The sequence below is a fragment of the Odocoileus virginianus genome, chromosome 10 (genome assembly GCF_023699985.2).
Source record: "Odocoileus virginianus isolate 20LAN1187 ecotype Illinois chromosome 10, Ovbor_1.2, whole genome shotgun sequence".
Classification (NCBI taxonomy): domain Eukaryota; kingdom Metazoa; phylum Chordata; class Mammalia; order Artiodactyla; family Cervidae; genus Odocoileus; species Odocoileus virginianus.
The window spans coordinates 4,255,453-4,327,541 of NC_069683.1; the positions used below are offsets into that span (position 1 = coordinate 4,255,453).

Consider the following 72,089-nt stretch of genomic DNA (forward strand, 5'->3'; position numbering starts at 1 on the left):
TTCATGCTATACCATCACTGGTGATAATTTAAACTATCATGACACTACTACATGCCAGGGCTCACCAGTGTCCCCTGTCTCTGTCAAATGGCATATCTGCACATTTTTTAACTATGTCAGCAAACCAATCCCAGAGATCCAGTTAAAGGGTCTGACTCTAGGGCTGCACCTAATGTTAAAAGATGAGATCACTAGGCAACATTTAACCTGACTCCTGATTTTTGCTTTACTGACTGCACACGATGACTTGCCTAACCTGTTGATTTCTTTCCTGGATTAGAAAGAATAAGAATGAAGAATTATGTAGTCAAAGAATGATTGACTTTCTACCCACCCTCACCCCTCTTCTCTTTAGCAAATTTGCCATATGGGCAGGTTGGCATCCAATTGCAGGTGGACCACATAGGCAAAATGGCATCCAGAGGAAGGTCAGGAGAAGTCATCAGTCTGTACACAAGGGAAAAATGATGAAGAATCTAACCTCTTACTTTAATGATTAACCAAGATTATTTCTTCATTTCCCCTTTACAAATTGTCATGGCTGAGCAGGATCTTGGGAATTGGTCTTCAGACAAGAGTTCACCTTCTCCCCAGGTATCTGGCTTTTCTGAATAAAGCCCCTTTCCTTTTTACCAGCATTTGCCCCTTGATCATTGGCTTTCAGTGGTGAGAATCTGAACCTGAGTTGGTAACAGAAATAGGTATTCTGTACCCAGTCTTTTATGTGTATTTCCTCCCCTCATTGAATAGTTAATTGACTTAGTTCATGTAGGTTCATCTCCTGGAGCAGAAAGCAGGATGGCAAATGATGGTAGACCATCCAGAAGGAGAAGTGGAAGCTATCTGAGCACCCCACAGACATATAAATACCTATCTGCATATTAATATTCAAAGGTACATAGTGGATATATTTGCTGTATATATATTTGGATACAGCAAAACTCAATACAGAGGTAACAGAAAATTATGGTTGAATATGTCTGTCCCTGGGGAATCACAGTCTCTAAACAAAACCTTTCTGAGTCTTATTTAATAAGACTGACCTGACTTAGTCAATGCATAGTTATGATTAACTACCTAGTTTGCCTTTCCCCCAAGATACAAAACCAGGAAGAATTCCCTCGGGATCTGCTGTTATCAATGATTCTGGATTCTGGATAAGGTCACACTACAGATGTTTGTATGTTGTGTGATGCAGACTTACTCCTGGCATAGAAATGCTGTTTAATTTCTACAAGAACTCAGTAACCATTTATGTTCTGTTACAATGGGAACTATAAACCAGTATTTCTTATACCTGTGGCAGTCTCTGAAACTGCTGAGAGTAAAAGTGGGAGACATGACTTTCCCTACTATTTGTGGTGACAAAGGACAATTTATACTAAAGGAAGGAAAGGTAAATAAAATGACATAATCGACACAAAAATGCAACAACAACAACAACAAAAGCAATCGAGAATCATTTACGCCGGAATACACTTGTAGCTACTTCAAAAGCCCTAGGGGACAGAAGACTGAAAAAGCCATCTATGCTCAGGCTTGAAATAAATCACAAATTATTTCATTTTTATATTTGTTTTTGTCCCAGGAGACAGAAGGACAAAATGTACATCTAAAAAGAATGTTAGACAATAGCTGATCATCCCTCTCAGGTTGTCATAACCTCTGGGTGAGATTGCCAAGAAAGAATTATTTTTTTAAAGTAAAATATTTAACCCATGAGAAGGTAGCCATGTTTAAGCTTAAAGGGAAACACAGTGAAAATGTGTGCACTATTCTGTTTGTGTGTGGGTTTATGCTGTGGATTTGAGCATTTTCAATGGAGAGGATCCACAGAGGTTATCAGTGACCCCCCAAAAATACATAGTTGGAGCATAAGATAGAGAAATGCAATCAACAGAAGATGGGATGAGGCACCATGTTGGGCAATTTTAACGCATCAAAAGAGCTCTGGGGCAAAGGAGAATATGCTTGACTAGCAGAAGAAAAGAGCAAAGTTTGGAAAAGAGCAAAGGAAAAGAACTGTTTCACCACCAATTTTAGCACCTTTGCTCTTTTGTATATTAATTCTACCACTTAATGATTATATGACACTAATAACCAACATAACATCAAATAATCAATACATCATACTGGATCCCAACCATTCTTATCACTTCAAACACATTGTCTTTATTAACTCTCCCCACAATTGGAAGAAAGGCAGTATCACAGATGAGAAGTCATTACATTACAGGTCAGTATACCACCTCAGATTCTCCTAAATAAAGTCAGCACATTTTTGATTAATTGCCTCTTAGAGCCTTTCAAAAGTATGAACCCATGAAGTACTTAACAAGTCAAATACACCGGTAACCTTGAGCAAGTATAATTTACCTAGACCCACGGATTGGCCCTGTTGGCTGTGACTGTGAGGGCTACGGGTAAGTGCCATGGTCCTGGGTGAGGTGAGTGGAATGTCTCTATACTCATATTCAGTATGAGCTGCTAGTGAAGAGACACAGGGCTCTGCCAGAAGATGATTTGGAAGCTACTTGGAAGCATTCATCTGATGCCAATGGTATGAAGTACTCACATGGATAGCCTCTGAATCTCTCGGCATTATTCTATTGTGTTTGAGTTAACGTCTTATAACTGAAAAGAGAGGGACCCATGGAATGCATAAGCAGCTGTTAACCTAGTATCAGGTATTAAAGGAAGTGGCTTAGAGGTTAAGTACCAGCTCTCTGGAGGAAGACAGCATGATTATTTACTAATTCTGAAATTACTAGATACTTATGAAACCTTGATCTGGTCATCTATAAAATCACTGCTATTAATCTTTAAACATACCTATGATAGATGTTATGAGAATAAATAGAACAATTCATGTGAAACACTTAGCATAGCATTTGAGTCAGAGTAAAGTATTCAAAATACTTATCTAATATTTTTATATATGACAAACTTCTGGAATAATATGAGAATCATAGAACCTAAAGAAATGGATGATAGGAAGTTTAAAGTGTAGTCCAGGATTGTTCAATATTTTCTCATAGGAAACCACATCTAGTTTTCATGAATCCACATTTTCAAAGATTTTGCCCAGCCACCAAATGTTTTCAGTATACATATTTTTGTATTCAGTAAGAAAAAACAGCCCACAAAACTTCATAGTAAACCTACAAATTAAAATAAAATCAAAATTGAACTGATATACATTTTCCATCAAGAGCAAAAGTGAAAGATTATACTTTATTAATAATAAAAGGAAAAGAGAATAAGTTAAACTAATGGGATACATGTAATATTAGAAAATAAGCAGTTCTAGTGATACTCATACAAAAGAAAAGGGATATAAGAATATCAGGAAGCAGACTGAGTACAGTGATCAGGGAACCCTTGAAAAGGGGTGATCTTAGTGGCAATTGACACCTGAAAAAAGACAGACAAATATCTTCTCTGGAAAGATATTTGAGGAAGGGCATTCTAACCACAGGAATGAATAACTACCAAGGCTCTGAGTGAATCCAGTTTATGTGGGAACTGAAAGGAGGGTTGCAAAGCTGGAGTGAACAGTGAAAGGGAAAACAGTAGAGTCAGAGCAGAAATGTCATAAGCTTTGCACATCTTCATAAGGATTTGGGCCTTTACTCTGGAAAATTTCTGAAGTCACTGGAGTATTTGAAGATGAAAAGTAACATAATCTATCTGGTATTTTAACAGGATCACTCTGGCTTCCTTGTTGAGACACTCAAATGACGTAAGGATGGAAGTAGGGAGGACGCAGGGAGGCCATTAGGAAAATGCAATAACACAAACGTGAAATGAGAGTGGGTTCGCGTATGGAGGACTCACTGAAGCTGGGAGCAGTGGGTTAAATTCCGGATATATTTTGAAGGTAGAATGAAGATGTTGCCAATTAGCTACAGTTTAAAAGACAAAAAGAAGTAAAAGATGTCTGATTATTTCCCCTAAATTAAGATAATGCCTTCACTGCAGCGAAGAAGATTGAGAGAAAAGCAGGCTTAGGAAGGATTGTTAGGAAGACAGTTTTTCCTAAACTTCCCAATAGACATCCTATAAGAGATGTTAAGTAGGCATTTGTATCCATTTTCCTTCAGGGAAGGAAAATGATCAGGAGATAAAAGGTAGGTACGTAGATAGATAGATAGATAAGACTATGGAGAGTATTTACAGTCATTAGACTGTATGGTCTACAAGGGAGTGATTGTGGATGGAAAAGAGAAGAGATTTGAGGGTTGACTCCAGGGCTCTCCAAAATTCCAACCTGGGGGCAATAACACTGAGATCACGTAGCTTCCGAAGTAGAAGAAAATCCATGCAGGTTTGATAACCTGGAAATCTGATGAAGAGACTGTTTCAATGGGGAAGGACTGAGAAACTATTTCAAATGCTACTTATAGATTAGGGGTTTCCTTGGTAGCTCAGCTGGTGAAGAATCCACCTGTAATGCAGGTGGCCCCAATTCCACTCCTGAGCCCAGGAGATCTGCTGGAGAAGGGATGGGCTGCTGCCGGCAGTATTCCTGGACTTCCCTGGGGGCTCAGACAATAACTGAGGTGGCTGCAACTGCAAAGTGGGAGACCTGGCTTCCATTCCCGGGTTGGGAAGATCCCCTGAAGGAGGGTCTTGGGGGCATGGCAACCCACTCCAGTACTCTTACCTGGAGAATTTCCATAGACAGAGGAGCCTGGCAGTCTACAATTCATGGGGCTGCAGAAATCAGACATGACTTAGCAACTAAGCACAGCATGGTCCGAGAGATAAGCTTTCAGAGGGCTCTGAGAAATTTCTTCAAGAGGAAAGGGAAGGAGATGGGATCTAGAGTGATTTTGCAACAAAGGGCAGGTAGTCTGAGCATCAAAAATTTATTGTAAATGAAAGAAAACCAGATATCTCAAGTTAAAGAATTAAGCACTTTCTATGTATGGGAAGATGTAAGAATCTGGGCTTTCAGAAATCGTTCCTTTGATGTGTGCCTCAGCTATCTGGGGCCAGTAACCTGTACTTTCACATCCTAAGTTTCTTCAGAGCTCACCATCGGGAGTGGCAGCAGTCTGATGGCTCCTAGATGGCAGGTATTCTTTTCTTTCCTGAGTTCCCTCAGGGCTCAACAGTTAACCATCCTGGTGGCTGCAATTGCTAGTGACTGTGACATCCTTTATTTACTGAGATGACAGAAAATATTCCATTTTTTCACCTCTAAATAAATTGACAAACTTTTTGGTTAATTGCCTTTTAGAGACTTTCAAAAGGCAATTAACCAAAAAAAAATTTTAAGTCCTGAGGTACTTCAGGAATCATATGCACAGGGGACCCTGAGCAAGTATAACTTATCTGGATCCACCATGTGGTCTTTTGTTGGCTGAGTTATAGGTAAGTGACCTGGACCTGGGTGAGGTGAGTATAATGTTTCTGTACTCACAGTCAAGGTTTGCTGAAAGTATAAGAGACATAGGACTTTGCAGAAATGATTTGGACACTGCTTAGAAGCATTTATCATGCTTGAGGTACTCTTACTGACAGCATCTAATTCTCTCAGCATTATCTTACTGGTGTTGAGTACAGGTGTTATAACCAAAAGGACAGAGACCCATGAAGTCCACAAGGCACTCTTAGCCTAGAAGCAGGTATGAAAGGAGGTAACTCAGTGGTTTAAGTACCAGGTCTCTGGAATAATTTTTAAACATATGTGTAAATGATGTTGCAGAAATATATTTTAAAATGCTGTGAAACAATGAGCACAGTGCTTGTATGGATGTGAGAGTTGGACTATAAAGAAAGCTGAGTGCCAAAGAATTGTTGCTTTTGAACTGTGGTGTTGGGAAAGACTCTTGAGAGTCCCTTGGACTGCAAGGAGATCCAACCAGTCCATCCTAAAGGAGTTCAGTCCTGGGTGTTCTTTGGTAGGACTGATTTTGAAGCTGAAACTCCAACGCTTTGGCTGCCTGATGCGGAGAGCTGACTCAGTTGAAAAGACCCTGATGCTGGGAAAGATTGAGGGCAGGAGGAGAAGGGGACGACAGAGGATGAGATGGTTAGATGGCATCACCGACTCAATGGACATGGGTTTGTGTAAACATCGGGAGCTGGTGATGGACAGGGAGGTCTGGTGTCCTGCAGTTCATGGGGTAGCAGAGAGTTGGTCATGACTGAGTGACTGAACTGAATTGAACTGACTCAGAGTAAAGCATTCAAAATTAACTATCACTTTATAAATAATAAAATTTTAATATCATCTTGAGAATCAGGGAACAAAATAGAGAATATTGAGTTCAGGGATTTTCAAATTTTTTCCCAAAAGAAATAGAAACCACTTTTGTAGTCATGGATCCATGCTTTCAAAGATTTCCCCCAACCACAATATTGTTCTAAATTTGTATTGTGGTTCATGTTAAATAAGCAACCCATAAAACCTCCCAGTAAGCTTATGAATTAAGATGAGATAAATATGGATATATATGTGTTTTCCATTTAAAGCTTACAGGAAAGAATATATACTAATGGAGGAAAAGAGAAAAAGTTAAATTAATGAGATGTAGAAGTGTGTGTTTGTTGCTCAGTTATGTCTGATGCTGTGACCCCATGAACTATAGCCCACCAGGTCACCTGTCCAAGAGACTTCCAAGGCAAGAATAGTAGAGCAGGTTGTCATTCCCTTCTCCAGGGGATCTTCAAGGGTTCAAACCCAGGTCTCCAACACTGCAGGCAGATTCTTTACCATCTTAGCCATCAGGGAAGCCCCAATTATATATATATATAATATTAGATAATGAGCAGCTCTAAGGAGAATAATAAAATGTAAAAAAGATATCAAAAATGTCAAGAAAGTGGATTACAGTACTTTGATCAGGGAACACCTGGAAAGGGGTGATATTACCAGCAATTGACACCTATAAGAAGGGAGGGTGTTTGTTACAAAGATACCTGAGTAAGGGTGTTCTAACCATACGAGGGAGCACTCCATGGTTCTTAGGAAAGTCAGTTTATTCCAGGAACTGAAAGGAGGGTGACAGGGATGGAGTGGAGTGAACAGTGAAGGGGAGGCCTGTAGGAGCCAGAAGCAGGAGGGGAATAAGCTTGTGCAACTTTATAAAGATTTGGGCTTTACTTTGAATAAGTTCTGAAGTCACTGGAGTGTTTGAAGGTAAAAAGCAACATAATCTGTCTGGTATTTTAACAGGATAACTCTGGCTGCCTTATTGAGAGACTCAAGTGAGGTAAGGATTGAAGTGGAGAGGATGCAGGAAGACCATTAGGAAGCTCTGCAATAATGCAAATGTGAGATGAGAGTGGTCAGTGTAGGGTGGAATCCCTGGAGCTGGGAACAACTAGTCAGCTTCTGTATATATTTTGAAGATAGAATCAAGATGCTGCTGATTAGTCATCTACAGGATAAAAGACAAAAATGAGTTCAAATCATCCAGTGATTATTCTTAAACAGAGATAATTCATTTATTGCAGTGAATGTTTGAGAGAAAAGTAAGTTTAGGGAAGATAGTTAGAAACAGTTTTTCCTGATGTTAAGTAGGAATTTAGATCCATGAATCTGAAGTTCAGAGAATAAAAATGATCAAGAGATGATATAGGTAGGTAGACAGATAGGGAGATAGAGATAACTCAAAGTCATTAAACTGTATGGTCCACCAAGAGGTAACCATGGGTGGAAAAGAGAAGGGATTCAAGGGTTGTTTCTGGGACTTGCCAAAATTCAAAACGGTGGGGTGGGGGTGGGGGTGGGGAATAGTACTGAGCACATGCATCCGTTAGAAGGAGAAGAAAACCAAAGTAAGTCTGAGGAAGGACTGATAAGCTATTTCAAATGCTGTTTAAAGATGAAACCAGGTGAGGATTAGAACGGCCATTGGATTTAGGTTTGCATGGTCTTTTAGCCTTGATGAAGAAACCTTTAGAGGGTGTGAGTGACAAAGGCCTAGGAGGAACAATCTTATACTTTTTGATATTTTACTCAGAAGTAAGTTTCATTAAATATCAATAATCTCGTGCAAACGGAGTGTTTTTATAATTTTCAAGACAAATGGGGAAACAACATTCTATTCACCAGAATTTTTGCTTATTTAGATGCGTATATGTCAGGTTGGTGGGAAGTTAATGTGACTGGAACTGTCTCTTAAGTGTAATACAAATGCACAACAACTAGATATATTCCTGTCTATCCATTTCAATAGAACATCTATAATCTATATTCAGGGAATCCTGAAAAGAGTGAGCAAATATCTTTATCATCGAATAGAATTCATGTTTTCATAGTTATATTCTAAGACACATATTTTTGCTTAATGGTTGCTGAGGGAAAAAAATCATTAATAATAAAAAATTATAAAAGCAGCAAAAATTTAATTAATGCATGTTTCTAGTACTACATTAATTATGCAATAGGTATGAATTCCATGTAAACTGTGTCTTTAGATTATTGCTAATATATTTTTTACTGTTAGAATATGTAGAAAATAGTTAACCCTGTATATTTTATAATCTTGTCATTTTATATCATCCTTCAGTATATATTTTCCCCCAAATTTTGTAAATATTCCCTTTTTAAAATCTGGATACTTTCTTATCCACATAGATATTATTATGGCATATGAATTTGATTTGGTGAACAGTGTCCCAGTATTGGAAGCACTGAAAGAAAAAAACACTTATTCTTATGAAAATGCATGGAATTCAGCATTTCAGATATAAAAAAAGTTACAATTTAAGCTAAAATGGTAAGCATTTAGCAAAAAGCAAATTGACATTATAAAGAATACTAAATTACAGCAAATAGAAATAATGAGTTCATCCTTCTTTTAATTGAATGTTCACCTTAAGAGGTAAAATCAATTAACCAACTTTAGAAATTTGGAATTGAATATAAAGCCACTAAACAGGGAAGCCAATACAATGTAGTGTCTCTCATTTATACCTTGATAACCACTGTGGGCAAACCAAGCACTAAGCCACAGTCAGTCCACTCGATCCCGCAGAATGAAGCTAAGGACAGCAATCACAAACAGCCAGCTAGGTTCTTGCTTATTATTGCTTTCCAAAATAAGCAACCAATTAATCTAGAGCCAACCAAATACCTCCTCTCTCTGCTCTCTGTCTACTCTGTGAAAACAACTCCAGCTCCTATCCATGGCGTGCTTTTAACTGCTTTGCATTTTGCCTGATTCAAAGGTAAAGTTCAGTTCAGTTCAGTCGCTCAGTCGTGTCCGACTCTTAGCGACCCCATGGACAGCAGCACACCAGGCTTCCCTGTCCATCACCAACTCCTGGAGTCTACTCAAACTCATGTCCATTGAGTCGGTGATGCCATCCAACCATCTCATCCTCTGTCATCGCCTTCTCCTCCTGCCTTCAATCTTTCCCAGAATCAGGGTCCTTTCAACTGAGTCAGCTCTTTGCATCAGGTGGCCAATGTATTGGAGTTTCAGCTTCAACATCAGTCCCTCCAATGAACACTTAGGACTGATCTCTTTTAGGATGGACTGGTTGGATCTCTTTGCAGTCCAAGGGACTCTCAAGAGTCTTCTCCAACACCACAGTTCAAAAGCATCAATTCGTCTGCGCTCAGCTTTCTTTATATTCCAACTCTCACATCCATACATGACTACTGGAAAAACCATAGCCTTGACTAGAAGGACCTTTGTTGGCAAGGTGATATCTCTGCTTTTTAATATGTTGTCTAGGTTCTTCATCACTTTCCTTCCAAAGAGTAAGTGTCTTTTAATTTAATGGCTGCAGACACCATCTGCAGTGATTTCAGAACTCCAAAAAATAAAGTCAGCCACTCTTTTCCACTGGTTCCCCATCTATTGGCCATGAAGTGATGGGACCAGGTGCCATGATCTTAGTTTTCTGAATGTTGAGCTTTAAGCCAAATTTTTCACTCTCCTCTTTCACTTTAATCAAGAGGCTCTTTAGTTTTTCTTCACTTTCTGCCATAAGGGTGGTGTCATCTGCATATCTGAGGCATATTTGATCAAATAAAATGTTGAAAAATTTAATGTATTTAAGTGTGTGGAAAAAGTAACATGGAAACTTACGTTGCCATGTGTAAAATAGACAGCCAACTGGAATTTGCTGTGTGGCTCAGGAAACTCAAACAGGGGCTCTGTATCACCCTAGAGGGGTGGGATGGGGAGGAAGAGTGGAGGGAGGTTCAAAATGGGGGGGGGGGATATATGTATGCCTATGGCTGATTCATGTTGAGGTTTGACACAAAACAACAAAATTCTGTACAGCAATTATCCTTCAATAAAAAATAAATTAATTTTAAAAAAGAAAGAGAAAAAATATATAACTGTAAACAGTGGTTTGTTACAAAATGAAAACTCTTTCTAAAGTGGACATTGTTGGATTATAGATTTCTAGGTATGACACTGATATAATATCCTTTATTTCACACATTTCCTATGTATTCAGCACAGTGATTCAAGCTGATCTCATTTTTTCTCTTCCTAGGTAAGATTCCCTGTAACCATGGAGAGAAGCAGTTACACAGTGACTGACTTCATCCTGGTGGGCTTCACGACAGACCCCAGGGTGCAGCTGGTCCTGTTTGTGGTCGTCCTTGGTGTGTATTCCATGACTGTGCTAGGAAATACCACCTTCATAGTGTTGATCTGTAATGACTCCCGACTGCACACACCCATGTATTTTTTCACTGGGAATCTGTCTTTTCTGGATCTCTGGTATTCCTCTGTCTACACTCCAAAGATCCTAGTGACCTGCATCTCTGAAGACAAGAGCATCTCGTTTGCTTGCTGTGAAGCCCAGTCCTTCTTCTCTGGTGGTCTGGGATACAGTGAATGCTACCTGTTGGCTACCATGGCTTATGACCACTATATGGCCATCTCAGAGCCACTTGTTTACCCTCAGGCCATGTCCATAAAGCTATGTGCACTCTTGGTAGCTGCCTCATACCTTGGTGACTTTATTAACTGTTCTATCATCACCAAAAGAATATTTACCATGAACTTATGTAATGACAATATCATTGAAGACTTTTTTTGTAATTTCCTTCCCCTGTGAAGTTAGCTTGTGGCAAGAAGGATGGCTACCAGGCTCTGCTGTATTTCCTCCTGGCCTCTAATGGCATTGCCCCTGCTGTGTTCATATTTGCTTCCTACCTCTTCATCATCGCCAACATCTTGAGGATCCTCAAGGCCTTCTCCACCTGCTCCTCCACCCCCCCCATCTCTGTCACCTTGTACTATGGCTCCATTCCTTATATCTACTCTCATCCACACTCTATTTTTCTGATAGCAACAAAATCATTTCTACATTTTACACTGTAGTGCTTCCTATGTTGAACCCCATTATCTACAGCTTGAGGAATAAGGATGTGAAACAGGCCATGAATAAGCTCTTCAAATAAATAAAGTTTCTCTTCTTTTAAGCAGATATACAGACAGTTTTTGAGCTGGTTATTGTATTTCAAGAAGAGCTGCCTTTGTGTTCCTTTAGGAGCAAAAATCCTAATAATGACAGTTCATGAACTTGCACCCTTGGTACATGGCAAATAAAGATACTTAAGACGAAAAGAAGCATGTTCTAAGAGATAAAATTTAAATACAAAATATAATCTTTCACTTTGAATTTTATACTACTTTAGATTGAAAACAACCAAAAAACTTAAAACCAAAACCTGTCTTTTATCTCATGAAGTGACAGAATAACCTACTGTAGAATGACAATATTTTTGATTGACCTATATGTATAGAATAGTATCCAATAATTATTTCCTTAATATAGGAAATATATTGAATTTTAATATTTTCATATGACTCAACCCCTTAAAATCATAACTTTTATTCCTGTAGCAGAATTTCTAAAGCATTTTTATATGTCCTTTATTCTCCCCAGAAAAGCACAAAGGCCCAGTGGTACCCAACAAATAACTCAGTACAACCATAGTTCAGGAAGTGTGACCTCTCCAAGCTACATGTCTGTTTGCATGTTCCTCAATAAACAAAACTTGGTCACCTTGTCATAAGTATCATACTTGTGAATCACTTTATATCTCCCTGGGCTTCTATTTTAATTATATGGGTGAACCTACAAGGCTATCTACCTCCAAATTATGATATTCTGAGCATCAAGCACAACAACAACAATAATAAAAATACTAATAACTATAGTGAGGTGAAACAACTTAAGAATTATCTCCATGAGTAAACATTACCCAAAATAAAAAGTTATAGAAGGAATATATACAAGTAGTGATCAAACAAAAGATGAAATATGATGAGATGCATATAATTTTGATTTTTAAAAGTGAGATAATATTAGTGTAATTTTTGTTAATTAAAAAGTGAATAATGACCTTGATTCTATTGTTATAAGCATTAACAACAACAACAAAAAAATGCAAAAAAAAATTTAAGCAAGTATTCCCCAAAATTCCAGGAAATCTTCTAAGAGCAGGAAACACTGATCAGCACTGAAAGTAATGCATACTAAGCTAAGTATTAAATCCAAGGAATATAATCACAGCTAGTTGTAACCCACAGAAATGCAATAGAAACATGGACCCTTAGTGCAATTTCAAGATTCTTGGTTTAGTCGATGTTCCAAAAAGGAAATCTATTAATGCCAACCCAGAATCTGATTTCCTAAAAGTTGTCTCTATTTCTCACTATTAATCATAAAATTCCTATAAACCTTATTTTTAACTAGTTGAAAGATTTAGTTGATATATTATAGTGGCATAAAATCAACTATTTAATGTTGGTTAATTGAAAATAGAAAATTTATTATCCTAGAAGGACACATCAGTTACAAAATGTAAAACTGATATAGTAAACCTATTCTTAAATATCCTAGTATTATAAATCCCAACATTTAAGTACAGAAAAATATATTTAACTACTGGTGAAAATTTCCTTTTCTAAGATAATTTCATTCATTTAGGAGAAACATCCAAGTCCCATCGTCCAAGTAATTATCAATATGTAACAGATACTACACCTTTCACCAGTTTAAGTGTATATTTAAAATATTTTGTGTATGGAAAAGTGAACTCAACTTCAGAATCAACTCTAAATAACATTAACAAGACCCTGGTAAGAAGATAGACTACAGCTAGTAATAATCTTAGGAAGACAAAATATCTAAAAATAGAATAAAACTGTAATTAAACACATGGTACTAATATTTTAGATAAAGCTTTGGAATAATGTAATATTTACATTAAGTTTCTAAGCACTGTTGGGAGATTTTCATATGCAGTTTATGGTCATAGAGTATTCAAAAAATCTCCATATCAATTTGAATTAAAGTGGGCTTCCTTAGCTTAGTTGGTAAAGAATCTGCCTGCAATGTGGGAGACCGACCGGGGCAGGATTCCTGGGTTGGGAAGATCCCCTGGAAAAAGGAAAGACTACCCACTCTAGTATTCTGGCCTAGAGAATTCCAAGAACTATATAGTCCATGGGGTCCCTTAGAGTTGGACACGACTGAGCAACTGAACTGAACTGAACTAAGTGACTTTCAATTAAAAATTCAATAGTTTCCTAAAGGAACTTTATTACTCAAATTACAACTGAAGTCCAAAGTCTTAAAGTAGTTTCCATTGTGTCTTTGGGTCTATGAGTTTTAATAAACATTTTTAAGTACATATATTTATGGGTGTTCTCCATACCAAAAAAAAAAAAAAAAATTCTCTTGGATTGACTTGCTTTATTTTTAAAAATTATCTCTAGTGGTCCTTCAATGCATAGACAATAAACAGTGGGCTCTTCTGATAGTAGGACTTGCGAAATTCCCCAAAATGTACTATTTGGCTTTTCTATTCACATTCAGAAAAGAATAAGAAAAAGGAAGTGAAGTAACAGGATCTATATTGCTGAAATTTATCAAACTCTCTACTACTATAACTTCCATATGGTTGTAATTACAAAACAAACCTCTTTTAACCTCAGTTCTTCCATGAGTCTGGTGCATCTAGTCTTTTTCAGTACCTCATTTGAATGAGAGTTACCTAGTACATTGTCCAATTTTTATTAGAATTGAGTCTTTTTATTATCTTCTTTTTATTTGCTGTACTACTTTTCCTTTGAAAGAGAAGGCTAATGAGATACTAAGAAATATACTGCTAAGTCTTCTGGGTTTCAAATGATCTCATTTTATAGCATCAACCAATTTTTCTCTAGTGATTGGCATCATTTTCCCTCCCCAGAAGAATGATTCCTGTCAGTTTGGTGCAGGAGGAGCTGAAATCCAGGGTGCTTCCTGAATTTCAATGACCAGAATACCTGAGGGTGTTTCCCTGGGGAAGCATCTCATCTTTGTGCACATAGACATCCAAATATACTAAGTATATGGTTATGGGTAGGAAAATTAAATTCTCATTGAGGTACATCATGTAATAGTAAAAGAAACTGTTAGCCATGATCCTGCAAATGTGTATATTAATTGCTCAATTGTGTCTGACTTTTTGTGACCCCGTGGTTTGTAGCCTGCCAGGTTCCTCTGTCCATGGAATTCTCTAGGCAGGAATATTGGAATGTGTAGCTATTCCCTTCTCCAGAGGATCTTCCTGACCCAGAGCAAACACCAAAGGGGAATTAAATATGCACCTATGCTATTAGGGGAAATAGCTCTTTCTCTGTTAGAGAAAATGGAGAGGGAGCCAGAAAAAAAGAAGGAAAGAAAGGAATGTCACAGACATGATGCAAGTTTTGACCATGATGCAAGTACATGAGGTGAATAAGAAATGGATGGAAGGATGAACAAAAGCATCCTAGAGCATTGCTCAGGCTAGAATTAGTTCAGCAAGATCACCATAAAGTCCTAGTGATCAAGGGAGTTCAGTAAGATCACCATAAGGTCCTAGTGATCAAGGGAGTTCAGTGTCTAACAGAGATGGCCCTGCATTCATATTCTTACTGTGTTCAGTCCTTAGCTCAGACCACCCTGTGGGAAGCATGACCTTGATACAAATGAGGAAATACATTTCAGAGATCAGCAGCTAGGGCCTTAGGACAACTATATTGTCTGCATTTGGATCTTTGAAAAGCTATTTTGCTGGCCACCATGCGGGTCATACCCACCCTATCTTCCTGATTCATAAGGATATACATTCCTGCTAAGAGAAAATGAGTCATATATATGCTGCTCTTTTTAAGTCTGCAACATACTTAGAAGACACCTCAACAACCATGACTGAGTTTTCATAAACATAAAAATATGGTAGGAATCCAGGGTATTTAGCAGTATATTTCATTATTTTATCAGGACAGATAATTCTAAATAATTATACAAATAGTAATATGAATTATTTCTGTGGTTTGGAAGAGATGGTTATCGTTCCTCTGCCATTCAATTTGTTTCTTGGTGCAGGTAATTTTTGGTAAAGAATCATGAGAAAGGCACTATGTAAATCTACATCTATAGGTACTGGTGGGGAAGAAATAAACTAATAGTAAAATGAATATGTAAAGGAAATAAATCCCCCAATATGTGGTTATTCATGGAAGGAAAGTCATTATCTCTGAAATTGTTAATTTATAGTAAGTTGTCTAGTTTAATCTTCCTGTTACCCTCCTAAAAATTGATAGTATTTCAAAGGCATAATGGGGGTCTGTAATTTACATTTTGGACACCCAACTGCAGTATTAGCCATATAGCCGTAGTAATAAGGAGATTACCTTGTTGAGCCCATTCCAACTTCAATGGCCACTTCGTACAAGGGTGCCATGAACATGAGCTGGGGTATGTGGAGAAGGAGGCTGTCTAATACTCACAGAGCAGTCAGGCCATCCACCTGATTAGTGGGAGCCACCAGTTTAAGCATGTGCAGCTAGAATGTGTACATATGTGTGCACATAAAGGGCTTAGGACATCTTCTGAACTGTCTATGATGCTGAAGATTCAATAAACTATGCCAGTCTCTCAGGCTCCTCTGCAAACTTTGCACAAACACTGCAAAATGCATTGTTTATCCCTCAAATGTTAATGCTAGTGCAAACCTGTTCAATTGTAATGTTAAGGGATATAAATCTGCTTTTACTCCAAACTGACCCCCTAATTTTATTTCTCAAAACTAGTCCTGCACCCTGTCTTCAACTTATCTACCTATAGACCTGTTCAGTCATGACCTGGACTTTGAAGAGCTCAGTCCTTTCCCCTCAAAGACAGGAGTTAAAGCTGATAAATTAGGATCCTCACCCTATATTTTTAAGGTCTGGTGAAACACTAATCTTCGTATTTATCTCCAGAGATATGACATTGCATTTTGCTTCCTCGCTGAGTAGAGTGCAAGTAGTTACAAGGACTTCTATTCAAACCTTCCAATAATGACAATCCTAATTCCAAGTGCCAAGGACAGGGAAGCAAAGTGAGGATTCTATTTTATTCTGAATATTCATATGCAATATGATTTTTTTGTCCGGTAAATAAGTAATAATCAGCTATGTGACTGGTCCCATTGGACCTACTGAGAGATATATACAAGCCAAAACTATCTTTCATGTTGTTTCCATTAGAACCACTGGCAAGAGTGTACCTTTTATATATTTCCATCTATGAAACTTCTTGTCAGTTCAGAGCTAATGACCAATAACCCACAGGAGATCTGTGTATTCCCTTTTCTAAAAGTTAGCTTGCCATTATAAATGGCTATAAGCCATCCACAAGAAGATTTTGGGGGAAGACATTGTGCACTTTGGCTGAGTTTCAGGATCCTTCATAAAAGGGAATTTTGAGTTCTCTGTGCTACAGCTTCGCAAGATGGTGGAGTAGAAGGATGTGCGCTCAGCTGTGAGAACACCAAAATCACAACTAGTGGCTGAACAACCATAGACAGAAGAATGTTGTAACCCACCAAAAGAAGATACCCACATAGAAGGTCAAAGAAGCCAGAACAAGATGGTAGGAGGGGCACAATAGCATTTAAAATCAAAGCTCATACTCGCCAGAGGTGCTTGGAGGGCACCAGCAAAGCCTTGTGTGCACCAGGACCCTGGGAACGGAGCAGTGACCTCCATAAGAGACTGAGACAGACGTGCCTGTGAGTGTTTGAGGGTCTCCTGCAGAGGCACGGGTCAGTAGTGGCCTGACGTGGAGACAGGGACTCTGGCAGCAGCAGTACTGGGAGGCATAGCGTGTGGCATAAGTCTTCTTGGAGGAGATCACCATTAGCCCCAATATAGAGCCATGGAGCAGGCGATCCACAAACCAGAGAAAAATTATACCAAAGAAGTTCTCGCACTGTTGTGAAAGTTTTAGGTCTCATAACAGATTTCCCAACCTGGGCATCTGGCAAAGGGCCTGAGAATTCCCATGGAATCTGACTTTGAAGGTCTGTGGGATTTGATTACAGAACTTTCACAGGAACAGGGAAACAGACTCTTGGAGGGCACACATAAAACCCTGTGTGCACCAGAACCCAGAAGAAAGGAGCAGTGACCCCACAAGAGACTGAGTCAGACTTGCCTGTGAGTGTCCAGGAGTCCCCAGTGGAGGTGTGGGTCAACAGTGGCCTGCCACAGGGTCAGGGTCACTGACAGCTGCTGTCCTGGGAGGCACGGCCTGCTGGCATACATCCTTTAAAGGAGGTCACCATTACCCTACCGTTGTTTGCCCTCAGGCCAAACTACAGGGAGGGAACACAGTCCCATCAATCAGCAGAAAGATTCACTGAGCATGGCTCTGACCACCAGAGCAAGACCCAGTTTTCCCCAAAGCCAGTCCCTCCCATCAAGGATTCCCTGGTGGTTCAGATGGTAAAGAGGCTGCCTAAAATGCAGGATACCCAGGTTCAATCCCTGGGTTGGGAAGATGCCCTAGAGAGGGGAATGGCTACCCACTATAGTATTCTTGCCTGAAAAATCCCATGGATGAGGAGCCTGGCAGGCTATAGTCCATGGGATTGCAGAGAGTCAGACAAGACTGAGCAACTAACACTTTGACTCCCACATTCAAGTCCCTCCCATCAGGAAGCTTGCACAAGCCTCTTACTCTCATCCATCAGAGGGCAGAGAATTTTTAACCCACATAAAAATTCATTTTTTTTTCCTTAGAAGAAAAAATATCACCTTGGTTGTTTTTCCATCTACTTCATTTTCAGAAACCACCTAATCCATGAAACATTTCCACAAATGTCTGAATATTTCATACCATTGAGAGATTGTGATACTTAGTTAATTGATTCCACCTTGTCTCTGAGAGTTATGGACTGCAATCTGGCTTTCTTTCAACCTGTTTGTTTATTCAGGTGAATAACCCAGCTTTAAATCCCAACAGGAGACAACTCACTACATGTTATGTGTAATCTTTATTTATATGTATCTTTGCCAAAAACATTGACCTTTCAATGCCTTGACCTTCATGTATCCTTCATTTCATGATGACCTTAGTGATTTAAGTAAATTTCATGCCACTGGCTGCCATAGGTTCAGTTCAGTTCAGTCGTTCAGTTGCTCAGCCATGTCCGACTCTTTGCGACCCCATGAATCTCAGCACACCAGGCCTCACTGTCCATAACCAACTCCCGGAGTTTACTCAAACCTGTGTCCATTGAGTCAGTGATGCCATCCAGCCATCTCATCTTCTGTCGTCCCCTTCTTCTCCTGCCCCAAATCCCTCCCAGCATCAGGGTCTTTTCCAATGAGTCAACTCTTCACATGAGGTGGCCAAAGTACTGGAGTTTCAGCTTCAGCATCAGTCCTTCCAATGAACACCCAGGACTGATCTCCTTTAGGATGGACTGCTTGGATCTCCTTGCAGTCCAAGAGACTCTCAGGAGTCTTCTCCAACACCACAGTTCAAAAGCATCAATTCTTCAGCCCTCAGCCTTCTTCACAGTCCAAATCTCACATCCATACATGACCACTGGGAAAACCATAGCCCTGACCAGACAGACCTTTGTTGGCAAAGTAATGTCTCTATTTTTTAATATGCTATCTAGGTTGGTCATAACTTTCCTTCCAAGGAGTAAGCATCTTTTTAATTTCATGGCTGCAATCACCAACTGCAGTGATTTTGGAGCCCAAAAATTAGTCTGACACTGTTTCCACTGTCTCCCCATCTATTTCCCATGAAGTGATGGGACCAGATGCCATGATATTAGTTTTCTGAATGTTGAGCTTTAAGCCAACTTTTTCAATCTCCTCTTTCACTTTCATGCCATAGGTTACCACTGTCCTATTTATCAAAATGATGGGATGTATTTATATTTCTAATCTTCAAATACATGGTTAATTCAATTTCACTTGAATGCTTATCTGCTTACTACTTCTAAGACCAGTATCAGTTGTGAACCTAGCAGGTAACAGAAAGCCACTTAAACTAGTTAATTTGGAAAAGGCTTAATAAAGGGATTACTGCAAAGGAATATGTGTGGTTTAGGAATTACCAAGGAAAGTATGATTACTCTAGAACTAATAACTACTGAGAGCTGATGTCTCCTCTCTTGTGCAGGAAGAGTGAGAGGTTATATGCACTGGAGGTAGAGTTTGGAAAAGGGCCACATGGCAGGTTCTATGGTCTAGGTCCAGAGATGTTGCATCTTTGCAAAAAAGGAGCCTGGGAAAAGCCTCCATGACCTCACTCTTTTCCCTGCCAGTGGCAACCACTGGCTAAGCAACACGCCAAGTAGATAGAAAGGAGTTCAAGATGCAATTAATATGATTCAGCATCCCAGAGCAAAGAGAAGGATAAAAAGGTAGAAAATGGATTTGGAAGGACAAATGAAAGGTAATCAACATATAACAAAAATATCAGTATCAGTGAACATTTGTGCTTTTACATGTATATATATATGAATATAAGAGTGAAAAAGTTGGCTTAAAGCTCAGAGTTCATAAAACTAAGATCATGGCATCCAGTCCCATCACTTCATGGGAATAGAGAAACAGTGGAAACAGTGGCTGACTTTATTTTTTGGGGCTCCAAAATCACTGCAGATGGTGATTGCAGCCATGAAATCAAAAAAAGCTTTCTCCTTGGAAGGAAAGTTATGACCAACCTAGAGAGCATATTAAAAAGCAGAGACTTTGTCAATAAAGGTCCATCTAGTCAAGGCTATGGTTTTTCCAGTAGTCATGTATGGATGTGAGAGTTGGACTATAAAGAAAGCTGAGTGCTGAAGAATTAATGCTTTTGAACTGTGGTATTGGAGAAGACTCTTGAGAGTCCCTTGGACTGCAAGGAGATCCAAGTAGTCCATCCTAAAGGAGATCAGTCCTGGGTGTTCATTGGAAGGACTGATGTTGAAGCTGAAACTCCAATACTTTGGCCTCCTGATGCAAAGAGCTGACTCATTTGAAAAGTTCCTGATGCAGGGAAAGATTAAAGACAGGAGAAGAGGGCGACAGAGTATGTGATGGTTGGATGACATCACCAACTCAATGGACATGAGTTTGGGTAAACTCCGGGAGTTGGTGATGGACAGGGAGGCCTGGCGTGCTGCAGTTCATGGACTGAACTGAATGGCATTCATAAAATGTGTATACCTTTTTATGTATATATAGTATACATAAATTTATGTTTTGTTTAGCTTCCACATAATTCAAGAGAGAATGAGAATGAAAATTCTGATTACTTTTCAGTAGGAGATTGTAATCTCAAAAGAAAAAATATTCTGTTACTAAATAATATCCCATTGTCGATATTATTTAATTGACTTGTTAGTTATTTTTCAAGGTTTTGAAACCCTGAGGGGTTGCAGGGCTTTATAATGCTAAGCATCCAGAAACTGACATAAAAGATGCTGAAACAGATAGATTGAAATCCTGCTCAATTCAAATGCTGATGATGTTGATGAGAACCTCAGATAAGTTGTCTAGTTTGTATGCTAGAGGAAATTTTTACTGGATCCTCACAACCAGTCCAATGGTTGTTAACATACTCAGATAGGGTAAGTGCTAATGAAAGGGACTCTTTTGAAATATCTTCACTAATTTCCCATCACAGTTTCTGAAATTATAGAGGCTCACAAGGGGAAATAATATTTTCATTATTAAAAACAAAAAAAGAACAATTAATACACAATATTGATACTATGTATAAAATAGAAAACCTACTGTTAAGCTCAGCTTAATGTTCTGTGGTGAAATAAATGGGAAAAAAATAAAAAAAGAGGAGCTATATGTAAGTATACTGCTGATTCCCTTTGCTCTATAGTGGAAGGTAACACAATATTGTAAAAAACTGTACTCTGGTAAAAATTAATTTTAAAAAATATTACAAAGTCAAAGGGGGCAAATAAATGCACAACTAATAAGTGAACATCTAACAGGAACCACTTATAAAAAAAACTTTATTGATAACTCAGAAACAATTTAGGCAAAGGCATGAAGTTACACAGGTTATTAGAATTTTTAAACTTCAAAAGACATGACAACTGTTATATTTCTTTCAGTTTGATATTCTTTAAAATAATATAAAGGTATATGTCATTTCTGAGATGAATTCCAAACAAAGGAAACATCTCTTAAATATAAAAAATAATTACATTAATATTGGAAAAAGCTGCACTATTAAATTTATAGCACAAAACCATATCCTTATTTAAGGAGAGTAATGCTTTATCCAGTTAGCAACCATCAGTGTCCTAACTGATGGGTCTGCATCTTTTTTCCTATCTTTCATGGGAACTACAATCCATGTTTGACACTTGTTTGAGAATTAGGTAAAATTCCCAGAAAGGTGTTTTGCAAAGAGTGGTTTCTCAAAACATAGTAAGTAGTATCATTACTTTCGGGGCTTCCCAGGAGGCACAGTGTTAAAAAGGCAATGCCAGTGCATGAGACACAGGAGATACAAGAGACATGGGTTCAATCCCTGGGTCAGGAAGATCCCCTGGAATAGGAAATGGCAAACGCTCTAGTATTTTTGCCTGGAAAATTTAATGGACAGAGGAGCCTGGCAGGCTATAGTCTATGGGGTCACAACGAGTAGGACACAACTGTGCAACTGAGCATGAACACATCTGTTTCAAAAGAAAATTTGTAGTTCTACCTGCAGAGAATCCTGAAGTGAGTCAGATGTTCACATTATCATATAAATATTGAGTTTCATGATCCTATTCTAAGCCATATTTTTAGCCAATTTTTTCCTACAAAGGAAAAAACTCCTTAATAGTAAAAACTTAGAAAAGAGTAAAAATCTAAAATAATGCAATAATTTCTAGTACTATATAATTTATGCAGTATGTATGGATTACATTCAAAATTGGCCCTTTAGATTATTTTTGTTCACAATTTTTTACTGTAGAACATGTATACAGATTTGATCCTATACACCCTTTCCCCCCAAATTTTGCATATATTCTCTTTTTTACTTGTAATCTTGTGTTTTCTTCTACCTGCAGATAGTATTAAGAGATACAAATTTGTAACAGCTATAGGTTGACCTGGACTTCCCCGGTGACTCAGTCAGTGGTAAAGAATCTTCCTGCAATGCTGGAAATCTGGGTTCAGTCCCTGGGTTAGGAAGTCTCCTGGAGGAGGGCATAGCAACCCACTCCAGTACTCCTGCCTAAAGAATGCCATGGACGGAGGTACCTGGCGGGCTGCGGTCCATAGGGTTGCACAGAGTTGAGCACGACTGAAGCAACTAAGCAGCATCAGCAGCATCAGCTGTCCCAACATATCCAAGCACTAAAAGAAAATACTAGATTTTTTAAAGACATTTATTTAAAACAGGTAAATTCAGTATTTCAGATATGAACAGATAACAATTTAAGATACAAAACCCACATGTAGCACAAAAGCAAACTGTCATTGCCACAAGGACTAAATAGCAATAGAATAAAAGATACAAGTCCATACTTCTTCCTTTAGTTGATCAATCATTCTTAAGAGGGAAAATTAATTAACTAGCAGCAGAAATTTGGAACTGAATGTTTTTTAAAGTCATTAAACAAGGAAGCCATCAGACTTAGATGCCCTTTATACCTTGGCAGCCTATGTGAGCAAATCAAAACCGAAGGCAGACTTAATTCACTTGAAACTGAGAAAATGAAGCTTAAGAACAACTCAGCACAGCCAGTTAGTAGTCGGTTTTCCTAATAAGGCAGCCTCTTAAGTTATGACCAATCAAGTAATTTCCTTGCTTTGCTTCCACATCATCTCTACAAAAATCTCTGCCATTGTCCCTGTCTATAAACAACCCTTGATTACATTTGGTTTAGAGCTGCCTGATTCAAACTGATGTTTGCTCAAAAAACACTAAAAAATTATAATGTGCTTAAGTCAACTTTTAGCAATATATAGCTGTAAAGTCCGAGTGATTTTTGTTGCAAAATGATAGCTCTCTTTAAAATGAGCACTTACATTACTAGATTCTAGGCTTCAAGGTTTGGCAATAATTCAATGTCCTTTATTTATCATATTTTCTATGTATTGACACAGGGATTTAAGCTGAACACATTTTCTCTCCTCTTGGGTGAGATTCCCCTAGCCATGGGGAAGAGCAATCATAGTGACTGACTGCATCCTGGTGGGCTTCACAACAGCTACTGTGGTGCAGCTGGCCCTGTTTGAGGTGGCCCTTGGTGTCTGCTCTATGACTGTGCTAGGAAACACCACCCTCACAGTGTTGATCGGTAATGACTCCCGACTGCACACACCCATGTATTTTTCCCTGGGAATCTCTTTCCTGGACCTCTGGTACTCCTCTGTGTACACCCCAGAATCCTGGTGACCTGCATCTCTGAACACAAAAGCATCTCCTTCACTGGCTGTGTGGCCCAGTTCTTCTTCCCCGCAGGGCTGGCCTACAGAGGGTGTTTCCTGCTGGCTGCCATGGCTTATGACCGCTATGTGGCCACCTCAAAGCCACTGCTCTATTCTCAGGTCATGCCCAGCAGGCTGTGTGCATTTTTTATAGCAGCCTCATACCTTCGTGGCTTTACTAACACTTTCATTGTTACCAAAGGAACTTTTGCCTTGAACTTCTGCAGTTAAAATGTCAGTGATGAGTTTTTCCGTGATATCTCACCTCTTGTGAAGTTGGCTTGTGGAAGAAAAGATATCTACCAGGCTGTGCTGTTCTGTGGCCTCGCCTCCAACGTCATCACCCACACTGTGCTCATCCTGGCCTCCTACCTCTTAATCAGCGCCACCATCCTGAACATCCTGTCCACCCAGGGCTGCCTCAAAGCCTTCTCCACCTGCTCCTTACACCTTATCTCCATCACCCTGTTCTATGGCTCCATTCTCTACATTTACTTTCGTCCACAATCAAGCTATTCACTGGACAGGGATAGAATAGTTTCTATGTTTTACACTGTAGCACTCCCAATGTTGAACCCCATGATCTACAGTCTGAGGAATAAGGATGTGAAAGAGGCTCTGAATAAACTCCTCAAATAAATGAGGAGTCTCTCCTTCTAAAGAGATGTGGAGATAATTTTTAATAAGGTTCCTCTATTTGAAGAAGAGCTACCATCGTGCTGTGTCTATACAATAAGGATTTGTACAAAGATAAAGAATTTGCATTCTTGCTACCTGACAGTTCAAGAGACCTAAAATGAGAAAAGTAGGGCAACCTAGGAGATAAAGTTTAAATCTAAAGACTTGAATTAAATTTCATGTTACTCTAGAATAAAATCAAATAACTTGAAACCAAAAAAATTTATTCTATATTCATAAAGAGAACTGTCCACTCCTTTAGCATGCTAATAGTTTGGCTGACTGATATTCATTGAATAGTATCTTCACGTGGTTTCCCTAGGAATAGAAACAAAAATGCTAAATTAGTTTTTAATATTTTTCTATAAATAGTAGCTAGTTGAAATCATCACTCTATATTCCCATAACAGAATTTTGTAAGCATTTTTATGCATTTTCCCCCAGAATCACTAAAACAAAGACCCAGAGTCATCCACAAAATAGTACAACTAGGCTCAGCAAGCATATTCTTTCAATCTTTGTCTCACATTTGTTACTCAATGAAGAAAAGTTCAGGTGAATTTCCATATATATATGATTTTTGTGAATCACTGTATATCTCCCTGGGCCCCTCTTTCATTTTATTGCAGTTAATATACACAGACTTCTATTTCCAACTGTGACATTTTGAGCACCAAATCACAGTTACTACAATAAATAATAACAGTAGTTGTAGAGAAGAAGCAGCTTGAGAAATAAACATCTATGAGTACATATTATTCTGAAGTGAAATTTTATTTAGAGAATATATAAAGGTAGTGATCAAACAAGAAAAGACAAATTATGAGATGAACATAATTTTGATTTTTTTAAGTGAGACCAGTATTAATGTAATTTATGTCAATAAAATCTGAATATATCCTTCTTTCCATAGCTAAAAGCAGTAAAAAAAGAAAAAAAGAGCAAAATGTAAGTGATCCCCAAAATGTAGCAGCTTCACTCAGAGAAGGAAAAGCTAATCATCACAGGCAGTGGTACATATTAACTTGGATATGTAATCCAACCTGTATAATCACTACTAGTTGTAACACAAAATAAACCAACAGAGACTGGGTCCAACAGTATAATTTCAAGAAGCTTGATTTAGAAAATGCTCTAAAACCAAAAGTTATTTATTCCAACTCAGATTCATTTTCTAAAAGATATCTATTACCCACTAATAATTGTTTAATTGTACAAAATATATTCTTTTTAAGTAAAGTTAACAGATCAAATTGGTGTATTAGAGTGGCAAAAATTTAGTCAATAGAAGTTAAAGTGAAACTAGAAAACTTATTCTTAAAACATTCTAGTATCATACGTTCTTATATGTCACTGCAAAAACAGATTTGGACAGGAGCTCCTATTATAATCCTTTCAGAAGAAGCAACCAAGGCTGATTCTCCAAATAATTATCAATGTACATTGAGATGCTGTAACCTTCACTGGCCTAAGTGTATAGTCATATTTTGTGTATGGAAAAGAGAACTCAACTCAACTGTAACTCAATTCAAGTCTAAATAATATTATCAAGTCATTAGTAAGAAGGTAAAGTATAGCTAATAGTGATCTTAAAATGACATAAAAATATGTAGGCACATAATAAAACTTTAAAGAAATACATGGCACTGGCGTTTAAAAAATGTTCTAGAACAGGTTAAAGTGTAAGTTTGGCAGTAAGACTTTTACTTATTTTTGGAAACATTCCATCTGCACCCTATAATTGTGAAGCATTCAGAAGGATCTTCAACCTTAATTTGAAATTATAGCATACATTTCTAAGGAAATTTTATGACACAAATCACAAATGAAGTTTGAAGTCTTAAAAGAAAGTAGTTTCTAAAATGTCTTTTAGTTTCATGAGTTTTAACAAACACTTTTGTAAATACAATTGTTTGTGAATGTTCTTCTCCATGCAAAAATACTTGGACTTACATGGTTTTTAAATTTTTATTTATTTTTCTTTCCTAATTAAAAAATAATTTTAAAAATTAATTTGTACTTACACTAAAAAAAAAACTCTTTATGTTCTTTGAAAACATAGGATGAAGAGTAACCACTTTTAGACTTCTAGATAGCAGTACTTGTGATAACCCCCAAATCATACTCTATGAGTTTTGAATTCATATTGTCTCATATCTAGTTAAAAATAAAAAATTTTAAAAAAAGAAAGAAAAAGGAAATGAGTGACAGGATCTAAAATTTGCAAAGCTATCTACCACAATACTATAAGTTCCCACTCCTATAATTACAAAGCAAACCTCTCTCTCATTTCTCACAGGAGAATGGCCCACTCAGTCTTTCTCAGCATCTCAGCTGAATAACAGTTACCTTGCAAGTTGTCCAGATTTTCTTATTGTAAGATCTAAGTCTTCAGTCATCTTGGTTTTTGTTTTGTTTTGTTTATTTCTTGGTAGTACTTTTTCTTTGAAAGAGAGGGCTATGTTGATGCTAAGAAATACATTGCCAAATCCCCTTGGTTCAAAACATAATAATTCTTGACTCATTTGTATCTGCTAATTTCTCTCTGGTGACTGGATCAATTGCCTTTCCCAATAGAGACACCCCAGTCAGATCAAGCATGAGGAGTCCACCATGGCCAAGGTGCAGACCCAAATTGCAATTCATCAGAACAATGAGGTGTTTCCCTAGAGAAGCATGTAGACTTCCAAATGAACTGAGTACAGGGTTATGAGTAGGGAAAATCAATTAAAGTTGGTTAGTTCATGTTGTAGGAGTAAATAAAATAGGCTATAAATGTGCAAAGATTTTATTAAGGGGAATACTCTGCTTGTATCAGAGAAAATAGAGAAGGAGCCAGAAGAATAAAACAAGGATTATCACCATCTGATGCAAATATGACCACAAGTGAAGAATAACTGGATGGAAAGATGGACAAAATCATCTGAGAGCATTGTTTAGTCTATGGTTAGGTCTTTGATCACTCCTTAGTGATCAAAGGAGTCTAGTGTCTAAGAATGCATTGGTATCCCTGTCTGGCTCATTCATTAGCTCAGAGCACCTTGTGGGAAGCATGACCTTTGATACAGATAGGGAAATACAGTTCAGAGATCAGCAGCTAGTATCTTTAGACAATTATACTGTCTGCATTTGGATTTTTGAAAGGCTTATTTTCCTGGCCACCACAGGGTCCATGCCCACCTCATCTCCTTGGTTCATAAATAGGCACATTCTTGATAAGGGGAAGATGAGGTCATATACTCACTGCTGTTTTAAAGCACGGATATACCTCAACAACCATGATTGAGTTTTCATATAAGCATGACATTAATTTCTCAGGCTAATTGCTTCTGAATAATGGTATAAATAATTAAATCAACTATTTCTGTGGATTGGAAGAGGTTGCCATGGAATGTACTTCTTAGTAGAGGAAATGTTTGATGCATACCATGGTCATAAAAATGGCAGTATTTTTGTCTACATCTATAGGTGCTAACAAGAAAAAGCCAGTAAAAAATATAAAGCAAATAATTCCCCCAGTATATGATAATTCATGAGAGGAAAGTCATTACCTTTGCAACTCTGAATTAGTAAGAAGTTGTCTAAACTAATCATTCTGTTACCCAGTGGTTTACTAATTCTCTCAGAAAAGTGTTTTCTTTTTTTTTTTTTTTTTTTTTTGCCTCTTTGACACCTCATGCATGCATGCCAACTCACTTCAGTAGTGTCCGATTCTTTATGACTCTATGGACCACGGCCATCTGCCAGGCCCCTCTGCCCATTTTGACACCTCACAACAATATTAACCAAATTAGCCTTAGTGAGAAGATGGTCATGAGCTCATTTCAACTGCTATGGCCACTTTGTACAAGGGCCCTGTGAACATATAGTCTGGTGTGGGGAGAAGGAGGTTGATTAAGACTCAGGAAGAAGGTCACTTCATCCACCTCATTCGTGGAGCCTCCAGTTGATGTATGTATAGCTAGAGTTCTGTGCATATGGGTGAGCATTCAGTTTAGTCACTCAGTCGTGTCTGACTCTTTGTGACCCAATGGACTGCAGTATGCCAGGCCTCCCTGTCCATCACCAATACCCAGAGTTTACTCAAACTCATGTCCATTGAATCAGTGATGCCATCCAACCATCTCATCCTTTGTTGTCACCTTCTCCTCCTACCTTCAATCTTTCCCAGCATCAGTTCTTTTCAAATGAGTTGGTTCTTTGCATCAGGTGGCCAAAGTATTGGAGTTTCAGCTTCTGATTAGTCTATAACTTTGAAGATTCAATGAAATGTGACAGTCTCTCAGCCTCCTTGGCAAATTTAATGACCTCACAATGCATTGGGTATTCCTCAAAGGCTACAACCACTGAATGCTAGTGTGATGCTGTTGAATTGTATTGTTTCAAGAGATATATAGATATATTTTTATTCCAAACTGATTTCCTCAATTTTATTTCTCAAAATAAATGTTATTAATCCTGCATCCTTTCTTCAACTTCTCTACCTGTAAAAAGTTGTTCATTCATGATCTCCACTTAGAAGATCTTCAATTCTTTTCCCCTCAGACAGAGGAGTTAACAGTGATAAATTGGGATTTTCACCACTGCATCTTTCAAGTCTTTATAAAAACACTAAACCTTGCACTTCTCCCCAGTGATGCAATATGGCTTCTTGTTTACTGTCTGAGTAGAGAATGTATTGGGGGAGTACCTTTGCAGACATCCACTTGAAAATTCCAATAATTATAACACTGTTTCCAGAGATCAGGGGCAGGAAACTAAGATGAGGATTCTGTTTTATTCTGTATATCTATACCCAGTATGATTTCTGAGTATGGGTAAATAATGATCACCTATATATCTAGTCTCAGACCCAATGAAAGAAAAAAGCAGATCAAAGCTATATTTAAATTATTTCCATTAGACCCACTGGCAAGTATGTACCTTGGGTGTTTTTCCATCACTTAAGGTTAGTGTTAGCTCAGAGTCAGGATCCAATAAACCATAGAAGAGCTGGTTACTTACCTTTGCCCTGGGTAGGATTATTCTCATAAGTGGGTTCTGGCCATCCACAAGAAAGCCTGGAGGAATATGTATAGAGCATATATTGGCTAAATTTCAAGATCCTTTATCAAAGGTTCCATGCTTCCCCATAAGTCGAAGGTTTCAGTGGCTGTAAACTAGCTTAAGTCAGAGAATTATATGAGATGGTATTTGCCTACTAGAATATTTTGTGCTGATTTTTATCCAAGTAAAAATGAAATATTACTGCAGTTGTTTTCTAGTCTACTTCATTTCATAAGAATCTCCTGACCCATGAGACACTGCCATGAGTGTATGAACAACAGAATACTTGGTTAAGATCTAGAGTTTATGATGTATTGGAAAATTGCATCCATCTTGTCTCTGAGTTACACACTAAGATATTGCTTTAGGGCTTCTTGGTTTTTTGTTATTGTTGTTGTTGTTGAACAGTCCAGATTTAATTTTCAACAAAAGTCAACTTACCATACTACAGTAATAATTTCTAACTGCATCCAAAGAAACTAATAACTTTAGAACTCATACCTTCTGAGAGTGGTTATCTCTTCTATTCCTGAAGGTGCAAGACAAACAACAGCATATGAGTTGAAGGGAGTTCTGGGAAATGGGTCACCTGGCAGGTTCCATGGTCTAGGTCCAGGGATGCAGCCAGCTGTGGCATCTTTGCAAAAAACAGGAAAGAGAAAACCACTCTGACCTCACTTCCTGTCCCGCTATTTACAGCCACTGGGTAAACCCGTTAAGTAGACAGAGAGAAAGGGACCCATGGATAGAGTTTATGCCGCTGAGCATCCTGAAAAGAAGATGAGTTTAAAAGTATAGAGAATATACATGTTTCGATGCTGTTCTCTCGATACATCCCACCCTCACCTTCTCCCACAGGGTCCAAAATTCTGTTCTGTATATCTGTGTCTCTTTTTCTGTTTTGCATATAGGGTTATCATTACCATCTTTCTAAATTCCATATATATGCATTAGTATACTGTATTGGTCTTTATCTTTCTGGCTTACTTCACTCTGCATAATGGGCTCCAGTTTCATCCATCTCATTAGAACTGATTCAAATGAATTCTTTTTAATGGCATTATCTAGGGTGAAACAGATCACCAGCCCAGGCTGGATGCATGAGACAAATGCTCGGGCCTGGTGCACTGGGAAGACCCAGAGGAATTGGGTGGAGAGGGAGGTGGGAGGGGGATTGGGATGGGGAGGGGAATAAAAATGAAAATTCCTGGCGGTTTTCATTTTCAATGTATGACAAAAACCACTACAATATTGTAAAGAAATTAGCCTCCAATTAATAAAAATAAATGAAAAAAAAATATAGAGAAAGGAATGGGAAGAACAAAGGAAAGCTATTCAACTGACAATAAAGATATCAGTATCATTGAACATATGTGTTTAATATCCAAATATACACATATGAATATATAGTATACTTAATAAATGTCACATGTCTATTTTGTCTTCTACACAACTGGAGAGAATGAGAATGAAAATTCTGATTGATTATATTTCAGCTAAGAATTGTAGTCTTAAAAAAAGATCTTCATCATCGAATAATGCCCAATTTGTTAACACACAATTTTATTTAATTGTCTTGTTTAGTCATTTCCCATGACCATGAAAATCTAAGGGATCACCGAATCTATAATCCTGGGGATTCAGAAACTAATATAGGGGATTCTGAAACAGTTAGACTTGAACTCTGTTGAGGTGATGATAGGCTGAGAATTTTAGGTAAGTTATCTAACTGAGATATTAGAATTAGATGGAAAATTTTACTTGTTCCTCCAACCAATCCTAAGATTATTTACATCCTAAGACATATATGTGCTAGTAAGAGGGCCTCTTTTCAAATATCTCACCATCTTCCTATTGCAGTTTCTGAAGCTGCTCAGAGTTCACAAGAAAAAGTAGCATTTCTCATTATTAGAGACAAAAAAGAGCAATCAATATTACCAACAAATGACAAGAAATGGGGAAAAAATGTAAAATAAACTAATGATAATGTTTTGGGGAACAGAAAAAAAGGGGGAACTAATTTCAAAAAGGGGCCTTTAATTTTTTTAGAATTTTAAAGATCCCCAGTTTTTCCTGTTTAAAAATTTAAAAATAATAAAGGGGGGGAAATGTTTCTTTTTTGGGTTTTGGGGTTTTGGGGCTTCCCAGGGGGACTTTATTGGGGGGGAAGAAAAATTTTCCCGGCCAAAATTCGGGGAAAATCCCCAAAGGAACCGGGAATTTTGGGAAATTCATTTTGGGGAAAGGAAGATCCTCTGGAGTAGGAAACGGCAACCTGCTCTAGTATTCTTGCCTGGAGAATCCCATAGACAGGGGAGACTGGTGGGCTACAGTCCATGGGGTCGTAAAGAGTCAGACATGACTGAGCACACAATACAGGTATTGAGAATTCAGTTCTCCATGAGTTTTATCTCCTGCTTTCAGTAAGAGACGGGGATATCAGAGTGTTCCTTAGGCTTCTTTTTTTTTTTAAATGCTAATGAAATAATTCTTCTGTCAAAGTGGCATATTTGGGGGGTGGCAATACCTACCACACTTCATATTTCACTCCCTCCTAAACCAGGGGGACTTTATTCATGTCTCATGAGCATTGAACAACTTGTTTATTTGTAGCTGGGAAATAGAATACAGATTTTTTTTTTTTTCATTTGCAAAAAACCCAAAATTACCCTTCCTCTCCCATTCCCCTCTTTTTAAAATTTCATTCATTTTTTTTTCTCAATACCTTTAATTTTAAAGGGAAAAAAAAAATATTTCTTATTTTTTTTACTTGTGTTTGGTTGTGACATCCCTCAGCCCACAAAGTTGTGTTGACTTTTTTGTGACCCCTTGGGACTGTAGTTTTCCAGGCCCTTTTTTTTTTCCATTTTGATTTTCCAAGCAAGAATGCTGGAGTGGGTCACCATTTCCTCCTCCAGGGTATCTTCCTGACTCAGGGATCAAATCTGCATCTCCGACAGCTCCATCATTGGCAGGCAGATTCTTTATCCCTGCATTACCTATGTATCTCTCCTTTCTAAATAAAGCCTCCACAGAATAAAGTCAATGCTGTTAGCTTCACTACTGTATCCTAATGCCCAGACAGCCCCAAGGACTCAAGAAATATTTTCCTAATAAATGAGTAAAGCCACAAACAGCATTAAGGCTTTCTATTATTAAAGTCACTCTGTTGAAATAAATATGTTGAGGCTCAGAAAAAATTTAAACCTCATCTTAAAAATTTAATAAAGTTCCCCTTTTTCCAGCTCCCCCTTTACTTTAAAAAACCCCAATAGTTTTTGGGCCATATTTAAAGGGTTTCGGTAAGAAAATTTGCCCCCCTTTGGGGGGGTTTTGAGGAAAATTGAACACTTGATTTTTTTTCATTTGTAGGTGGGGGTTTTTTTTTTAAACCATGGAGGGGGAAAAAATCTACCGGGGGATGAGTTCACTCTGTGGGATTAACAAACAGACCCCCAAAAAGCAGTGGTCCGGTTTTGTTTTTCCCTTGGGTGTTTTACTCTGTGACCCTAGTGGGAAATATCATTCTTATGGGTTAAATGGGTAATGACCCTGCTTGCACACACCCTGTTTTTTTTTAATGGGAATTTTGTCTTTTCCCGGGAAAACCTGGTACTCCTCTTGTATATCCCAAAGTTTCAGTGCCCTGAAACTTTTAAGAAAAAAAAGGCATCTTTTCACGGGGCTGTGGGGGTCCAGTTTCCTGCGGGGGTGGCCCCCAGTGATTTGGCTCCCCTTGCAGGTTGCCTTGGCTTATGACCGCTATGCGGCCATTTCCAGTCCCCTGCTCTATGCTCAGGTCATGTCGAGGAGACTCTGTATCTGTTTGGTTATATATTCCTATACTGGGGGTTTTGTCAATGCAATAATACTCACCAGCAACACATTCACTTTGAATTTTTGTGGTGGTAATGTTATTGGGTAAAATGTGCAAGGGGGACTTTATCGGGATGTGTTGTACTTCCTCCTTGCCTCCAACGTCATCACCCCGACTGTGCTCATCCTAGCTTCCTACGCCTTCATCATTGCTGCCATCTTGCGAATTCGCTCCACCCAGGGCCGCCTCAAAGCCTTCTCCACCTGCTCCTCCCACCTCATCTCTGTCACCTGTACTATGGCTCCATTCTCTACGTCTACTCCCGTCCAAGTTCCAGCTATTCCCTTGAGAGGGACAAGATGGTGCCTACATTTTACACCGTGGTGTTCCTCATGTTGAACCTCATGATGATCTGAGGAATAAAGATGTCAAAGATGCTCTGAAAAAACTCTTCAGGTTCACATAATCTGAAGTCTAAGCTGACATAAAATTTTTGAAACATTGCTCAGTGAAAACAGACTGCTTCAGGGGAAGTTTGGGGAGAAATATTAAAAAAAAAAAACCACTTTTTTCTCTACTCAAATTCAATTAAAAAAAGTATTTTTCCTTGCATTCACTTGTTTTGTTTAATAGTTCTGCTATAATCTCTTCTACAACTTAATAAATTCAACTTAATATAACTTTAAAAAAATGATATCAAAATTTAATGCAATACAAGAGTATATATCACTTCTGGAATTCCAAATGATTAAATTTTACTATCTCCGTGGGATAGACCCATTTTCCACCTACTTGATGAGCATTAAGGGATTGTGAAAAAACCCTTTTAAAATTGGATTTTTAAACATTTGGGAATTATCCCAAATTATTTTTTGTCTGTTTAAAGGTTTTCTGGGGAAATGAAAGAGTAAGGAAAAGTGAAAATTTTTGTTTGGAAAGAAAAAGGGAAAAGGGGGTTTGGGGACAAAAACATGGAAAAAAAAAAATCAAAAATACCCAGAGCTGGGAAAAAATAATAAATTGGCCTCAACTTTTGGTTCTGAAACATTTATTTAACGAAATTTATAAATAGGCCCATTATGAAAATAGCTATATCTTTCAAAAAAAATTTTGAAAACTTCCGAGGGAAAAAACTACTCATTTTTTCAAATGAAACCCCAATTTATTTTGAAATTTTGCAGTTTGTTTAAAGTTTTATGTTTTTAATTATCATTTCCAGGGGGTTCAAAAGGGTTTAAAAAGAAAAAAAATTACAAAAATTATTTTTAAATTAAGAAAAGGGTTTGACCTGAAATTTTAAAATTTGTTAAATGTTTGTCAATGAATTTTTTTAAACTTTTTTTCATAAGAAATGCTTTTCCCTTTTTTGGTTTTTTTTCCTTTTCTTTCCTCTTTTAAATTTCTCTAATGATGCAAAAATTTTCCCCCAATGGGCCAAATTGTTTTCATATATGGGCCCAAATTAAATATAGAATCTATAACATACAATTTTCAGAGTATTTCAAAACCTTCTTGCTAAAAAGATTTGACAGGAGGTGGGAAAAGGGTCAAACAGGGGACAGAACCAACACCAGGATGTCCCTCATTTTTTAGAGTAAAAAACCAGAGTTAGATACTCCCAAAAGCACTTGGGTTTTCCCCTTGCATGCAAATTCACATTTTGGGGGATGGTACCCTTGTTTTAAAAAATTTTACCCTTTTTTTAAAAGGAAAAAAGAAAACTGTTAATACAAATTAAAAAAAATTTTTGGGGGGCTAAAAGGATTTTTTTTTTATTTTTAATCACCGTGTCAGAACTTATAATTCCAAAAATTAGAATCAGGGGATTCATTGTTTTGACTTCCCTGGGGTATCATTTTGCATATATTTTGGAAAATTTTTAAAAACATATCTTTTAAAGGATCACCCTACAACAAATAAAATTTTAGTTTTCAAAATTATTTTTATAAATTTAAAGTTTCAATAAATTTTTTTAAATTGGCATAAAACTATTTTTGAGAGTCAAATATTAACATCAGATTGTGAAAAACAAGAGTTTTCAGGGGGGGTTTATTTTTTTCTTTCCCCCTTTGGGTTATAAAATATTGATGCCCAAAAAAGGATCAGTCCCTTTCCCAAAAAACAAGGGGGTTATTTTTGGGCTTACAGTAAATTTTTTAAAAAATATTTAAGTAAAAAAATGCAAAATCATTTTTTCAAAAAGAGCTATTATTACAACAAATCAGGGGAAAGAAAAAAAACTAAACCCTTGCAAAATTTGGGGGCCAAAAAAAAGTTTTTATTGGGAACCCTTTTTTAAAAAGGTTTTTTCCTTTTTTTTTTTTTTTTTAGGTTTTTTTTTTAATTTTAAAAAAAAAATTTTTTTTTTTCCTTTTTCCAAGGTTTTTTTTCCCTTTTTTGAGGGTTTTTGGAAATAGACCCTGAAATCTTTTTTTAAATTAAAAAGAAAGGCCAAATAAAATACAATTTTTTTGGGTCTTTTTTTTTGGAAAATTTTTTTTTTTTTTTGTTTTTTGTTTTTTTTGGTTTTTTTTTTCTTTTCCGATTAAAAATTAAAAAAATTAAAATGTTGGGGTTTTATTAAAAAATCCCTTTTCATGGAGAAAAAAGGGGGCGGGGTTAAAAGGGGGATTTTTAATTTTGGTTTTTGAAAAAAAATTTTGGCAAAAAAACTAATTTGGGCCCATTTCAAAATTTTGGAAAGGAGAACCACATTTTTAAGGGTGTTATGTAACCCTAAAAATTTATATTTCTCTATTTAGAAAATTTTTTTTTTCATATTTTAAAACTTTTTAAAACATTTTGTTTTAATATTTCATTGAATTGGGAGGCAAAGGGGATGACAAAGAAGTAATCAATATATTCGTCAGAGTTTGTTTGGGGGGAGTTTGGGAAAGGGGAATGCCCTTAATAAAAAAAAATATTTGTCAAACTTTGTTTCCACTTTTTCAAAAATTTTTAAATCTATTCTTAATCAATATTTTGCTCCCCAAAATTTCAAACAAGTATTTAAAAACCCACCAAAATTTTCACTTTTTTTTTCAAAGCGCCCCCCAAAAATTAAAAGGGGAAGGAGTTTTAATTTTTAAATTCAAAAAGGTTTACTGCAAAAAAGTGGGGGCCCAAAAAAAAAAAAAAAAAATGAAAAAAAAAAAATTTTATTATAAAAAGGAAAACAAAAACAAAACTTCAATATTTTTTTTTAAAAAGGGTTTTTAATCACAACAAAAGAATAATCAACAGAAAATGGTTCAATCAATGATTCATCTTTTAAGCAAAATGTGTTGTATTTACTTGAATATGGCAATGTGCACAAGCATGTTTATAAAGCAATAATTTGGAAAATGCAATGAAACCATCCTGCAAAAAGATCACCTTCATCTCTGAGGTCTTATAGTCTGTATTGCTTTCCAGAAGGCCACTTTAACATCTTTGTTTCTCAAGAGTATTGAGCAATGGATTGACCACCAGTATAAACAGAGATTTCACTTTGTCCTTCCCCGGGAGTAGGGGGAAAACGGGCCCTTTAAAATATGTGAGCCCCGGGGATCTGTAGAAGAGCATGCCCAAGCCCCAGGTGTGAAGCACAGGTGGAAAAGGCTTTTTTGTTTTCCTGAAACTGGGGCAGATCCTAAAGAATAGTTTGGAAGGATGTTGAAATAGGATATCAGCATGGCAAGAAAGTTGGAGAGGACTGTGAAACCCACAAGACCCAGGAGGACCTGTTCATAGACCTTGGTGTCTGTACAAGACATTTTCACCAATGGTGGTACATCACAGTTTTTGGGGTTTGAAAATATTTTTGCCAAAAGAAGCTTCGGGCGAAAAGGGGTTGGCAAAAAATGTGCTATAGCATTAAAGAACCCTCCTATGTGGGAAACCCAGAAAAACAAGTCCATTACGGGGAGGGGGGGGGGGGGAAAAACCCTAGTACTTAAAATTAAAAGTAGGGGTTACAGATTGCCATGGGGCCCGGTCATAGGCCATGGCGCTAGGAGATAAGGAAATTTCAGGTAGGTTACAGTACAGGAAAAGAAAAACTGGGCACCAAAAATCCATTAAAATGCCCTTTGTGCTTATTTTTCTGAGACACAAGTCCCCAGGATTTGGGGGGGTACCAGGGGGGTTTTCCCAAAAAAACCCCAAGAAAGAGTGAGTAAACAATGAAAAAAAACCATAGGTGTGCCAGGCAATAATCAAAAATGGTTTAAAGATAATAAGGAAGGGTTACCTGACAAGGTGTTTCCAAAAAAAACCATCAAAAATTTTCCCAAATTTGGGTAAATTTCCCGGGGGGGTCTGTTGAGGCCCAGTAAAGTGAAATTTTCCAACTTCCATGTCCACAGAGGGGGGAAAACCCTGATAAAAAAAAGTTGCAAAATTGACTTAAGGGTTTTCCTTTTGAAAAAAAATAAACTGTATTTTAAAAACCCAGAAATTTCCTAAGAAGCTTTTTGACTTTTACCTTTTATTGCTCAATAATAGAAAATCAATCTGTGACTTAGGGGCCTTGGGGAATTAAAGGTAAATTCATTTTGAAATTAGTTTCTTTCACTTCCAAATTTGGGTTTTTTTTTTTTTCCATTTATTTTTATTAGTTGGAGGCAAATTATTTTAAAAATTTTTTTGCATTTTTTTTAAGGGGGGTTTTTTTTTTTTTGTCATACATTGATATGAATCAGCCTAATTGTTTAATGTACACCTCCTCCCATAGGCATCCCCAAATTGCAACTGTTTACAGAACAACTATTAATGAGAACAACGTGATTCCAATAGATCATATGTGGGGCCATACAAAAATCAAAAATTTTAAAAATTTAAATTAAGCTATGGGGGAAATATATTTTCTGACCCCCAAGTGTTGATAATTACAAAAAGAAACCAGTAGTAGAAAATAGTTCAAAAGAAAAATTCCCCAAAAAAATTTTAAAGCCCATTTAAAACATTTTTTAAAACCTTTTTAAGCAAAATTTTAAAAAATACATATAAAAAAATTATTTTTTAAAAAAATGAAAATAAAACACAAAATGTTAATTATTGGGGAAATTTGTGAAGCAGCAAATTACAGGGAAAATTTTCAGCAATAACATCAAAACAACAAAAATAAATAAAAAACCTTTAACCAATGGGTATTTTTCTTGTAAGTGTGGGCAGGGAAGGGGGCCAAGGGTGGGGCCGAATAGAAATGGGGGCTCACCCCCTCCCCTTTGGGCAGAGCAATGAAGATTTGCATCATCTGAAGAATTTTTCCCCAGTGAAGAAACTGAATATATTTAAAAAAAAACCCTGAGATAAATAGGAGATTTGAAGAATGAAAATTGATAAGGGGGTTTTTTTACCTGTTTTTTCCATTAAATAGATAAGAGTTTTTTATTTACATGTCCCTTTGGGGTCACCAAAACCCAAAAAATAAATGCCCAGAAAGGAGACAAGAGGGGAAAGGGTCCAAACACATTTCTAGACCGTCAACAAACACAAAAAAACAAAAAAAAAAAAAGGAATTTTTAAAAAAAAAATTTTAAAAAAATAATAAAAACAAAATGGCATTTAAAAACATACATTAATAATTATTTTAAATATAAATAAAAATATTAGCAAATTGGGAAAAAAAAAGAATTGGGCCCAAAATGAATAAGAAAAAAAAGGCCCATATATTCTCATGGTTCCCAGCGGGCCCCAGTTTTTTTTAAGAAAAAAAACCCAAAATTCCAAAAGCAGAAGGGCATAAGAAGGCGGTTCCCAAACCTTTTGGGGCGGGAAGACCCCCTTTGGAGGGCAAAGGCAATTTCAACTCCAGTATTTTGCCTGGGAAAAACCCCTGGACGAAAGGGGGCCTGGAGGGCTACACTTATAAAATTCAAAGAGTCAGAAGCCCAAATGAAGTGACTTTTTTTCATACACACACTTGTTTTCCCCCCCTAGAAGATATTAAAAAATCTAAAAAACACACACATACTGGGAAAAAGAAGGGGATGGGGGAAAAAGGGATTAAAGAAAAAGGGAAAAAAAGGGAAATAACAATACTTTTTTTCAACAAAAACATCCCCTTTAAAAAAAAAACAGTGATAAGAGACAAAGACAATTTCAAAATAATTTAAAAGGGATTTAAACTAAAAGATAAAAAACAACACAGAGATAATAAAAAAGTGCATACTCAGTCCCTTTTCCCCAATTCCCTTCGCAACCCCATTACTGTACCCCAAGAGGTTTTTGTGGGCCATGAGAATTTTCCTACAAGAATACTGGAGTGGGTTTCCATTTCCTCCTTGGAGGAAACTTCCCAACCCCGGGATCTAACCCTTTTTCTCCAGGCTTTTGCATTTGGGAGGGAATTCTTTATTTCTGAGCCACCTGAGAAGCCCTAGATTCACAATTGGAATCAAGATTGCAGAGAGAAATATCAGCAACTTCAAATTTTACAGAGATAACCCCTTTAATGGCCGAATGAAAATTTCCCAAAAAGCTCCCGGAGGGTGAAAAAGGAGATGAAAAAGGGTTTGGGTTAAAACTTTAACAATCAAAAAATGTTCATGTCATCTGGTTCCACCACTTCATGGCAAATAGATGGCTAAAAAATGGAAACAGTGACAGATTTTTTTTCCCCTTGGGCTCCAGAATCACTGTGGATGGTTTACTTTTAGCCCTAAATTAAAAGACACTCACCCTCAAGAAAAGCATGACAAAAAATAGATAGTGTGTTAAACAGCCGAGACATCACCTTTTAAGGTAGAGTCAAAAACTATGATTTTTCCATAATCATGTAGGGATGTGAGGGGGTTGGGGAAAAAAAGAAGGCGAGGCCCCCAAAAAAATTTTGCCCCTTTTAAATTTTAGTACTGAAGACTCTTGAGAGACCCTCGGGGACAAAGGGCATCAAAAACCGTCAATCCCAAAAAAAAATCAAACCCCAATTTTTTAATTTATTGGAAGGACGAGCTGACTCCAAAAATTTTTGGGCCAAACCCGATGCAAATACTGACACCCATAAAAGACCCTGATCCTGGGGAAAAATTGTGGGGAAGAGGAGAAGGGGGGGTTACAAAGGGTATGATTGGGTGGGTGGATCATTGACTCCCGAGGACATGAGTTTTTAAACAACCCTTAGGTTTTATTTATGGACAATGAAGCCTGGGGGTAAACTTTTCTCCCCAAAAAATTAGGGCATAACCCTTTGCAAACTGAACAAGAACCAAACCCCCCGGGTTTCAAAAAAAATTTAAAGAGAAAAAATTTAAAAATTGGAACAAAAAAATTTAAAAAAAAAAAAACAAACCCCCTTAAAATTTTATGGAAACCCCTTTTTCAAAAGCAAAACATTTGTAAAAGTTAAGTCTATAATTTAAACTAAAAAAAAAAAATGAAAAATCTCAAATAAAAAAAATTTCCAGTACACTTAAAGAAAAACCCGGAAAAAAAAAAGAATTTTTTTAAAGTTTTGTAGAAAGGAAAAAATATAATAAATTCAGAGTAGAAAAAAAGGGATAGAGTGTTACAAAAAAAAATAGAATTGGAATTAAAAAAAAAAAAAAGTTTTTAACTAAAAAATTTGCCCCTTTAAAAAGTAAAAAAAAAAAAACTTCAACCATATTCATTAAGAAACAAAGGAAAGAACAATCAAATAAATAAAATTAGAAATAAAGAGAAATTATAATCTCTACAACAGAAATACAGGCAATCATAAAAAAAATACAAAAAATAGTATGTGCCAAAAAAATTTAAAAAACCTTTTAAAAGGGAAAAGGATAAATTCCCTTTGAACATGGAATCTTTTAAAAACCAAATAAGGGAAAAAAAAGAAAGTATGGGCAGGCCCCCTTTTTTGTTTTAATTTAAAATCGACTCCAAACAAAAATCTTTCCAAAAAACAAGTTTTGGGTCAGATGAAATTGTATGATTTGGGAACCCCCAAGGGAAAGGGGCTAGAGGGTATTAATTAAGGGAGTAAATCAGCTGGTGCGGGTTAGGTTTCTTTTACTTGTGTTTTGGGCTCTGCGTGAACCCCATGGACTTTCAATCTGCCAGGCTTTTTCCGTCCATGGAATTTTTTCCAAGCAAGAGTACGGAAATGGGTTGCCAGCCCCCCTCCAGGGGGGCTTTCCCCCCCCAGGGGTCAAACCGGGTCCCTGCATTTCAGGGAGATTTTTTTACCACTGAGCCACCCGGGAAAAACAGATACTTAAATCTCTTTTTTTATGTGGGGTCAAAAAACCAAACCCCAAATGGGGGAAAAAATTTAAAAAAAAGAATCAGGCTCAGGATACAAAAAACAAAAAGGTGGTTGCCAAAGGAAAGGGAGGATGGGGGGTGGGTTTAATAAAATAGGGAGGAACAAAAAACTGGGTTTAAAAAAAAAAAAAAGTCCCTGGGAATGAAATTACAAATGAAAAAAACAGTCAACAATTTTTGTCAAGAAGAAGAGGTTATGGGCCTTTGTTTGGAAGAAAAACTATGACCAACCCCAGACGCAAATTTGTAAACCCAAAACTACTTTGGGGGGGGGGGGGGGGGGGGGGCCCAAAAAAAATTTCTGTCTAGTCAAAGCATGGTTTTTTTTTAAATATTTATGATAATGTGAGGGGTTGGAACATGAAAAAAATGAGTGCTTTAAGAACTGATGCTTTTGAACGTGGTGGGTTTTAGAAGACTCCCTTTAGAGTCCCTTGGACTGCAAAAAAGGTCCAACCCGTCAATCCTAAAGGAAATCCCAAATTTTGGAAATATACTTTTGGGAAAGGGCTGATGCTGAAACTGAAGCTCCAATATTTTGGGGGGCCCTTTAAGGAAAAACTGCTTTATTTAAAAAACCCCGATGTGGGGGAAAAATTGAGGGGCAGGAAAAAAAAGGGGACGAAAGAAAGGGTTTTGATTGGGTTTGGGTGGCCTCACCAAATTGGGGGAAAATGTTTTTTTAGCTAGCTAAGGGGTTTTTTTATGGGAAAGGGGAAAGGACTGTCTTTCTTTCAAATCCATTGGGTTGCAAAGGTCAAAACCCCAACTGAGTGAAAAAGGGAAAATTGTTTAAAAAAATAATAAGGGTTTTTTTTGGGGGAAAATTTATACCTAGAAAATCATCATGGTGATCATTTTTTTTAATGTATAGAAATATTGGGTTTGGGTATGTTTGGGAAAAAAGTTTTTGTTTGGGAAATTTTACTTCAATTAAAAAACTCTAACATTTTTTTAAAAAAAGAAAAAAGGGTTTAAAAATAAAAAACCAAACCCAAAGATCTTGTTATATATTGCAAAAGGGAAAAAAAGTTCTTTTTCTATTTTTTGATTTCAAGAATAGATTTCCCCTTTTTTGGGGTCAAATTCTATCCTTGGTGTTGGGGAAACCCTTTTCATTTTTTTTAAAGGGCAATTTTTAAGGGGGGGGGGGGGGGGATGCCATATGTCAAGCCTGGGTCTCAAGGGGCTTTGCATGTCTCTTTTCTTACTTTTGAAATGCTACGACCACATAAATAAACCTGGGTTAGGTTGCTGGATAATGAGACATCTGATTGTATTCTCTTTGTGACTCTAGCTGACAGCAAGCTCGACCCCAGACCTGTGAGTGGGTCCCTTCTTCCTCATCTAGCTCTCACTGAGTTAGCAGCTGAGCTCAGGCATATCAGCAAGCATAGCTCAGAGAAGACAGGGCTGATATAGGCAGCCTTGCATAACCACCCAGTTGAACTGTCACCTGAGTTCAAATCCTGATTTCATCCCTTGATAGCTCTGCAATCTTGGGAAAGGACTTAATAGCCAACATCCCACAACTCTATACCTTTTAAAAGGTAAGAAAATGTCAGTGTTATAGATTAAATGAGTAGCCCAGGCTGTGGACAGAAATTAAACCTAGTAGACACTATTTTTATTCTAAGAAAGAATAATAATTTGTGACTTAAAAAACCTGAATGTAAGTAAAATTAAATAATTAAAGTTGTATTTTTTTTTCAAGAAGACAGTAAGATTTAGACTGGTGATGTCCTTCAGAACTTTTTTTTTAAATTTTGAGTAAATATCTTTGTTACCTATTTGCATGTAATTTGACAAAGGAGTATCACATTTAGAGTGGAAAGTTCACTAGCCTTGGATGAAGGAGTCCTGTGATAGGGAAAGGGCTTGACACTTACCATTTGTGTGATTTTTTAAAAATTGAGATTTAATAGACATAATGACATAATGCCTATATAATTTTAAGAGAGTCACCTGTCCTCTCTGGAACAAGAGAGGACACAAGAAAAAATGTGTTTGATCCTTTTCTAGCACCAACTTTCTGTGATTCCAGTTTTTAAAACCTCATAACCTCCATAAAATCTATCATAAATATAAGAACATATAACCTCGCCTGCAACAATACAGTGTTCAGAACAGATTAACAACATTTATGCTATGTATATATCTTTGTAGACAATAAGCATATCATCATCTTGGCTGAAGTGAGAGATGGAATATATCCTTATTTTAACATGAAGACTTGCATCGTCATACTTATTTCTATACTAATCAATCTTGTGAACTTGTGCACATTCCTTAATTTATCAAGAAAATAATTAATTGCTCTTAACTTTTTGGAATGTGAGACAACTTTGAAAACCTAACAAAAACAATGTATGTTCTCCCCAACCTCCAAAACTGCATGTATGTTTCAGTTCAGTTCAGTCACTCAGTCGTTTCTGACTCCTTGTGACCCCATGAACTGCAGCACGCCAGGACTTCCTGTCAATCACCAACACCCGGAGTCCACCCAAATCCATGTCCATTGAGTCAGTGATGCCATCCAACCATCTCATCCTCCGTCATCCCCTTCTCCTCCTGCCCTCAATCTTTCCCAGCATCAGGGTCTTTTCAAATGAGTCAGTGCTCCCCTCAGGTGGCCAAAGTATTGGAATTTCAACTTCAACATCAGTCCTTCCAATAAACACCCAGGACTGATCTTCTTTAGGATGAACTGGTTTTATCTCCTTGAAGTCCAAGGGACTTGCAAGAGTCTTCTCCAACACCACAGTTCAAAAGCATCAATTCTTCGGCACTCAACTTTCTTTATAGTCCAACTATCACATCCATACATGACCACTGGAAATACCATAGCCTTGACTAGATGGACCTTTGTTGGCAAAGTTATGTCTCTGCTTTTTAATATGCTGTCTAGGTTGGTCATAACTTTCCTTCCAAGGAGTAAGCATCTTTTAATTTCATGGCTGCAATCACCATCTGCAGTGATTTTGGAGCCCAGAAAATTAAAGTCAGCCACTGTTTCCCCATCTATTTGCCATGAAGTGATGGGGCCGGATGCCATGATCTTAGTTTTCTGAATGTTGAGCTTTCAGTCAACTTTTTCACTCTCCTCTTTCACTTTCATCAAGAGGCTCTTTAGTTCTTCCTCTCTTTCTCCCATAAGGGTGGTGTCATTTGCATATCTGAGGTTATTGATATTTCTCCTGGCAATCTTCATTCCAGCTTGTGCCTCCTCCAGGCCAGCATTTTTCATGATGTACTCTGCATAGAAGTTAAATAAGCAGGGTGACAATATACAGCCTTGACATATTCCTTTTCCTATTTGAAACCAGTCTGTTGTTCCATGTCCAGTTCTAACTTGCTTCCTGACCCACATACAGGTTTCTCAAGAGTCAGGTCAGGTGGCCTGGTATTCCCATTTCTTTCATAATATTCCACAGTTTATTGTGATCCACACGGTCAAAGTCTTTGGCATAGTCAATAAAGCAGAAATACATGTTTTTCTGGAACTCTCTTGCTTTTTCGATGATCCAGCAAATGTTGGCAATTTAATCTCTGGCTCCGGTACCTTTTCTAAAACCAGCTGGAACATCTAGAAGTTCACAGTTCATGTATTGCTGAAGCCTGGCTTGGAGAATTTTGAGCCTTACTTTACTAGCATGGCAGATGTGTGCAATTGTGCGGTAGTTTGAACATTCTTTGGGACTGGAATGAAAACTGAGATTTTCCAGTCCTGTGGCCACTGCTGAGTTTTCCAAATTTGCTGGCATATTGAGTGTAGCACTTTCATAGCATCATCTTTGAGGATTTGAAATAACTCAACTGGGATTCTATCGCCTCCATTAACTTTCTTTGTAGTGATGTTTCCTAAGGCTCACTTGACTTCACATTCCAGGATGCCTGGCTCTAGGTGAGTGATCACACCATCGTGATTATCTGGGTCATGAAGATCTTTTTTTTACAGTTCTTCTGTGTATTCTTGCCACCTCTTCTTAATATATTCTGCTTCTGTTAGGTCCCTACCATTTCTGTCCTTTATTGAGCCCATCTTTGCATGAAATATTCCCTTTGTATCTCTAATTATCTTGAAAAAATCTCTAATCTTTCCCATTCTATTGTTGTCCTCCATTCCTTTGCACTGATCGCTGAGGAATGCTTTCTTATCTCTCCTTGCTAGTCTTTGGAACTCTGCATTCAAATGGGTATAGCTTTCCTTTCCTCCCGTGGCTTTTGCTTCCCTCTTTTTCCTAGCTATTTGTAAGGCCTCCTCAGACAGCCATTTTGCTTTTCTGCGTTCCTTTTTCTTGGGGATGGTCTTGATTCCTGTCTCCTGTACAGTGTCATTAACCTCCACCCATAGTTCCTCAGGCACTCTGTCTGTCAGATCTAGTCCCTTAAATGTATTTCTCAGTTCAACTGTATAGTCATAAGGGATTTGATTTAGGTCATACCTGAATGATGTAGTGGTTTTCTCCACTTTCTTCAATTTCAGTCTGAATTTGGCAATAAGGAGTTCATGATCTGAGCCACAGTCAGCTCCCGGTCTTGTTTTTGCTGACTGTATAGAGCTTCTCCCTCTTTGGCTGCAAAGAACATAATTAATCTGATTTAGGTGTTGACCATCTGGTGATGTCCATGTGTAGAGTCTACTCTTGTGTTGTTGGAAGAGGGTGTTTTCTATGACCAGCGAATTCTTTTGACTGAACTCTATTAGCCTTTGCCCTGCTTCAGTCTGTACTCCAAGGCCAAATTTGCCTGTTACTCCAGGTGTTTCTTGACTTCCTACTTTTGCATTCCAGTCCCCTATAATGAAAAGGACATCTTTTTTTGGGTGTTAGTTCTAGAAGGTCTTGTAAGTCTTCATAGAAGTGTTAAAATTCAGCTTCTTCAGTGTTACTGGCTGGGGCATAGACTTGGATTACCATGATATTGAATGGTTTGCCTAGGAAACGAACAGAGATCATTCTGTCATTTTTGAGATTGCATCCAAATACTGCATTTTGGACTCTTTTGTTGACCATGATGGCTACTCCATTTCTTCTAAGGGATTCCTGCCCACAGTAGCAGATATATGATCATCTGAGTTAAAGTCACTCATTCCAGTCCATCTTAGTTCACTGATTCCTAGAATGTTGAGGTTCACTCTTGCCATCTCCTGTTTGACCACTTCCAATTTACCTTGATTCATGGACTTAACATTTCAGGTTTCTATGCAATATTGCTCTTTAAAGCCTCAAACCTTGCTTCTATCACCCGTCCCATCCACAACTGGTTGTTGTTTTTGCTTTGGCTGCATCCTTTAATTCTTTCTCCACTGATCACCAGTAGCATATTGGGCACTTACCAACCTGGGGAGTTCATCTTTCAGTGTCCTAACTATTTACCTTGTCATGCTGTTCATAGGGTTCTCAAGGCAGGAATACTGAAGATTCTATGGTACTATGAATACATAGATACTATGGGAGGTGGACAAATGTGGATAAACCATAAAATAACATCAACAGATCTCTATCATCAGTCTTACAGTTGAGATGTAAGACCAGAAGAAGCTAGCTAGCTAAAATCTTAAGAAAACATTGCCAAGAGGACTGTGAAGATATACAAAAGGATATACTGAGATTTTATTGCAGAAATTTTGGGAAAAAAAGAGAAGTCCTAATTGAAGGGTTACTGTTTTTCATATAAAAGAATTTCAATTGAGGGACTGAATCATAATTATGAAAATAATCATCAGTGGAACCAATCATTTGAAAAGCAAAAATTTGTCCTTTCATTTTTTTTTAAGACACCTGCATTCTTTGAAATAAAGGAAGCTAGATAGTTGCCCCACCCATCTGCTCTTCTGAGAATACAGGAAACTACTGCTCAATCCACAGTTAAGGAAGGCTCCCATGGCTAAATTTTGGCCAATTGAGTAAAAACAAAAGTAAGATGCACCAATTTTATTTCTGGCTATAAAACCCTATGCACAATCATGCATAGTCTATCTTTTAGTTCAGTTTAATTCACTTCAGTTCCTCAGTCATGTATGGCTCTTTGCGACCCCATGCACTGCAGTACACCATGTTTCCCTGTCCATCACCAACTCCCTGAGTTTACTCAAACTCATGTCCATTGAATCAGTGATGACATCCAACCATCTCATCCTCTTTCATCCACTTCTCCTCTTGCCTTCAATCTTTCCCAGCATCAGGGTCATTTGAAATGAGACAGACCTTCATAGCAGGTGGCCAAAGTATTGGAGTTTCAGTTTCAGTATCAGTCCTTCCAGTGAATATTCAGGACTGATCTCCTTTAGGATGGACTGGTTGGATGTCCTAGGTGTCCAAGGGACTCTCAGAGTCTTCTCCAACACCACAGTTCAAAAGCATCACTTCTTCAGTGCTCAGCTTTCTTTATACTCTCACATCCATACACGACTAGAGGAAAAATGATAACTTTGACTAGATGGACCTTTGTTGGCAAAGTAATGTCTCTGTTTTTCAATATGTTGTCTAGGTTGGTCATAACTTTTTTTTTTTTTCAATGAGCAAGTGTCTTTTAATTTCATGGCTGCAGTCATCATCTACAGTGATTTTGGAGCCCCCCAAAAATGAAGTCTCACTGTTTCCATTGTTTCCCCATCATATTTGCCATGAAGTGATGGGACCAGATGCCATGATCTTAGTTTTCTGAATGTTGAGATTTAGGCCAAAGTTTTCAGTCTCCTCTTTCACATTCTTTTTTTTTTTTAATGCAAATTTATTTATTTTAATTGGAGGCTAAATATTTTACAATATTGTAGTGATTTTGCTATACATTCATCAAGAGGCTATTTATTTCTTCCCTTTCTGCCATAAGTGTGGTGTCATATGCATATCTGAGGTTACTGATATTTCTCCCAGCAATCTTCATTTCAGATTGTGTTTCACATGGTCCAGCGTTTCTCATGATGAACTCTGCAAATAAGTTAAATAAGCAGGGTGACAATATACAGCCTTGATGTACCCCTTTCCCCATTTGGAACCAGTCTGTTGTTTCATGTCCAGTTCTTCTTTTTTTTTTTTTATTAGTTGGAGGCTAATTACTTTACAGTATTGTAGTGGTTTTTGTCATACATTGACATGAATCAGCCATGGATATACATGTATTCCCCATCCTGATCCCCCCTCCTACCTCCCTCTCCACCCGATCTCTCTGGGTCTTCCCAGTGCACCAGGTCCAAGCACTTGTCTCATGCATCCAACCTGGGCTGGTGATCTGTTTCACCCTAGATAATATACATGTTTCGATGCTGTTCTCTTGAAACATCCCACCCTCGCCTTCTCCCACAGAGTCCAAAAGTCTGTTCTATACATCTGTGTCTCTTTTTCTGTTTTGCATATAGGGTTATCGTTACCATCTTTCTAAATTCCATATATATGTGTTAGTATACTGTAATGGTCTTTATCTTTCTGGCTTACTTCACTCTGTATAATGGGCTCCAGTTTCATCCGTCTCATTAGAACTGATTCAAATGAATTCTTTATGTCCAGTTCTAACTGTTGCTTCTTGACCTGCATACAGATTTCTCAGGAGGCAGGTCAGGTGATCTTGTATTCCCATCTCTTTAACAATTTTCCATAGTTTGCTGTGATCCAAACAGTTAAAGGCTTTGGCATAGTCAATAAGGCAGAAATAGATATTTTTCTGGAACTCTCTTGTTTTTTTTTATGATCCAGAAGATGTTGGCAATTTGATCTCTGGTTCCTCTGCCTTTTCTAAAACCAGCTTGAACTTGTGGAAGTTCATGATTCACATACTGTTGAAACTTGGCTTGGAGAATTTTGAGCATTACTTTGCTAGTGTGTGAGATGAGTGCAATTATGCAATACTTTGAGCATTCTTTGGGATTGCCTTTCTTAGGCATTGGAATGAAATTGAACTTTTCCAGTTCTGTGGACACTGCTGAATTTTCCAAATTTGCTGGCATATTGAGTGCAGCATTTCACAGCATCATCTTCTAGGATTTGAAATAGCTCAACTGGAATTCCATCACTTCCACTAACTTTCTTTGTAGTAATGTTTCCTAAGGCCCACTTGACTTCGCATTCCAGAATGTCTGGCTCTAAGTGAGTTATCACACCATCATGATTATTTGGGTCATGAAGAACTTTTTGGAACAGTTCTTCTGTGTATTCTTGCCACCTCTTCTTAATATCTTCTGCTTCCATTAGGAACATTTTTGTCCTTTATTGAGCCCATCTTTTCATGAAATGTTCCCTTGGTATCTCTGATTTTCTTGAAGAGATCTTTAGTCTTTCCCATTCTATTGTCTCCCTCTATTTCTTTGCACTGGTCACTGAGGAAGGCTTTCTTATCTCTCCTTGCTATTCTTTGGAACTCTGCATTCAAGTGGGATTATCTTTCCTTTTCTCCTTTTCCTTTTGCTTCCCTTCTTTTCAGAGATATTTTTATAGCCTCCTCTTACAACCATTTTGCCTTTTTGCATTTCTTTCTTTGGGATGGTCTTGATCCCTGACTCCTGTATAATGTCATGAACCTCTCTCCATAGTTCTTCAGGCACTCTGTCTATCCAATCTAATTCCTTGAGTCTATTTGTCACTTCCACTGTATAATCATGAGAGAGTCTATTTGTCACTTCCACTGTATAATCATAAGATATTTGATTTAGGTCATATATGAACAGTCTAGTGATTTCCCCTACTTTCCAAGGGCAAAGGTGAAGCCCCAGCAAGATGGTAGAAGGGGCAAAATTGTGTATAGAATCAAGCACCATACCTGCCAGAGATGCTCAACGGGCTCAAACATACATTGTGCACACCAGGACCCAGAGACTCCACAGATACTGGGACAGAACTGTGTTTGAGCTTCTCCTGTGGAGGTGCAGGTCAGCAGTGGGCTGCTGCAGTGGCAGAGGTTCTGGGTGCAGCAGACCTGGGTGTAGCATACGCCCTCTAAGGAGGAGGTTGCCATTAACGACACCATAGAGCCTCCAGAATTTACACAGGACTGGGCAACAGACTCTGGGAGGGCAAAAACAGAACCTGGTGCACCGGGACCCAGGAGAAAGGAGCAGTGACCCCACAAGAGACTGACCCAGACTTGCTGGTGAGTGTTCAGGAGTCTCTGGAGGAGGCGTGGGTCAGTGGTGGTGCTGCAGGGTTGGGGGGACTGAGTGTAACAGTTCGTGCATGGGACCTTTTGAAGGAGGTTGCAATTATCTTCATTATTTCCACCATAGTATGGCCTCAGGTCAAATAATAGGGAGGGAACACAGCCCCTCTCTTCAACAGAAAATCAGATTATAGGTTTACTGAGCATGGCCCAGATGGGAACAAGACCCAGTGTCCCCCTCAGTCAGTCTCTCCCATCAGGAAGCTTCCATAAGCCTCTTATCCTTCTCCATCAGAGGCAGACAGACTGAACACCACAATAACAGAAAACTAACCAACCTGATCATATGGACCACAGTCTTGTCTAACTCAGTAAAACTGAGCCATGCCATGTAGGGCCACCCAATATGGATGGGTCATGGTGGAGAGTTCTGACAAAACGCGATCCACTGGAGAAAGGAAAGGCAAAACACTTCAGTATTCTTGGCTTGAGAACCCCATGAGATAGTATAGTCTATCTTTACCTTTTGCCAAACCATCTGTTGGTGATGGTGACCTCAAAAGCAGAAAGGGACCAGACCTGAGAGTCACTGATTATTGGGAAGATGATGCTTCCCAAGAACTTGAACTGCAATGTAGTCTAGGCTACCCCCAACTCCAAAGGTTTTGGTCATTTACTTAAAAATCAAACAAATACATATGGAAACCCCAACAATTAAGTAGGAAGTGCCATTGCTTACAATTAAGAATGAACAAACACGCAGCTCCTGCTTTTAAGAAAGAATTTAATCACGGAAAATGTAATTCCAAGCAAGTTATTAGAATACAATATCTCTTCCACAGAAGTATAATAACAAACAAGCAAGCAAAAACTGCTAAAGAATTTTATCATGTGTACTTTTGTCAAATGAAAAAGAAGAAAGAAAAATTTACCAGGTTTGATATTTTTATGCAAAGGAAAACAATCCATGAATGGGGGACTACAGTGCCTCACAGGTAATGCAAACTCTTTCTTAGGGATTTTGGATAACAGCAAATGTTATAGAGTATTAGAAGCAGCAAGCTCCAGCAGTTGGTGATGGGCCAGGAAGCCTGGCGTGCTGCTGTCCAGGGGGTTGCAAAGAGCCAGACACAGCTGAGCAACTGAACTGACTGAGAAGCAGCAATGCAGAAAGAGGGCATGATTGGTGGGATTTGCATATTTGACCTTGATGGGTCTAAGGGCAGGTTTCTCCAAGATGTGGCCCTCTGGCATGTAGATTATTTTGAGCTGTAAACTATCATGACTTAAAAAGTCAGAATGATGATTTGGTCTTTTTATATAATGTTTTAAAGTTTTCACCAAATTTATTTATTCACTCTTTCAAAGATTTTGTAGTTTCTTATGTAAAACTACAGAAGAGATACTTTAATTACCAACTAATACTTTAAAGGATCTTGTCTTTAAGACTTTCCTAGTCTTTTGAGGTAAAATTATTATATAAATACACATTCCTGGTTAGAAGAGAAATTGAAACTGAGAGTCTTTGGGTCTTGTTTATTGGATAAGTTCACAGTTTATACAATTCCTAGTAATTTCTCCAAGACTTTTAAATACCTCTTTCATGTCTTTATGAGAGGATTGGCCATAGTAGGGAATAGAGGACTAAGGATTTCAGAGATATTCAAGTTAAGAGGATACTTTTCTTTAATTTCAATCCATTCTCTGATTAACTTCCAGAGTAAACCTTGAAAATGTAAGTATGATCATGTTACATCCTAATGATGGTATTGTTTCCATTTCTGTTGTTTTCAAGTCCAAATACCTCATATGGCTTCCAGTAAGCTTGGTGAGCTGATAACACTTATGGCTCGTTTCCGGTTGCTCTCTCCAAGCCATCTTACGTTAATCCCTCTCAGCTTCTGTGCTCACCAGGCTCTCTCTTATGTTAGAGCTCAGAGTTGAGTTGACACTTGGGGACTGGTAGATTAGATATACAAAGCTTCTAGTCACATGGAACATTTACCTGAACATAAAAGTTCAGTTTTACTGACAGGCACCCGAGGCAAAAGAGATTCCATCTTGGGACTAATAATTTATTTCAAGTCTTTCCATTCAATTTTGCTGGGAAACAAAAATTCTTAAAAAATAAAAAAGTCCGTTTAAAAAGTTAAGAGGCAAGATTATTATCTCATGAGAAGAAAGTTGGATTTGAAGATTATGAAGTAAAAGGTTAAAGGGGGTTTTTGTCATTTTTCATCTTTATATTTCAGCATGACTTAACTCCTTTTAGTAGCAAGCAGGCATGAATTAATATTACCTATGTCAATGAAAAATTAGTCAATCTGAGAGAAATGGAAAATTTTATTCAAGCCAAATTGACAATTATAACATCTCAGAAAACTCTGAGAATCCTTCTGCAAATTAGAAGTCATTGTTGTTTGTTATTCAGTTGCTAAGTTGTGCTAGACTCTTTGCAACCCCATTAACTGCAGCAAGAAGTCAAGGCACAGTTATAAAAGTTTTTTTTTTTTTTTTTTATACAGAGGGATGTACATTAAATGATGGATCATTGACAGGCTGACAAAAGTGAAAGTCTCTCAGTCATGTCTAACTCTTTGTGACCCCACGGACTTGGGTTTCTCCAGGTCAGAATACTGGAGTGGGTAGCCTTTCCCTTCTCCAGGGGATCTTCCCAACCCAGGGACTGAGCCCAGGTCTCCTGTGTCACAGGTGGGTTCTGTACCATCTGAGCAATCAGGGAAGCCCATTGACAGATTACACAATCCAAATCTAAATATGTCCATGGCTCCTTACAAGATCAAGAAGCAAGGTTTTCTTTTAAGAAGCTGATGATTCTGGGGGAGGGTTGGTCTTTACGGCTGAGCACGCGTTTCTGTTGATGGGTTGATGCATAATGCTGATACACAATGCACAGCACAGAGGAGAGAGGAGACCAAAGGACATCAAAACTCTTTTTTTAATCTCTAATTTTTTCTTGTGTCATCAAAAAAATATGAATTTTATTTCACATCTATGTAATAGAACTTTAAAAAGAATTAACGTGGCTTTGCCAGTGATTATAAATATATTATATATACATATTGACATTTTTATAATAATATACTTAAAACTTTTCTATTTTTATATTGTCATTTATCCATATGTGGACAGCCAAATAATATATTCCAAAATGAGTTTAGTAGAGAAAATTACCTTTCTTGAAGAATTTTTACCAAATGTGCATGAAAGGATCACCGGCTGTTTATAGAGGTATGTGCTCAGCAAGAAGCACCTTCCAGGGACTTCCCTGATTGCCCAGTGTTTAAGACTTCATCTTCCAATGTAGGGGGTGTGGGTTCAATCCCTGGTGAGAGAGCTAAAACCCCACATAACTCATAGCCACAAAAACAAAACATAAAATGGAAGCAATATTCCAACAAGTTCAATAAAGACTTTAAAAACAGTCCACATCAAAAGAAAACAAGCTCTTTAAAAAAGAAAGAAAAGAGGACAAAGTAAAGGTAAAGGAGACCAAGTGTCATTATTTCGCTGATTGCTCAAAACTATTTCCTTCCCTTTAAAGCTTCATCAGAAAGTGTCAGAAAACACTGACTCTCTTTAAAAATAAATAAATAAAGGGTAAAATTCCTATGCTACTTTATTGTGATTTCTAAAATCCCACAAAAATACAATTATCTTTTTTCTTTAGTGGAAGGTCTTTGGGTAAGGGTCATGAGTTAATGGATTATTAAAATGCTTAATATTCCCTTTCAGTGTGATAACTATTGGAGCTTTGCCTCCTTCATTTCTCCCCTCTGTCTTTCTTTTTGTCCTTTTTCTATGAACAGATATCATGGTACCCTAGAATCTATCAGGAGGACCAGGTTCTTGACAAAGTTGTGCTTTTACCTACATGACCTTGAGCACATCAATTTTCCACTCTATTTGCTACTTCCTTCATCTGACAAGGAACTCAGTCCATTCACCTCTAAGGTAGTTTTTATATATAACATTTCTGTAACTAAACAAATATGTGTATATGTGTGTCTTGACACTCAGCAATCAGTAGTTAACTCTTCAGAGAAACTGTGACAGAAAAACGTCCACTTAAGTCATTCTTTCTAGTGTGAGACTGACAGCTATGCACTGCAATCTGGTTTCTAATGTTTTGGAGCCCAATCTCATGGCAGCTTCTCTTGCCATCACCCATAGCATACTGATGGTAGCTCCTGCCGAGCTTTACAAGGGTGCTAATGACTCCCTAAACAGTGTGTTTCTTCAATTCAGTTCAGTTCAGTTCAGTTACTCAGTCATGTCTGACTCTTTGCGACCCCATGGACTGCAGCACACCAGGCCTTCCTGTCCATTGCCAACTGCCAGAATTTACTCAAACTCACATCCATTGAGTCAGTGATGCCATCCAACCATCTCATCCTCTGTCGTCCCCTTCTCCTCTTGCCCTCAATCTTTCCCAACATCAGGGCCTTTTCAAATGAGTCAGTTCTTCGCATCAGGTGGCCAAAGTATTGGAGTTTCAGCTTCAGCATCAGACATTCCATTGAATACCTTGGGAAAGTGTATGTTCTCGAAGCCCTTTGAGAAGCCAGGTGAGAGGTGAGGAGGGTGATGTTTAGGCAACAGTGGAGTAGATCACACCTAATAGGTTATTTACAATATTTCTGTCATCCATCTTCAATATCATGCCAGGTTGGTCTGACATTCTGATTTAAAATCCCAAATCCTTGCTTCATGTTCTTGTGTCAATACAGTTAGCCATACTAAACTTAAAGTTTCATTGTCCTTGGTCTCATGCTCTCAGAATCCATTCCTATAGATATTCTCCAGACTCTTGCCAACCTTGATTGGTGATGTCCTGAAACTCTTAGCAGGTCAGATTTGGCATTTCACTGTCTGGGCTATATGGGTTTTGAAGTTTCACACCAAACACAGAGGAAAGGGAGGATGATGGGGTTGAGTGTAAGGGAGGCTTGTTTCTGCATGTGTTCAACCCTCCCAGGTACAGCCAATAATGAGGCAATGCTGTGAAAGTTCTTATTCCCTCGATTAAGGGAGAAATTGTTGGTTTTAGAAATGAGACTTAAGGATTAGAGATAAAAAATTCTCAGATTTTTACTTCTCTGCCCAAATGCCCCTACCCTATGCCTCAGAACCTCATTCCCTTCTGGTGATATTCTTATCTTTCCTTAAATACAAAACAAGTTTATTTGGGGAGGTAACTATGCACTGCTACAATATGGTCATAGCATCTGTCCTCAAATATAGTTCCCCAAGGACCAGAGGAAGTGAGAGACTTCTTCAAAGATATAGTTTAAGCTTGCTGTTGCCTGTTTGTTTTATCAACTGGATAGTCTCAGGTTTAAACTGCAGCAGAAGCCAACTCCCCCCATGATGTTTATAATCTCCATCTGCATGTTTCTCTGCTACAGGAAGTGATCCTTCAGTGCTTTGTTTCCACCTAGCTTTCACTCCATGATGCCACTGGTGATCATAAAGTAAGTCTGATGCTACTGGAGGGGCTTCTCAGGTGGTGCTAATGGTAAAGAACCCACCTGCTAGTGCAGGAGACATAAGGGACATGGGTTCGATCCCTGGGTCAGGAAGATCCCCTGAAGAAGGGCACAGTAAACCACTCCAAGATGCTAAATGTTACTACTGTGCCATTTCCCACCAGGATGAGTTTATATGTCTGATCTTCAAATATGTGAACAATTCAATTATATTTTGAATGTTTATCTCATGAGACTTCTCTAACACCAATATCAGTTATGAACCTGGAAAGTAGCAGAAGGCCACACAAACTGGTTAATTTGGTGAGGGTTTAATAAAGGTATTAATACAAAGGGATTTCTAAGGCTTGCAGAATTTCCAGACTAGTGTGATAAATCTAGACCTAATAACTTCTGAACTGAATAACTTCTGAGAGCTGTTTCCTCCTCTGTTCCTGGAGGAATGAATATAAGAAAAGAAAGAGATTATGAGCACTGGAGGGGAAACTTTGAAATGGGTCATCCAGCAGGATCTATGATTTAGGTCCAGGGATGAAGCCAGCTATGACATTTTTGCAAGAAAGGAGGCTGGAAAAAAACACTCTGACCCTACTCTCTTTCCTTCTACTCACAATCACTGGCTAAACACACTAAGCATGCAGAGAACAAATGAGCCCACTGATGCAGTTAGTATAATTGAGCATCCTGGAGCAGAGATGAGGTTAAAAGGATGGAGCATGGATTTGGAAGAACAAAGGAAAGGTATTCAACATGTAACAAAGGCAGCAATGGAGACAAAGACTTGGAGACCAGACTTGTGGATAGAAGGCATGGAAGGAGACCATGGGACAAATGGAAGGAGTAGCAGGGGAACATGTACATTACCATAGGTAAAACAGATAGCCAGTGGGAATTTGCTATATGACTCAGGGAGCTCAAACTGGGGCTCTGTGACAGACCTAGAGATGCAAATGGGGTGGGGAGTGGAAGGGGAGTTCAGGAGAGAGAGACACATATATACACCTATGGCTGATTCATGTTGATGTATGGCAGAAACCAACAAAATACTGGAAAGAAACTCTCCCTCAATTAAACATAAATAAATTAAAATGTTTAAAAATAATATTAGTGAACATGTGATTTTAATATGCACATGATTTTAATAACATATGTGTATATATATATAATGTTCTGAACATATGTATGTATGGTATGCATATGTATACACATAAGTTTAATTTGGCTTCTACATAGCTAAAGAAAAATGAGAATGAAAATTCTCAGTAGGAAAACAGTCTCAAAAAAAAAATTCTCCATTTTCAGTTCAGTCGCTCAGTCATGTCCAACTCTTTGTGACCCAGTGGACTGCAGCACACCAGGCTTCTGTATCCATCACCAACTCCTGGAACTTGCTAAGACTAGATGTAAAACTCTTTGAGTTGGTGATGTCATCCAACCATCTCATCCTCTGCCATCCCCTTCTCCATCTTACTAATTCCCAGTTTCTCAAAACACAGTTTTATTTAATTGCCATCAAATCCTAAGCTTTTGCAGGAATCTACAATCCTGGCAGGTGCAGAAACTGATTTAAATGATTCTGAGACAGGCATTCTAGTCTTTCCCATTCTATTGTTTTCTTCTATTTCTCTGCATTTATCACGGAGGAAGTCTTTCTTATCTCTCCTTGCTATTCTTTGGAACTCTGCATTCAAATGGGCATATCTTTCCTTTTCTCCTTTGCCTTTAGCCTCTCTTCTTTTCTCAGCTGTTTGTGAGGCCTCATCAGACAACTATTTTGCTTTTTTGCATTTTTTTTTCTTGGGGATGGTCTTGATCACTGCCTCCTGCACAGTATCACAAACCTCCATCCATAGTCCTTCAGGCACTCTGTCTATCAGATCTAATCCCTTGAATCTATTTTGCACTTCGACTGTATAATCATAAGGAGTTTGATTTAGGTCAGACCTGAATGGTCTAGTTGTTTTCCCAACTTTCTTCAATTTACTTCTGAATTTCACAATAAGGAGTTCATGATCTGACTTGCAGTCAGCAGCTGGTCTTGTTTTTTGACTGTATGGAGCTTCTCCCTCTTTGGCTGCAAAGAATATAATCAATCTGATTTCAATGCTGGCTATCTGGTGATGTCCATGTGTAGAGTCTTTTCTTGTGTTGTTGGAAGAGGGTGTTTTTTACGACCAGTTCGTTCTCTTGGCAAAAATCAATTAGCCTTTGCCCTGCTGCAATCTGTACTCCAAGGCCAAATTTGCTTGTTACTCTAGGTATTTCTTGACTTCCTACTTTTTCATTCCAGTCCCCTATAATGAAAAGGACATTTTTTGGGGGTGTTAGTTCAAGAACATCTACTAGGTCTTCATAGAACCATTCAACTTCAGCTTCTTGAGCATTACTAGTCAGGGTGTAGACTTGGATTACTGTGATGTTGAATGGTTTGCCTTGGAAACAGAGATCATTCTGTCATTTTTGAGATTGAATCCAAGTACTGCATTTCAGGCTCTTTGTTGATTATGATGGCTACTTCATTTCTTCTAAGGAATTCTTGCCTGGTAGTAGATATAATGGTCATCTGAGTTAAATTCCCCCATTCCAGTCCATTTTATTTCGCTGATTCCTAAAATGTTGATGTTCACTCTTACCATGTCTTATTTGACCACTTCCAATTTTCCTTGATTCATGGACCTAGCATTTCATCTACATCAATTTAATATTTTGCCAAATATTTGACCCTATATTAAATTAATGTAGAATACATCAATTTTACAAAGACATAAATTTACAGTAATATTTTCTATGTACTCATTTAGAGGTCTTGAATAAATGGTGGAATTACTTGCTAACAATAAACATGTATAAAATCTTGAGTCAATTTCCAAAAATTTAGCCACTCCAAATATTTTCCCCACAGAATGAAGTTTGTGCACTGAGATTCAAAATCAAACTTTATACAAAGAAACCATCAAATTCCTTTTTCTCTCTAAGACTTTCCAAAGGTAATCAGGCAGATAAATGTTATGGAAAATTTAGCACCACTAAGAAGCATAATAAGTTTCCCATAGTGGCTCAGTGGTAAAGAAGCCATCTGTAGTTTAGGGGATGTGGGTCTGATGCTTGGGTCAAGAAGATCCCCTGCAGAAAGAAACAGCAAACCACTCTAACATTCTTGTCTGGAGAAACCCAAGGACAGAGGAGCCTGGTGGGCTACAGTTCACGGACTTGCAAGAATCCAGCATGACTAATCATCTAAACCACAACTACAAAATGAAGCATACTACAGTATCTTAAAGCATCAAATAAACTAACATCATAGATTTAAAATAGTGAAGTTGCTCAGTCGTGTCAGACTCTTTACAACCCCATGGACTGTAGCCTACCATCCTCCCCCATCCATGGGATTTTCCAGGCAAGAGTACTGGAGTGGGTTGCCATGTCCTTCTCCAGGTTTAAAATAGTTTAATCACAAAAAAGAAGTAATAAAAAACAAAATGGTTTAATCAGTGTTTCTTCTTTTAAGTATAACATGCTGCATTTACTTGAAATATGGTAATGTTTAAAACATGTTAATAAGCCAATAACCTAGAAAACACAATGAGAACATTCTGCAAAAAAAGACCACCTTCATCTCTGAGGTCTTATGGTCTTTGTTGCTTTCCAGAAGGCCTCTTTGACATCTTTGTTTCTCAGGCTATAGATAAGAGGGTTGAGCAGTGGGTTGATCACAGTGTAGAACAGGGCAGCCATTTTGTCTCTCTTCAGGGAGTACGTGGAACTTGGCCTTGAGTACATGAAGAGCAAAGATCCATAGAAGAGCATGACCGAGATAAGGTGTGAAGCACAGGTGGAGAAGGCCTTGCGCCTTCCTGAAGCTGTGCGGATCCTCAGAATAGCCAGAAGGATGTTGAAATAGGAAATTATGATGACAAGAATGCTTGAGAGGACCGTGAAACCCACAAGACCCAAGACGACCTCCTCATAGACCTTGGTGTCTGTACATGACATCTTCACTAGTGGTGGTGCATCACAGAAGAAGTGGTCAATGATATTTTTGCCACAGAAACTCAGGCGAAAAGTGTTGGCGGTATGGGCTATGGCATTCAAGAACCCTCCTATATAGGAGCCAGCAACAAGTCTGGTACAGAGAGAATGAGACATAGAACTTGACTAGAGTAGCGGGTTACAGATTGCCATGTGGCGGTCATATGCCATGACTGCTAGGAGAAAGCACTCAGTGTAGGCTACGACACAAGAAAAGAATAGCTGAGCGCCACATTCAGCTAAGGAAAAGCGCTTATCTTCTGAGATACAAGTAGCCAGGATTCTGGGAGTGTACACAGAGGTGTACCAGAAATCCAAGAAAGAGAGACTGCCGATGAAAAAATACATAGGTGTGTGCAGATGGGAATCAATATGAATTAAGACAACCAAGGTCATGTTCCCTGACAAAGTAATCAAATAGACAGTCAGAAATATTCCAAATAGTATTAGTTGCCACTGGGGGTCTGTTGAGAGACCCAGTAAGACGAATTAGTCAGGATGGTGAGATTTCCAATTTCCATGTCCACTAGGAGAAAACTTGATAAGATAAGGAGAAAAAATTGCTGAATTTTCTTTAAGAATAAAGAAATAGAGGTATCAATTAACTCAACAACTGCTAGGAGGCATATTAATCCCTTACAATGTCAGTAAAATACTGTATCTTCAGTCTGTCACTTGGGAAGACAACTAGAATTGGAGAAAGTAACTGATTTTAGAATTAAGGCTTTCACTTGCTATTTGCTTAATGAGTGAGAATCTGAGCCTCATCAAATGAATGAAAAAAATGACACTGAAAAGTTGTCTGATTGAGTTAAGCAGATATACAGGAAAATGTCAGCCAAATGCCTGGTGATGAGTGGTCAAAATTTTTGAATATTCTGCATGTATTATTGAGAATCTATGTGTCTAGCATGGTGCTGATAGTTCAACAAATATCAGTACACTGTACTGCTCCTGTCACTATTAGTACACATAGAAACACACACACACACACACACACATTTCACTTTGTGTTTGGACAGTGCCCTAAATCCTATACTTAACCCACTTAGTACTTTCCACATTTTTAAGATATTATTATAAACCTCATGTAGTTTAAGAAATGTTTCCAAGGACCTAGAACAGCAGAGATAGTATTTGAAACTAGAATTTTCTATACCAAGACCTCATGTTCTCAAGTGTTAAGCCGTTGACTTCTCTTATAAGTAAATATATTTTTATCTTCTTCTTCCGGCTAAGGCAATCTTATAATTCTCTGACAACTTGAATTTCTTTACCTTCAAAGCAAGTTTTTATTCTGCACTTTTCTCTAGTTGATGTGAGATTTATATACATAGTTGAAGCATATTTGGATTCAGTAGTGGTGAATATTACAAAGAACCAACTTTGTGGTGTCAAAGCTCCATTGAAAAATTATGAATCCTTCTAGGTTTATATCTTGAACTTCCAGAACTCTCAGAGATTGAACTTGCATCTCTTACATCTCCTGCATTGACAGGCAGATTCTTAACCACTAGCTCTATCTGAAGCCCCTATAGATACAGTGAGATAAAGCTAAAACTAAGAGAACTGTGATTTACTTTAATGTTAAAATATTAATCTCTGAGGCAAACCAGAGACAATTCTATACATTTGATGCAAATCCAATTTTTCTACCTCAAGATATATTGGTTCCACTTGTTACTTAGTAAAGTATCTTAATCTTTCAATGAGTTGTTATCCTAATCTTTCTAATGTAGCTGAGGGTTTAGAGAGGGTATGACTTGACTGATGACATGATGGTAAAAGCAACTCTGGAGTCCTGAAGGCCATTCCATTTCTTTTCAGCATAAAATGGATTTCTTCTTATTAATAACCAAAACACAGATGCTTTAGTCATATATCCTAGGTTCTGTAAATTTGTTTTAACTTAAATTTTTATAATCCTCCCCCTTACCACTTGTCTTCATCTATTAGAACTTCAACAAAAGTGTATTAATTACATGAATGATTCCCATACATCCTGGGAGCTTCACAGTTATAGTACCATTGTCATTCAGTTGTACAATAAAACTTTCTAAATATACTCAAACTTAATAGAATTATCTTGGTTGGAGTTTTTGGTTATTATATTCAGTTCAGTGACTCAGTCGTATATGACTCTTTGCCACCCCATGGACTGCAGCATGCCAGGCCTCCCTGTCCATCACCAACTCCCGGAGTTTACGCAAACTCATGCCCATAGAGTCAGTGATGCCATCCAGCCGTCTTATCCTCTGTCGTCCCCTTCTCCTCCTGCCTTCAATCTCCCAGCATCATGGTCTTTTCAAATGAGTCAGTTCTTCAACATCAGGTGATCAAAGTACTGGAGTTTCAGCTTCAGCATCAATCCTTCCAATGACTATTCAGGACTGATTTCCTCTAGGATGGACTGGTTGGATTTGCTTGCAGTCCAAGGGACTCTCAAGAGTCTTCTCCAACACCACAGTTCAAAAGAATCAGTTCTTCAGTGCTCAGCTTTCTTTATATTGATAATGTATAAAAGGGGTCATTATAGGTTCTTCCCTTTAGGTACAGTGGCTAAGACTCCACTCTCTCAATGCAAGAGGCCCAGGTTCAATCCCTGTTCAGGCAACTAGATCCCACGTGCTGAAACTAAGAGTTGGCATGCTGCAACTAATAGAGTCTGCATGCTACAATGAACAAAGATGTCTCAGAATGAAACTGTCTCACAATGAAACTAAGACTTGATGCAGCTAAAAAATTATTAAACATAAATATTAAAAGAAGAAAAAGTAACACTTTGTGAAAAACAAGTGAATAGGAAGGCTATAGACACCATCTCAATAGTTACTATAAATTTTCTCTGCTACATTCTCACTTGACTAAAGAATAAAAAATATCTGAGACTTATTAAGCTAATTTAAAAAAGTTTTTATCAAAATACAGTTCATTTACAATGTTGTGTTAGTTTCAGATGTACAGTAAAGAAAATTCAATATATATATATTGAATATATACATATAAATATATAAATATAAATAAATAAATAAATAAATAAATATCTCCACTCTTTATTGGATTGCTTTCCCATAGACCGTTGTAGAGTATTGACTAGGGTTTCTTGTATACAGGGTGTTCTTATTACTTCTAGATTTTATGTGTAGTATGGTGTGCATGCATGCTCAGTCCCACCCAGTTCTTTGTGACCCTATGAATTGTAGCCCACCAGACTCCTCCTCTGTCCAAGGATTTTCCAGCAAGAATACTGGAGTGAGTTGCCATTTCCTCCTTCAGGGGATCTTCCCTACCCAGTGTTCAAAGCCAAGTCTCTTACATCTCTTGCATTGGCAGGAGGGTTCTCCACTAGCACCACCTGGGAAGCACTTAGATCCATCCATGTGGCTGCAAATACTATTATTTTATTATTTTCAGAATTGAATAATATACTGCATATACCACCATAAACACAATATTAATTTTTAATAGAATATAATTTGCGGAACAAAACTAAAATATCTGCACAGACCAATTACTACTCTTCTAAGACTTCCCTTTAAAGAGGAGTAAAACTGAAAGGAAAAAAAAAAAGTTCTGGCCTATGCTGACAGTTTTCCCAGAAGAAGAGATATTTATATGACCCTGTAAAATGAATCCAATTCTGGCCCCTTGTCAAGGGTAATGTGAGAGAGTAGAGGATTTCCATGACAAGAAAAAACATATATCGGATTCTTAACGTGAGAGTCTGGTGAGCTAAGAAACTAAGAATGATTAACTTAAGAAAGGGTGGAGAGAGGAATCAGGAATGAGGTTTAAGAGTTATCCATTCACTAAGCTTACTGGAAGCCATATTGGGAATTGGGCTCTTGAAACCAACATAAATGGGGACACTGCCATCATGAGGAAGTAACATGGTCAGATTTATATTTTCAAGGTTCATTTTGATTGCAAATCAAAGAATGGACTGAAAGAGAGGAAAAGTTCCCTCTAAACAGAAATTTCTCTGAAATCCTTAGTTTCCCTGCTGAGGCTACCCTCCGATAAAGGTAGGAAAGAGACACTCAGAAGTCTTGGGGAAATTACTATGGCTTGTATAAACTGGGAAACTTATGATAACAAGCAAACTCAAAGACTCTCAGTTTCAATTCTTCTTCTAACTAGGAATGTGTATTTACATAGAAATTTAACCTCCAAAGATTAGGGAAGTCTTGAAGACAAGATCCTTTCAAATTATTAGTTAACAGTGGAAGCACCCCTTCTGTGTTTTGACACAAGAAGTTACAAAATCTTGGAGAGAGTGAATAAGTAAATTTGGTGGAACTTATAGAGCAATCTATTAAAAGACCAAATCATGTAGTCATCATTCTGAGGTCACAGATTAATCATATTATACATTGTATGTGTGTGCAGTGTGCTAAGTCACTTCAGTCTGACTCTTTGCGATGCTATGGACTGTAGCCCACCAAACTAACTCTCTAATGGGCTTCCCTGGTGGTTCAGATGGTAAAGAACTCACCTTCAATGCAGGAGACCTGGAGTCAGTCTCTCAGATAGAGAGGTAAACAAACCAATGATCTATGTCATTAATATTTTTTAAATGACCTTTTTTTTAAAACTGATTTCATGAGATCAAGAGTAGATTCTCTTATTCTACCCTTTGATCTAGAATGATCTCGTGGTCTGTATTGACAAATAGTTTGCCACATTGGCAGCACCGTGTCAATATTAAGCATGGATCTCAAGAAACACTGGGCTCCCCTGGTGGCTTAGACAGTAAAGCATTCCCCTGCTATGCAGGAGACCCGAGTTCAATCCCCAGGTCAGGAAGACCCCCTGAAGAAGGGAAGGCTACCCACTCCATCATTCCTGTCTGAAGAGCTCCATGGACAGAGGAGCCTGGCAGGCTACAGTCCATGGGGTCACAAAGAGTCAGACATGACTGAGCAACTAACACACATACAAGAATGCTTCGATTCTCACTTTTGACATTCTGACACCACCATGTAAATAAGCCTCAGTTAGAGTGCTGAAAGATTACATCTGGTTACATTCTCCTTTGGACCTCCTTTCTCACAGCAAGCTGGACCCCAGTCATATGAGCGAATCCATTCTTCCTCACCTAGCCCTCGCTAACATAACAGCTGAACACAAACACATCAGAAAGCCTACCTGGGAACAGACAGGGCTGGCATAGTCAGCCTTGCACAGCTGCACAGTGGGAATGGCACCTCAGTTCAAATCCCTTGGTGGGTCTGTAATTGTGAGCAAGTCTTTTAACAACCTCCAACCCACACTTTCTCATGTTTAAGAAATGAGAAAAATATCAGTGATATGTACATAAAAATGCCACCAGAAAATATCATAAAGTAATAGCTATTTTCATTCCAAGAAAAATGAGTAATGTCTGACTTATATTTTAAATCTGACCTCAAGAAAAAACAATGTGACTAAGTTTCCACAAGGAAACCATTTAAGCCAGAATAGTGGTGTCCCCCATAATCTTTCTAAAACCCAGAAAATTTATATATATATATATGTATATATAGATATACCTATTTTTTTTGCCTACTCACATGCACTCAACAAAGCATTGGCAGGCTTTGAAATGCACATTTTAGTGCCTTGAATTGATAGGGACAGAGCCTGATGCTAATCACCTATGTGTGTGTCTGTGTGTTTGTTTTTCCTTTTTGTTTCTTTCTTATTGAGGTAGAGTTGATTTGCAAGAGTGTGTTATTTTCGGGTGTATAGCACAGTGATTCAGTTATCTTTCTGCCTATATTTTAAGGTTATTACAAGATATAATTTACTGTTCTGTACAGTAAATCTTTTTGCTTACCTATTAGGACTATGGGAAAAAAAGATACAAATACATGTGCTTTGAAGAATGCCACTGTCCTCCCTGGAGCATAATTTTGCCCCATGAAAAATTAATTGATCATTTTCCAGCACTCAGTTCCTAAGATACCATTTATTAACATCCCTTATAGAATCTATCATAAATATAAGAGTAGAATGGTTGTCTACAACATCATGTGTAAGAACAGATTAGTGTTAGTCCTCAGTCATGTCTGACTGTTTTGTGACTCCATGGAGAGTAGCCCACCAGGTTCCTCTATTCATGGAATTCTCCAGGAAAGAATACAGGAATGGGTTGCCATTCCCTTCTCCAGAAGAACAGGTTAACAATCCTTAAACTCTAATACTTTGGCTACTTTATGTGAAAAACTGACTCATTGGAAAAGACCCTGGTGCTGAGATAGATTGAAGGTGGGAGGAGAAGGGGAAGACAGAGGATGAGATGGTTGGATGGTATCACTGACTTTATGGACACGAGTTTGAGAAAGCTTCAGGAGTTGGTGATGGAGAGGGAAGCCTAGCATGCTGCATCCCATGGAGTCTCAAAGAGTCAGATACAACTGAGAGACTGGATTGAACTGAAACAATCAAACATTTTGAGAGATGAGAAATCCCTAGATATCTATTCGTCGATTCAGTAGTTATGATTTTTAGGTTAAAAACTCAATCCCTAAAAGATTTCTAAGTTTCTTTGCAATGCTAATATTCTATAATTATGAGGTGAGTGATAAACACTTTGAACTTCATGTTTACAGCTGAATTCCTAGCCCTCACTCCCCCAAACAGATTGATCTGCTCATTTCTCTTATTATTAGTAAACTCTACTCAAGCCAGACATTCAGAATCAACCTACCCTCCTTCTCTCCTGCCTCCTCTTCAAACTTCCAAGAAATCCTCATGTCCCTGCCTTCAAAACATGCCCTGAATCTGAGCCCTTCTCATCACCTCCACTGGTAGCATCTTGGTCAAACTACTAACATTTTTGCCAAAAATATTGCAAAATCCTTCAAATTGGTCTACACATTTATTCCTCTATGGTTTATTTTCAATGTATCAGTTGCTATTGTTGTTTACAAAAATAAGAAGGAATTCATGTAACTCTAGTTCTTAAAAAAAATTTACTCAAATTTACTCATTTATTTTAAGTTAAAGTCAAAGTCTGTGCAGTGGCCCTAATTTCCTTCACAAGCAGGCCCTCCATTACCTACAGATCCTTACCATCTAAGACTCACTCCTCCTTTATTTATGTCCCAACCTCATTAGACTTTCTCAGTTTCTTAAGAATAGCAGCCCCAGCTCAGCATCAGATAAATTGGGTCTATCTGTTCCCCGGTGTGAACATTATTCCCCAGATACTTGCAAGACTCACACTCTCTTCTCCTTTAAGTTTCTATCAAATGACACGTTCTGGCATTTCTGCCCATCCTCTTCAATCTGTTTTAAATTTTATATCCCCTTCACACCAAAAATCCCCATCCTTCTTTTTCTGCTCAGATCCTGCTCTTTTTACCCAGACTTAGATTCTGAGGCTGGGAAAGATTGAAAGCCAAAAGGAGAAGGGGACAGCAGAGGTTGAAATGGTTAAATGGCATCATTGACTCAATGGGCATGGATTTGAGGAAACTCTAGGAGATAGTGGAGGACATGGGAGTCTGGAGTGTTGCATCCATGAGGTCACTTACAGATAGAGTCAATCAGTGACTGGACAAAAATTGCAATCCTTCCCTTTTGCTTAAGTTTATTGTCTGTCTTTCTCCATGAGAATGTAACAACACAGGTCAAAAAGACTTTTCTGTTTTGTTTACTGCTGTATTCCAAAGTATAGAACAGTTCTTGGCATCTAATTGTCACTTAATAAATATTTCTAAAATTAATTAATGGGTAATTATCTTTATAATGTGAAGATGTCTCCTTTCTAACCTTGCTCAAACTTCCCAGGACACATTTTCCCTCAAGTGGTCAGTGTATTATGTCACTAATGAAAAGGAAGAGTAACTAAAGAGAAGATTCATAACCACCAAGATGGGCTAAAATAATTTCTGAATTTGAGATGAATTGCAACTAAAGAGTGAATAAAATAAGCAACAAAGAAAATATCAGAGCCAGTCCTGTTGAGTCTCCCATATAAAAGGCCTTCTCAGGTCATGTGATCCCTGAAGCTGCTCTGTCCCTTTCTCCCTTCACTGGAGCACTTAAAATTTGAGGGAAGACTGCATCCTCCTAGCACCAGAAAATGAGGACCAAGAAGGAAAATATCACACACTAGCCGTTTGAACAGCACAGCATTATTAGAACCACTAGAGTCAAAAATGCATGTCTTTTTTTGCCCTCTTATTTTCTCTACTGTGTACATGAATATATGAAGACCCAGCATAGTTACCAGACTGAATTAGAACTCTAAATGAGGGTTGCATATAACATGAATGAAATTCAAGTTAGAAGATGTGTGTGTGTGTGTGTGTGTGTGTGTGTGTGTGTGGGTGTGTGTTTGGCATAAGAATGAGCTTTTGAGAGCCAGACTAGACTATCTGAGGTCATAGAAAAGCCAGACCACTTAGCCGCCCCTGACCCTAGTTGCTTACCCTTGATCAGGACGGACACTCCTGGAAGTGACACCCTTTGCCCTCTCCTCTGATGTTTTAGCGAGCTTTGTTAGATATAAGTGTTTCCTCAATAATCCTTTGGGGGCCTCTTCTACAGAGAAGCCCAAAAATGTGTGCCTCCCTCTCCAAAGACACAATTAGAGCTCATTTGGAGCTGGGGATAGCATATTAATTAGTATATGATGAAATGAGGAGTATTTTATTAAAAGCCCACTCTCAAAATGAATATGTCAAATGCAATCATACCTGTGGGTAATTGTGTGTGTGCTCCCCAGGTGGCACTAGTGGTAAAGAACCCACCTGCCAATGCAGGAGACTTAAGAGATGTGGTTTCAGTCCCTGAGTTGGGAAGATTCCCTGGAGAGGGGCATGGCAACCGACAGTATTCTTGCCTTGAGCATCGCATGGACATAGGGCTGCAGAGTTGGATATGACTGAAGAGACTTAGCACACATAGCATGTGTGCGATAACCCAAAATTCTCCAAATTGTACTAATTGGACTTTTCTAGTCCATATTATTTTGTGATTCATAGTGTTTTTTCCCTCTCCCGTGTTTCACTATCTGTCCAGGTTACACTTCCTTGTCTCATTCATCAGGAAACACTATCCATTCTTGGTGCCATGGATTGAATCACAACCCTCTAAAATTCATATATTGAAGATGTAATCTCAAGTAATTTCAAATGTGACTGTATTTGGAGATAGAGATTTCATAAAGGAAATTCAGTTAAAATGAGATGGTTAGAATGAACCTTAATGCAATCTGACTGGTATCTTTATAAAAACAAACAAAAATGGAAACAGAAAAAGAGATACCAGGGATACTTTTGCGCACACACACACACACACACGCAAAGATCCATGTGAGGACAAAGTAAGAAAGTGAGCATGTGCCATCAAAGGAAAAAGACATCAGAACAAACCAACCATGCTGGCTTATTGATCCTGGCAGTTCAGCCTCCAGAGCTGTGAGAAATACATTTCAATTGTTTATGACATTCAGTCTCTGGTATTTTGATATGGCAGCCCTAACAAACCCTAAATCCTCTCTTGAATGTAAAGTTTTTGAAATATTTTTACCTCTCTAATTATCTATTTCTATTTCCATCTCTGTCTGTTTCATACAACAGCTCTCCCATGGCCCTTCACTCTTTTATTTTTTTGGAAAAATATTATTTTATTGGAAGCTTGCCACAACTCTAAATATAGTCTTTCTTTCTTATATATGCCATCAAGGAAATCTTTGCACCACAGCAAGAAAAATATAAAAATCAGAAAAGAAAAAATAAATTTATTTTGAATGACATTTTATAGTAGATATTGTACTTATGAACTCCCAACTAGTACTAACTCATAACAAATGAATAAGTACCTCTGGAATAAAAAAATCTGTGTTTGCATTCTTTTTTCATTACCTATGATCTGATTGGAACCAAGAGATTTCAATTGTCTAATCATGACAGTGATTGCATAGCCAGTATTATTATTCTATATTAGAGATTATAGTATTATGCTTCCAATTAATGAATAAGCTGTCAATTGAAATAAAAAAAAAAAACAAACAACTTCTGAGCATCCCAGTAATACTATAAACTCTGTTCTGAGCTAGCATGCCTAGTACTTTTTTCCAATTAGCCCAGACTGATTTATTTTAAAAGATATTCAAGAACATCAGTCAGTTTAGTTCAGTTGCTCAGTTGTGTCCGACTCTTTGCAACTCCCTAAACTGCAACATGCCAGGCCTTCCTGTCCATCACCAACTCCCAAACCCATGTCCACTGAGTCGGTGATGCCATCCAACCATCTCATCCTCTGTTGTCCCCTTCTCCTTGTGCCCTCAATCTTTCCCAGCATCAAGGACTTTTCAAATGAGTCAACTCTTTGCATCAGGTAGCCAAAATATTGGACTTTCAGCTTCAGCATCAGTCCCTCCAATGAACACCCAGGCCTGATCTGCTTTAGGATGGACTGGCTGGATCTCCTTGCAGTCCAAGGGACTCTCAAGAGTCTTCTCCAACACCACAGTTCAAAAGCATCAATTCTTCAGTGCTCAGCTTTCTTTATAGTCCAATTCTCACATCCATATATGACTACTGGAAAAACCATAGCCTTGACTAGACAGACCTTTGTTGAGAAAGTAATGTCTTTACTTTTTAATATTTTGTCTAGGTTGGTCATGACTTTCCTTCTAAGAACATTAGTGCCAACCTAAAAAGACAAATTCAGGCTGGTATTTCTACATTATTCAGTGATTTTATCTTTTGCTTAATTTATTTATTTCTGAGATTTACAGGCTGTTATCAATAACATAGAAACTAATCTTCAAAAACCAATACAAGCAAAACAAACAAGCAAATAAAAATATACTCTTTACCAAAGCCTTTGCTAAAGAAACTTTGCTCTATCTAACATTTTCCTCAAGGCTTCTTTAACATCTTTATTTCTTAAGCTATGGGTCAAGGGATTCAACCAGGGAATCACCACTGTGTAGAACATGGACACCACTTTATCTCTCTCAGGGCATAGCTCATACTTGGCCCGGTGTAAATTAAGAGAATTGACCCATAGTACAAGGTGACAGCTGTCAGGTGAAAACCACAGCTGGAGAAGGCCTTCGAGCAGCCTTGGGTGGACTGGATCTTCAAGATGGCAGCAATGATGAAGAGATAGGAGGCAAGGATAAGCATGGTGGGATTGATGATGTTGGAGGCAAGTATGAAATACAGGACAGCTTGGTAGCTTTCGTTCACATCACAGGCCGACTTGACAAGGGGGGACAGGTCACAGAAGAAATAATCAATGACATTGTTCCCACAGAAGCTCAAGGTAAATGTTTCACTGGTGATGATGGTTGAGTTCACAAAGCCACTAAAGTAGGAAGCTTCACCAAGACTGACACAAAACCTTGGGGACATGGCCTGGGAATAAAGCAACGTGTTAGACATGGCCACATAGCAGTCATAAGCCATGGCAGCCAACAGGTAGCACTCACTGTAGGCCTGTCTAGTGGAGAAGAAGAACTGGGTTAAGCAGCCAGCAAAAGAGGTGTGCTTGTCATGCAGAGATGCAGGTCATCAGAATTTTGGGGACATAGACGGAAGCATACCAGAGATCCAGGAATGAAAGATTCCCAATGAAGAAAATACATGGGTGTGTGGAGTTGAGAATCAGCACAGATCAGAGAAATCAGGGTGATGTTCCCTAAAAGACTGCTGATATAGATGATAAGGAAGATATAAAAGAGAACTCTCTGTAACCATGGGTCTGTCATAAATCCTAAAGGTATGAACTCCTTCACCATGGTATATATTTTTTTTGCCCACTGAGTTTGAGTTTTTTTTTATTCCTTTCTGTAAAAAATTGATTAATATGTCATGATTTAAGGTATTGATGTTATCAGCTTCCTCATTATATGTCCTTTTAGATTGTTTAAATACTCAACTGATGCATATATCATGTTTTAAAAAAAAGTTTATGCTGAACTGGAAATTATTCATGCTAGAAAACTTTGAAATTTCTCTATGCTACCTTGAAAGATCATATTATGAACATAATATA

At 37.9% G+C, this 72,089-nt stretch overlaps 1 protein-coding gene and 4 pseudogenes across 1 annotated transcript; 3 read left to right on the forward strand and 2 right to left on the reverse strand.

The window, feature by feature from the left end:
- The first annotated feature begins 10,491 nt into the window (after window positions 1-10,491).
- Window positions 10,492-11,389, forward strand: LOC110148747 (olfactory receptor 9G1-like). The gene is given in 3 exon segments (XM_070472830.1): window positions 10,492-11,035; window positions 11,038-11,268; window positions 11,271-11,389. Coding segments are annotated over 3 exon segments (894 nt in total).
- Window positions 11,390-21,896: 10,507 nt separating this feature from the next.
- On the forward strand, window positions 21,897-24,332 carry LOC110121898 (olfactory receptor 9G19-like; annotated as a pseudogene).
- Window positions 24,333-32,963: 8,631 nt separating this feature from the next.
- Window positions 32,964-33,700, forward strand: LOC110121897 (olfactory receptor 9G19-like; annotated as a pseudogene).
- A 25,972-nt stretch (window positions 33,701-59,672) lies between these two features.
- LOC110122729 (olfactory receptor 9G4-like) lies at window positions 59,673-60,610 on the reverse strand (annotated as a pseudogene).
- Window positions 60,611-70,916: 10,306 nt separating this feature from the next.
- On the reverse strand, window positions 70,917-71,832 carry LOC110122728 (olfactory receptor 9G19-like; annotated as a pseudogene).
- Window positions 71,833-72,089: the final 257 nt, after the last annotated feature.